The sequence below is a fragment of the Ctenopharyngodon idella genome, chromosome 18, assembly GCF_019924925.1.
Source record: "Ctenopharyngodon idella isolate HZGC_01 chromosome 18, HZGC01, whole genome shotgun sequence".
NCBI classification, from domain to species: Eukaryota; Metazoa; Chordata; class Actinopteri; order Cypriniformes; family Xenocyprididae; genus Ctenopharyngodon; species Ctenopharyngodon idella.
This window is the reverse complement of record NC_067237.1, coordinates 35,950,542-36,022,630: the sequence shown is the minus strand read 5'-3', so window position 1 is coordinate 36,022,630 and position 72,089 is coordinate 35,950,542. Positions and strand designations below refer to the sequence as shown.

Below are 72,089 nucleotides of genomic sequence, written 5' to 3'. Positions count from 1 at the left end.
TATGCTGTTCCACTGCAGTTAATATAATAATATGAAATTAAGAATTCACGCATTTAGGTGTACATTGAAGAGATAGCACATAACGTATTTGCTATTGCATTGTATTGCATTCATCAGCCACATAGTTGTCCATATTAGACCTGCTGAACATATTCCTGGCCCAAGAATACTCGATCTTGAACTTTCTATACTGAATTATTGACTCCTTCTAATGAAATGTCAGCCATAGAGTATTGCATATTTGACCTAATAGACATATTTCTGGCCAAAGAGTACTCGATCTTGAACTTTTTATACATTATCGTTGTCTCCTTCTAATGTTACTTCAGCCATACAGAAGTCCATATTACACCAACTGAACATATTTCTGGCAACTTAGTTCTTGATCAAGAATTTTCTATACTGTCTCATTCTGATGTCATTTTCTGATGAAAAGTCAGCTATACTGTATTGCATATTTGACTTAATGGACATATATCTGGCCAAAGAGTACTCAATCTTGAACTTTATATTACATGACTCACTCTGATGTTACTACAGACAGAGAGTATTGCATATTTGACCTAATGGAAATATTTCTGGCAAATTAGTTCTTGATCATGAACTTTCTATACATACTCATTGACTCTTGATAAAACTTCAGTCAGAATATTTCATATTTGACTTAATGAACATATTTCTAGCCCAAAAGTACTCAATCTTGAACTTTTTATACATTATCATTTACACCTTCTGATGTTACGTCACCCATATACAAGTTCATTTTTAGACCAACATGTTTCTGGCAAATTAGTCCTTGATCATGAATTTTCTATACTATCTCATTGACTCCTTCTGATGAAAAGTCAGCTATACTGTAATGCATATTTGACTTAATGGACATATTTCTGGCCCAAAAGTACTTCAACTTCAACTTTCAGTACATACTCATTGATTCACTCTGATCTTACTTGAGCCATATATGACCCAATTTTGACCTACTGAATACATTTCTGGCATATTAAGTCCACGATCAAGAACGTTCTATGCTGACTCACTGACTCCTGATGAAAAGTCAGGCTATAGCATATTGCATTTTTGACCTAATGGACATATTTCTGGCCAAAGAGTACTTCGTTCTTGAGCTTTTCATACATTATCATTGATTCCTTCTGATGTTACTTCACCCATACAGAAGTTCATATTAGACCAACTGAACATATTTCTGGCAAATTAGTCCTTGATCAAGAATTTTCTATACTATCTCATTGACTCCTTCTGATGAAAAGTCAGCTATACTGTATTGCATATTTGACTTAATGGACATATATCTGGCCAAAGAGTACTCGATCTTGAACTTTATATACATGACTCACTCAGTTGGTACTTTAGCCGTAGAATATTGCATATTTGACCTAAGTATTGCATATTTGACCCCATTTTTGGCAAATTAGTCCTCGATCATGAACTTTCAATACTGACTCATTGACTCTTGATAATACGTCAGCCATAGAATACTGCATGTTTGACCTAATGGACATATTACTGGCCAAAGAGCACTCGATCTTGAACTTTTTATACATTATCATTGACTCCTTCTGATGTTACTTTACTCATACAGAAGTCCATATTAGACCAACTGTACATATTTCTGGCAAATTAGTCTTTGATCAAGAACTTTCTATACTGACTCATCGACTCCTTCAGATGAAAAGTCAGCTATACTGTATTGCATATTTGACTTAATAGACATATTTCTGGTCAAAGAGTACTCGATCTTGAACTTTTTATATATACCTCATTATTAGACCAACTGAACATGTTTCTGGCAAATTAGTCCTCAATCATGACCTTTCAATACTGACTCATTGACTATTGATTACACATCAGTCATAGAATATTTCATATTTGACCTAACGGACATATTTCTGGCCAAAAAGTACTTGAACTTGAACTTTCAGTACATACTGATTCACTCTGATCTTACTTGAGCCATATATGAACCCTTTTTGACCTGCTGAATAAATTTCTGGCAATTTAGTCCACGATCAAGAACTTTCTATACTGACTCACTGACTCCTTCTTATGAAAAGTCAACTATAGCATATTGCATATTTGACCTAATGGACATATTTCTGGCCAAAGAGTACTCGATCTTGAACTTTTTATATATACTTACTGACTCCTTCTGATGTCAAATTAGTCATGCTGTAGTCCTTATTTCACCTAATGAACATATTTCTGGCCCAAAAATACTCAATCATAAACTTTTTATACATTATCATTGATTCCTTCTGATACTGTTACTTCACCCATACAGAAGTTCATATTAGACCAACTGAACATATTTCTGGCAAATTTGTCCTCGATCACAAACTTTCTATACATAATCATTGACTTTTGATAATACTTGAGCTAAAGAGTATTGCAAATTTGACCTAATGGAAATATTTCTTGCAAATTAGTCCTCGATCATGAACTTTCTATACATACTCATTGACTCTTGATAATATGTCAGCCATATAATATTGCATATCTGACCTAATAGACATATTTCCGGCCAAAGAGCACTTATCTTAAACTTTTTATACATTATCTTTGACTCTGTAGGAAACTTTTTCCTCGTCGAAGCAGAGACCAGGAGACGTTGGGATATCTTTCAAGCAGAAGTTACTCTTTATTGAGAAACGCGCTGTGCGTCGCTGTAGTCATCCAAGTCCAACTAAGGCAGTGTACTTGGTAGTTCATATACATTCAAGGGGGAGGGATACATAGAGTAGAGGTGGAGACAATCTAAACAAAGCATGCAAATGCAGTGCAGGAATCAGCCCATTCCCTACATTTCCCAGCCATGATCTAATCAGCATAACAATGTCATTCAAATGCATAGGTGCTAATCCACTCAGTCTGACAAAGGCACAGCTATATCTTGAGCTTGTCTTTCCAAATGGTTAGGAAGTGCATGAAGACAAAAGGTTAATCTTACAGACACCTGGGCTGCCTGCCTTGATCTCCTTAAATTGTCATTATCTTTACCTCAAAATGTTTAATACAATATACTTCACCTTAATATTTCATGTGAGGTTATGTCAGGATGTAGGATCAGCAGATCTTAAAAAGATTCTTAAATTTGTAATCCCACAACTCCTTCTGATGTTGCTTCACCCATACAGAAGTCCGTATTAGACCAACTGAACATATTTCTGTGAAATTTGTCCTTGATCAAGAATATTCTATACTGACTTATTGACTCCTTCTTATGCAAAGTGAGCTATACTCTATTGCATTTTTGACCTAATGGACATATTTCTGGCCAAAGAATACTCAATCTTTAACTTTTTATATATACTTATTGACGTCTTCTGATGTCACATCAGCAAATTAGTGCTCGATCTTGAACTTTCAATACATACATACAGGACTATTTGGCCAGAAATATGTTAAGTAGGTCAAATATGCGCTATTGTCTAGTTGATGTACCATCAGAAGTAGTCAATAATAGGTATAGAAAGTTCAAGATCAAGAATTCGTGCAAGAAAAATACTCATTAGTTCAATATGGACTACTGTGTTGCTGATGTAACATCAGAAGGCATCGATTAGTATGATTTTAAAGTTCATGATCAAGGCCTCTTTTGCTAGAATTATGTTCAGTAGATCAATTTTGGACTACTGTCTGGCTGATGTAACACTTGAAGGAGTCATTTATAATGTATTTTAAAGTTCATGTTCAGGGACTCTTTGGCCAGATATATTTTCAGTTGGTCCAATTTGAATTTCTGATGATGTCAAATCAGAAGGAGTCTATGAGTACAAACATTTCAAGATTCAGTACTCTTGGTCCAGAAATATGTTCACTTATTCAAATATGGACTTCTGTCTGGCTGATGTAACATCCGAAGGAGTCTTTGAGAATGTATAGTAAGTTCATGTTCAGGGAATCTTTAGCCAGAAATATGTTCAGTTTGTCAAATATGGACTACCGTCTGTCCAATGTAACATCAGAACGAGTCAATAAATGTGTATAGAGAGTTCAAGATCCAGTACTCTTTGGCCAGAATTTTGTTAAGTAGGTCAGATTGTACTTCCGAATAGCTGATGTAACACAAGAAAGAGGCAATGAGTATATATAGAAAGTTCAAGATAGAGTACTTTTTGGCCAGAAATATGTTCAGTTGGTCAAATATGGACTTCTGTATGGCTGATTTATCATCAGAAGGAGTCCATAATTATTTATAGTATAGAATGTAACATCATAAAGGGGCAAAAAGAATGTAAAACAGTTCAAGATCGAGTACTTTTTGGCCAGAAATATGTTCAGTAGGTCAAACATGGACTACTGTATAGGTGACATATCATCAGAAAGAGTCAATGAGTATGGCTGATTTAACATCAGAAGGAGTCAATGATTATGTATAAGTACATGTTTAGCGTTTCTTTAGCCAGAAAGGTTTTGTGTTGGTATGAACTTCTGCCCACGTAGAAGGCGACGTTCTCGGGACCTTGCGCAACGTTCTCTAAAAGTTCTCCAAAGGTGATGAAAATTCCGAACCTTTACAGAACATTCTGGACATTCCTAAAACGTCCTCTTTTGGTAATGAAAGTGCTGCAGTTCAAGGTTCTTTATATGACTTTAGGGGGACGTTCCGTTTTGGTCAAAAAAGATCGTTACAAAGAGGACATTTGGGACATTATCAGAACGTTCCCACACGGTCCTCTGTTGGTCATTTCATAACGTTCCCGATATGAGTTTAGGGGGACGTTCTATTTTGGTTATTTTATGGTCACATGAGAACGTTACAGAAAGGACATTTGGGAACGTCCCTAATGTTCTGTAAAGGTTCTGAATTTTCATCACCTTTAGAGAACTTTTAGGTAACGTTGCACAAGGTCACGAGAACGTCGCCTTCTATGTGGGTGTTTTATAGAAAATAATAAAGTTTGAAGTCACCGTTATGGAGGTGAGCATTTGCTTTAGATGGGCTCTAGATTCTTGATGTTTTAACTTCAGGTTTTCTCTGGCAATTTTAACTGTGTTTCCAAAACATGCTTGTTGTAACAAAAATTGCAAGAGCCGTTCTGATCAGGTGAATTTGGTTATTTTGTGATGGTGATTCAATCATCCTTGAGTGTCCTGATTTTAGAGTCTAAACTCTGAGTTTTTTTTATTTTATTTTTTTATTTATTATACATAGAGCAGGGTCTCTTAGATTCACACAGACATCATGAATCAGCGTATGAACCTCAACAATGGTGACAATAAAAAAAAAAAAAAACTTTTTTGTGACTTTAGTATCTTATTTTGTGATGCTCAGAACTGATCTGTTTATCTGAAAATTTTGTCACCATTGTTGAGGTTCATACGCAGAATCTTGATGTCTGTGTGAGTCCAGATGAACCTGTTTGAATAATTTCTGCACAATGATAAAATTTTCCAAATATCAAAGCAGGACAGGATTTTATATGTTATCATAGGACAACATGAAAAGATACAATATTCAGAGATCAGTGAATAAGGCCACTGTATGATGATAAAATCATCAACAATGAGCAACCAAATCTTTCTGACCAGATTTTTTATTTCTCACACCTTCTTTTTTTTCATAACAAATGTGCTTTAAAAACACAGCTATGACAACTGGAGAAAAAGTTATGTTACAATGTCAAGGGTCAGGAGCCCAACTAAAGCAAGCGCTTACCTCCGTAACGGTGACATTCATAAATTTTGATAAAACATCAACCTCATTAAGAAGTTTTGAATGAAAGAAATAAAGTCAGACTGGTTTGTAATAAGTGAGGATGCTGAGATCTAGAGAGATCTGTAAGTGTTTAATGTTCTGTTTCTGTTATCTGAGTTTTGTGAGGTTACCATTTAGTGGAGAGTAGAGCCTGTGCTTCAGTCAATGATGAGCCAACAACGCTGATGTTCTGCTGCATGTTGCTTTATTTAAAGACAGTAACTGTAGTTGGTGATGCAGTGATACAGTAGTTACATTAGCTCATGCATGTGCTGTTGTCAGCTAATGACTTACTGCAAAAGATTTGCATTTTAAAGAAAAGGCTTCATAATAATAATAATCCAGGAAATACCTGTAAAGAGCTTTTTTTGTGTAAGACATTTAAGAAAAATTAGTTTTTGTTTGAACAGCCACTTTTGTTAGTCAATTTAGCTTTAATTTTCAATTCATTTTTTTGACAAGGACAACAGGGATGTTCTGAGAACATTTCCAAATAAAATATGGTTTCCTAAACGTTCAGAGAACGTCCTGAATGTTCTGTGAATGTCCGCCAAATAACGTCCCCCAAACCTTAAAAGAACTCCACATTGTGACCGTCTCTGAACGTTCTGGGAACATTACTAGGCAACGTCCTTAACACCAGTGGGGACGTTCTGAGAATGTTCTGGGAACGTAAAATTTCTAGCGGGGTGTATGACTGTTGTAAAATCAGTGGGACTGAATGACTATGTTTTGAAATTTCATGATTAACGACTCTTGGGTCAGAAATATGTTCATTATGTTACATATGCACTATTGTAATGCTGAGTATATATAGAACGTTCAAGATCGAGTACTCTTTGGCCAGAAATATGATGAGTTGGTCAAATATGGACTTCTGTATGGCTGATGTAACATCAGTAGGATTGAATGATTGAATGTTTTGAAATTTCATGATCAACGACTCTTTTGCCAGTCTTTTGTCAGTAGGTCAAATATGGGCTTCTGTACGGCAGATTTAACAACAAATAAATCGTTGGGTATATTTTGAAAGGTCAAGATCGAGTATTCTTTGGCCAGAAATATGTTCAGTATATGGACTTATGGACTTCTGTATGGCTGATGTAACATCAGAAGGAGTCAATTAGTATGTGTAAAAAGTTCAAGACCAAGGACTCTTGGGCCAGAAATATGTTCTGTAGGTAAAATATGGACTTCTGTATGGATGATGTAACATCAGAAGGAGTCAATGAGTATGTATAGAATGTTAATGTTCGATGTTCGAGGACTCTTGGGCCAGAAGTAACATCAGAATGAGTCATTGAGTAACTGAGGACTAATTTGCCAGAATTATGTTCAGTAGGTCTAATATTGACTTCTGTATGGGTGTAGTAACATCAGAAGGAGTGAACAGAAATGTAAAAAAAAATCAGATTTGAACAATCTTGGGCCAGAAATATATCCATTAGGTAAAATATGTAATACTCTAAGGCTGACATATCATCAGAAGGAGTCAATAGTAATGTATAAAAAGTTCAAGATCAAGTACCCTTTGGCCAGAAGTATCTTCAGTAGATCTAATATGGACTACTGTCTGGATGAACTAACATCAGATCAAGTCAATAAGTATGTATAGAAAGTTTGTGATTGAGGACTAATTTTCCAGAAATATGTTCAGTAGGTCCTATATGTCATAGCTCATGTATGTCTGAAGTAACATCAGAGTGAGTAAATGAGTATGTAAAGAAAGTTCATGATTGAGGTCTAATTTGCCAGAAATATGTTAAGTATTGACTTTGTGATAGAAATATTTCATGTCAACATGAAATGTACAGAAAATGCAGGCTAAGGATGCTCAGGTCAAAGACCAGTCATATGATTATCTTAGATCATTACAAACCAATCACCAGAACAAATCACAGTGAAGAAGACATTGATCTTTACTCAACTGTAAGACTTAAATGTGCATGTATCTTTCTATTCATGGGGAGTCACTCAGTTGTTGTGACGAGTGACCTCCCGGCTGTAAATAAAACTTAATTTCTACAAAGAGCAACTTGGAAGTCATGTCAGGTATAGGCTATGCTGCGCAGCTAAGAAATAGAAGATTCTATGCTCAAAAGACAACAAAAGTAACAGCCAAAGTGTGATTGAGATAGTGATAGTACCTTCTTGACGGGACGCCGTCACCATACTTCAGAGAAGTATTGTATTGTATTGTAAGTTATTCAGGAATTCAGGGAATTACCTCGAGATACTGTAGTATTATATTAACAATTAGGAGTTGTTTAAATTGTCAGTGGTGAAGTCAGATTTGTATTGAGAATTTCCACGACAGTTTTGGTGAGCCTAGCCAGGAGGCCTGAGGATCTTCCCTTCATCGGCGGGAAAGGGAAGCTTTTTCTTCCTCTTTTATCACAGCATCTGCATTTTGGAATGTAGAGCTTGCTTGTTTTCATGCTCTAAAAAAATAGTAATATTGCTACTTTTTTCCCCTACATTTTGCAAAACAGAATTTGCTTGCTTTCAAACTTGCTTTAAAAAAAGAAAAGAAAAAAAAAGCGATCTTTCTTTATTTTTTATTTTTTGCAAAGAAGAATTGCTTAAATAGAATGGGGAATTGCTGTGGTAAACCAGATGTGGTCCCTGAATTGAGGGGACCCTTGGGGAGAAAAAAAAAATTGGAATTTGAGTATTGAACAAATTGAACAGATACAATGGTGGCCAAAATTGACAAATGCGGTACTCTTGACTGTTTCAATTCTAGAAGAAACCAGAAAGCAGTTGCCTTCGAAGAAGCAGAAGCGGGTAGACTGGCTGCTGTTCAACAAGTGGGAGAGAGAAGCAGAGCAGTGGGCAGAGCAACAGAAACAGCAAAGAAAATCTGCCAAAGAACCTGCAGCCCTTAATGCAGTGCAAACCACAAAGCAGAATCTGGAAGAGGAAGATATGGATATTGCATGCGCAAGCCATTGTACCCATCCCTACAGACTCTTGACTGATCAAAGTGTCCAGGTAGCTGCAACTGAGGAAGCAAAGGTCCCTTCTGCCCTAATCAATGATAAGGAAAAGTCACAGTCAGGAATCTTGATGAGAAATATAACAAGATCCAAGGCCAGACTGGGGAGTCGAGAAGCCCTCAACCTGCTGGTGCTTCAGTTTTCCTGGAGAAGGAGAGCCCATATGGGTGGAGTGAACTTAGAACTTAGAACTCTTGGAACTTAGAGGAACTCTCAGATGTGGGTGCTGCACTTCTGGACCTAGAAAAGGGGGTGGAGCAGTTTATCAGAGCAGAGGAGAACATCGATGCCACATACAAACCCACAGGCCAAGACTGGGCAGCTATCGTCAGCAACAAGCTGGCTTTGAAATGGATTGAGGTATGTGGAACTGGTGAAGATGCTTTTAACCCAAGCACTGTAAGAATGAAAGCTGGTGCAGGTGCAGAGGTAACTGTCACTCCTGGGTAGCTGACTGCTTTGGAACAGGATGACTGCCAGAATGAGGTTGCCATACCCCACATGTCTTGACTGGGATGCAATCACAAAGCAGCTGAAGGGAGTCAAGAAGACCACCAGAATATGCCATCTCCAAGAAACCATCAAGGTCCATCATATCAGTGGAAAACTGCTGCTGCTGAGTCTGTGGTGAAAGAGGACATTGGGCCAAGGATTGCCAAAGAGAGGAAACATCTCACACATGAACCACCTCCTCCCTCCCCTAACAGTCCTTGGTTTCCATCATCAAATGTGAGAGACCATGAATAGGATAAGGTGGGAGACACTCAACTAAAACAACTACTGCAAATAACTGAAAATCCAAGACCAAATCCAATAAAGACTATTCAAGTTGAGGGACATTCATTACCTTTTTTGGTGGACATAGGTGCCACATTTTCTATGATCACTGCAGAGATCTCTCTAAAACTTCCAAATTTAGCTAATTCTGGCAAAACTCAAATATGGGGACATATGGTTATCTGGCATACCATTGGTTGATAAGTTGACTTTGAGGGTAACAAACAAGCTGAAACAGGTGACCCATTCTTTCCTGGTTTCTGCAACATGCCCTGTAAATTAATTGGCTAGAGATTTATTGTCCAGATTGGAATTGATCATTTTCATTTCAAACAATGGTATGGAAGTGTTCAATTCCAGGGGTGCTTTTATGCAAATTACACCAAACTGGTATTTTAATTGGGCTTCAATGCCTTCCTTTAATCCATACTCTGCTTATTAACAAATGTTGCCAGATTTAACAAAAACCACCTCATCTACATTGTACCTTATGGATTGTAGGCCAAGATAGGAACAATGTATATGAGGAGGAATGCTTTAATGGACCACCAAGGAAAAATGTATCTTGCTTTTTATTGGTATCCCAGCAATACTCTTCATTCTCTGTTATACTAACACCTGCTCAATCTGCTCTTTTTCTATCAGACACCAGTCCAGCCCCACATCCCTGTGGGAAAGAAAGAAGTTTTGTGGGCAAGCATGATAGTTTGGCTCACTACCCAGTTAAAAATTGGGAACTGGACTTGGGATAGTAGTAGGAAACACTACATCAACCAAAAAGGGGTAAAAGCATATCCCGTAATGCAGGCAATCGAGGTTCACAAGCTGTGTAGCAAGGAGAACAAACCCAAATTTGATCCCAAAACATCACCAAGTGTGTTTTCTGGTGAACTTTCTAGAAATCTGGAAAGATTCTTTTCCCAGAGGGGAAGTACCCTAATTCAGAATATAGATGATTTGATGCTGTGTTCTCCCAACAAAGACACCAGTGAGATCGATATGCGCGCATTACTGGAGTTTTAGCAGAGAATGGGCACAAAGTGTCAAAATCAAAACTACAGTTAATACAGCAGGAAGTTAGGTACTTTGGTCACCTCATTTTAGCAAAAGGTTGCACGCTACGATTTGAACAAACTGAAACAGTTCAGAAAATTCCAAAACCCGCCACAAAATAACAAATGATGTAATTTCTGGGAGTTATGGGATATTGTAGGCCATGGATCCAAGATAAAACAGAAATTTCAAATCCTCTACTAACAGCAGCTCATGAACAGAAATTTCTAACTGACAAATCTGTATGGACAGAGGAATGACAGGTTGAATTTGAAAAATTGAAATTGGCTCTCTCAAATGCACCATATCTGACTATTCAAAAACATTTTTTGAGCTCTTCGTTTCCGAAAAATTGGGGTTCATGTCCGCGGTTTTAACACAACCCCACGGTGATCACTGTCGACCGATTGCATATTACTCCAAACGATTAGACACTGTCGTACGTGGAATGCCATAGTGCCTTTGTTTGATAGCTGCCGCTACTGAAGTTGTTTTAGCGTGCTCATTCCACCCTTTAACTGTGTTTATTCCACATGCAATGCAGGCTCTGCTAATGCAGTCACAAATGACTCATTTTCATTTGACTAATTTTCAGTTCACACCAACGTTGATTCAAAATATGGCAACCGATCAAGAGAAAAAATGTTGGTCGGAGGGGGGTGCAAAATGTGAAGATGGGGTATGGAAAGATGCAAAAAAAAAAAAAAAAAAAAAGCCTTTCCTGCCAAAACAATTGTATCTAAATTTTGCAAAGTGGTGTCATGGGGCATACCACACCTCAAAATTGGCAATGAATATTCTAATTGGAACTTCCTGGGAGGCCCCAGGATTTACAGTTGTGGCAGAGAAATTCTGTCATAACTGTTATATCTGTGCAGCGAATAACGTGGGAAGACGAAGAAAGCCACAAACTTACTCCACCCACCCCACACCAGAACTTCCTTTTCAGCACATCATGATGGATTTCTTTGAGTTGACATTGTTGATATGTTTTGAGTGGGTTGAGTGTTTTCCAAGTAGAAAAGCTGATGCTACGACTGTAGCAAAAGCTCTAATAAGAGAAGTTATCCCAAGGTGGGGAGTACTGGAAAGATTGTCCAGTGATATTGAGATCACAGAATTCAAAATTCAAAAATAAATTGGAAAACTCACCCACAAAATGTTGGCACACTGGAAAAGACCAATCAGACTGTAAAAATCAAAACTGTGTAAAATTATGGCAGAAACATGTATGACATGGGTTCAAGCCTTTCCAATAATCTTGATGGCCATGATAAAGCTATCAAATCTATCTACTCGCAGGTGAAAGCTGCTTTGCCAGTTCCAGGTGACGAACCCCAAAATTCCTACGAGCCAGGAGTCCAGGACAGTGGACTACTGCCTGTACTGATCTAACATCAGATGGAGTCAATGGGTATGTATAGAAAGTTCATTACTGAGGACTAGTTTGCCAGAAATATGTCCATTAAGTCAAATATGCAATACTCTACCCTTGTGAAAAAAAGTGTACTTATTGCACAAATAATATACTTTAAAAGAACACACTTAAGTGTGAATTAAATGTAATGTTTTCATCGCTTAAGTGCATTCTATTTGTAATTAATTTCAAATGTATCACAGATTAAGTTCATATTAAATGCAATCAGTTGAACTTTTGAGTGATTTTTTTGAACCACTTAAGTGGGACTTTAATACAACTTTATGATAACCTTCGTAATTGCTTCTAGTATCTTTAAAATATAGTTGAAGTGCACTGCTCAATGTACTGATGAGCAATTAATGTGAACTAAAATATATTTTAATATCAGTTATCAATACACTTAAGTGTGAATTAAATGTAATGTTTTCAGCCGCTTAAGTGCATTCTATTTGTGACAAGCAATTAATGTGAACTAAAATATACTTTAATGTCATTTACATGTACACTATTATATAATTTAATACATTTGTAATTACATTATTTACATACATTTTTATTTAATTTAATACATTTGTTATTACATTATTATATAATAATGAAGTTACAATTTAGTATATTTCAAAATATTACAATCAAAACAAATGCAAATTGAAACCCTCTACATTTATTGACAAAACAATCTCTAAAACAAATACACAAAAACCTTTTTGTTGATGGACAAGAAAACCCAAGAAACACTATACACAATCACAAACAATTACAACACTTTAACTCTCATTTACAAAGAGTCTGGAGGACAGTGAGTCATTTTCTCCCTCACATACAAAGGTACCTAAACCTACCCATCACAATACTTTCTGTATTTTTACATTTTCAGAAAAAATCATTCTGTATGATCTATAAGATGATAAATAAGATAACACCCATGACTTAATACAAACAAAATGTAAAGAAAAGAAAAGATTCAAAACTTTGTAACACTTTACAATAACTTTTTATTAGTTAACTACTTTAGTTAACATGAACTATGAATGAAAAATACTTTAAAGCATTTATAAATCCTAGTTAATATTAATTTTAACATTTACTTATGCATTATTAAAATCAAAAGTTGCATATGTTAATAGATAATGCACTGTAAACTAACATGAACAATGACTATACATTTTAACTCACTTGAAAAATCTATTTTTTTTTATTACATAATGTTAACAAAGATTAATAAATACTGTAAAAAAGTTAATGCACATAGTTAGATCATGTTGTCTTAATATATTAATTAATGTTAACAAATGAGACCTTATTGTAAAGTGTTACCGAACCTTGTTACTTATAAGCTCTGAAACCTTTACTAGCACAAACATTAAACAGGACCAAAAGGTTTCTTTTAAAATCTTACTCCAGCATTACAGTGAATGTAATTTTGAAAAGAAAACTTGACGAATTCCAAAGGCACATAAACAAGAAAACCAAAATTGTCTGTCACCAACTTTGAAGTTGTAGGAAAAAGTGCTGTTTATGTCAATGTCCCAAAAGCTCTCCATCGGCAGAAAACCTCAAATGTCCATGAAGCTGCGCACCATCTCTACACAGTATGCGTAAATGGACATGTTCCAAAGAGGCAGGAAAGTAAAAAAACAAAAAAACAAAAAATACCTTGAGGAAAAAAAAACAAAAAAACAATTGTTTGTAAACAGAGTCAGTCCATTATTATAATTGGCTCAATTGAATGAAAGCAATAGATATAGATATATAGTTGCACTCCAAAGATTATATACACTTTTGTAGGTTTGAAAATAATCAAAAATGAACAAAGACATTTGCTGTCCTTTTCCACCACCCTCCTAGACCCATTTGCTATTCCTAAAGGCAAAGAGTTGCTGATAGTGATCGAAGCCTGCGGCCAATATATGCACCACGTTACATATTCATTATAATTTTATTTTAAATATTTATTTTATTTATAATTAATTTATGTACTTAATGCATGTTTGAATAAATCATTTATGACAGCCACGATTTAAATGTTTATATTTCAAAAAACGAATTGGAGTAGAAATATGATTATGTAATTCTAAAGTTAGTATTATAACTTTATTATAAAAAAAACATAATTGAGTGTAATTTAAGTGTTGGTATGTAAATAAGTTAATTTTAACCTTCAATATTATAGTAATATAGTACATAGTGACACCCTCGTATAGTTTACAGCATTATTTGAGAGATTTTTTTTCCTCAAGAAAATTTGCCATTTACTGTATCTGATATACATCCAAAATAATTGATATTGAATTGAAATCGAATCGTAAGCTTGTGAATAGAAATCGAATCGAATCGTGAAAACTGTGTCAATACCCAGCCCTACTGAATGCTGTTAGACTGAAAAATATAAAGCACTATTTATTTAATTTGTTTCTTTGTTCTATATTTATCTATGCTTATAATTTGTTCATTATTTTCTATGTGCATTCACTCACCTACAAAATCAACCCAATCATCCTAGAATGATTAATTCTTTCCAAATAGAGCTATTTAAGTCATCTGGTGAATTTTTTTCATATTGCAATATATATTGCAGAAAAAATATCACAGTGTCATTTTTTTCCAATATCGTGCAGCCCTAAACCAAATATTATTAAACTATTTCAATTATAAATTGTGTGCTAACTAGTTTTGATTCGGTATTAACTTTGATGTGCGATGTATTGCAATATAATATTGTTTCGCTATCATAATGCTCTCCCACATATTTTGCTATTGTAACTGCACTTATTTCCGTCGTTGGTAAAAGTGGCAGTGAGTGGTAATAGCAAGATGGTAGAAAACTATAAGTTTCTTGTCTGATAACGTTTCTTTAATCATTCGGCCATCCTGCAGCCTGAACCACTGTAGGCAAATCACCCTAACACCTTGCAGTATCTGCAAAATGTTAATAATTTTAACAATAAGAGGGATCATAAAAATTTGCATGTTGTCTTTTTATTTAGTACTTCCCTGATGAAGCAGTTCATTCTGCAAGGTGTAAGTAAACTTTTGACCGCAACTGCATCACCTAAGATGAATTACCTCAGTCATCAGGACAACACTGAAGTAGAATCCTGGGAGAGGCTCCTTCACATATCCCAGAAACACCAGGATTCCAGTGACCACACCATCTTCACTGACACTGGCCTTTAAACATAGAGAACATTTTATAAATGTTTTTATTCCTACTTTACAGGGAATTAAACATAACTTTATCAATTACACAAATATAGATAAATAACCCAAGACCCAAGCAAATTGAGGGGTCGTTCACACAGAATGCGTTTTTACTTTAAAAATAATGATAAAATATCATTATATATAAATATATAATTATTAGATGGGGATTTGTAAGTGCACAGATGAGAATTTATAGAAAATAAAAAAGATTCAAAGCATTTAAAAGCTATAAGGATAGTTGATGGCAGTGTTTTAGCTTGTAGTGTGTGATCAGGGTGTGCTGGCTGATTTAATGGCAGAATTAATGGCGAAACTTGTAACATCACCTCATCAATACGGGTCTTTGATTCCACACAGCTTGCACTGTATCTCCAATAACAAATCTGTACTGATCCTACAAAATGAATATATAACTACAGAGAAGCACAAAAATATTATATATTACAAACACAAACAGTAATTGAACACCTCACTTTTCAAATGCAAAAAGAAAAATAGATTATAAGAAGCATTTCTAGAGGGGGTGATAATTTGAACATTACTGGTGGTTATAACTAGCGATTAGATGGATTAAATGTATATAAATGTCTTTGAATGTTACAATATCAGATCTGTGAATTTAGTTCTGCAAATTTAACTTTAAGTCATTTAAAATTATTTAAAAAGTCAGAGTTCAGTTAAAATATTATATTTTCAGCAGCCAAATTCTTTGAACACGCCCACACACGCGATCACATTCATATATAAGAAATTATTATAATGCAATCATAAATAAATTACAGGAAACATGATTAATTCACCTCCATATTGCGATTAAACTAAATAAGTTACACTCTTAATGGCAATAAGAACTGCTATGTTACGGTGAAAAAATAAAAATAAAGAAAGCATATATCAAGATACTTACTTGCCTCTTTATTTGTAGTACATAACGTCTCATCTGTAGTCATCCAAACGTGCGCTCCTTTGGTTTCTTCTTTGATCAGCAAAGTTGCCTCACGCATCGCGATTACAGAAAGATGGCTGAAAGTGCATTTTTCAAACTCTGGTGAAGTAGTGCGCCGTCATGACGTAGTATTTTGAAAATTGCAAAAAAAAAAAAAAAAAAATACGTGCATGATTTAATTTCTGTTCAAGTTGAAGTTTTTCTAATTCATTGTTGTAGTTAGACTGTAAGTTTACAGAACTTGACTCATTCACCTAACTAAAAGTCAATCATTTTTACAGTTTAGTCTGATTAAAATTAAATGTATTTTATCTGAATATGAATTCAAATGTATTTTGTTTAAATTTGTTAAACTTTTGCTTGCAATTAATGCAATTAAATATGTTTAATCGACTTAGAACAACGTAATGATATTAAAAGTATTATAAACATATGTAAAGCACAGCACTATTGCATTAGTAATACAGCACTCCATAAATTACATTTTATGTCAAATATTATGTAGAAAACTGACACTAATTGAGTTTAGAGCAGGAGCTGGTGATAAAAATTTCAACAATAAGTTGTACTGGATTATACTGTATAAGCAAGTATATTGAAATTCAAAAGAAAAATACATTTCAGGTGTATTAATGCACACAGTATATATTAAAGACTAAGCACATTTAAAATACATTAACAAATGTCATTTTGGACAACACACTTAAGTTGAAATTAAAATAAATTATTTTTCATGTGCTTTAGTATATTAGTCAATACATCAAAATAAGTGTACTTATTTAAAACACTATAAAGTCATAATTAAGTAAAAATTAAGTGCATTTTTAAAAAGTGCTCTTAAGCATGTTTAGAAATATTGTCATGAAAGTGTACTTACTTTAAGTAAAGTTAATTAGACTTTATTACAAAGTGCATTTTTAAAAAGTGCACTTAAGTGTGTTTAGAAATATTGTCATGAAATTGTACTTACTTTAATTAAAACTTAATTAGACATTGTTACAAAATGCATTTTTAAAATGTGCACTTAAGCGTGTTAATAAATATTGTCATTAAAGTGTACTTTCTTTAAGTAAAACTTAATTAGAGATTATTAAAAAGTGCACTTAAGCATGTTTAGAAATATTGTCATTAAAGTGTACTTTCTTTAAGTAAAACTTAATTAGACATTATTACAAAGTGCATTTTTAAAAAGTGCACTTAAGCGTGTTAATAAATATTGTCATTAAAGTGTACTTTCTGTAAGTAAAACTTAATTAGACATTATTACAAAGTGCATTTTTAAAAAGTGCACTTAAGCGTGTTAATAAATATTGTCATTAAAGTGTACTTTCTGTAAGTAAAGCTTAATTAGACATTATTAAAAAGTGCATTTTTAAAAAGTGCACTTAAGCGTGTTAATAAATATTGTCATTAAAGTATATTCTTTTTAAGTACAATTAAGTGACCTTTAATTTTAATTATATTATATTATCTGCAAGTGCACTTTTTAAAAAGTATACTTTTAAGATTTGAAGTACACAAAAAGTACACTTTCAATACAATTAAGTGCACTTCTTTTTCACAAGGGAAGGTATGCATTGTTTCATTACATTGTATACAAGAACCAACTTATTAAGTTGTGCATTGATCAGATAACACATACCACATGTGCTATTTGCATTGCAATAAATACAATTAATAACTTATTTCATATGTGCATTGAAGAGATAACACATAACATATCCTGTGACATTGCATTCAAAATATGAATTATTCTGTTGTGCAGTGAAGAATAACATACAAGGCATGCGCTGTTCTATGGCAATGTACACTACAACTAACTTATTCCTTGGGGTATTGAAGCCGTACAGTAATCCATTCATAAACTGAACATATTTCTGACCAAAAGGTTCTTGAACTTGAACTTTGTATACAGAGTCCTATTGATGTTACATCAGCCAGACAGTACTCCACATTTGACCTACTGAACATATTTCTGGCCAAAGAGTATTTGATATTGAACTTTTTAAATATACTCATTGAAGCCTTCCTATGCCACATCAGCCACACAGTTGTCCATATTAAACCTACTGAACATATTCCTGGCCCAAGAATACTCGATCTTGAACTTTCTATACATACTCATTGACTCCTTCTGATTTTATTTCAGCCAAAGTCCATATTAGACATACTTAAACATGTTTTGTCCCAAGAGTCCTCAATCATGAATTTTGTATACATACTCATTGACTCCTTCTGATTTTATTTCAGCCAAAGTCCATATTAGACATACTTAAACATGTTTTGTCCCAAGAGTCCTCAATCATGAATTTTGTATACATACTCATTGACTCCTGATGAAACGTCAGCTATAGAGTATTGCATATTTGACCTAATGGACATTTTTTCTGGCCAAAGAGTACTCGATCTTGAACTTTATATATATATATACTTACTGACGCCTTCTGATGTCACATCAGCCATACTGTAGTCCATATTAGATCTACTGACTATATTTCTGGCAAATTAGTCCTCAATCATGAACTTCATATACATACTTATTGACTCCATCTGATGTTAGATAAGCCAGACAATAGCACTGTCAGTACACTACGGTTGTACAAATGAATACGATCTATGCATCTATTCCTTATCCTGTGGCTCCCTCTAGTGGACAACATTAATCTACCAGTTGAAATGGCTGATACAGAATTTGATTTTAGCTTCACCACTAGCATAAATTCATTAAACTACGCATGTTTGCTAATTTCTTGTTCTCCATATTTACAAAGTTTTGAGAAGTTTGAACTTTGTGCGCACAAATATAATATAGGGCTACACATGTTGCTCATAATGGGCCGTACTATTTAGAAGGCGGGACTTATTCGCCATATTGCGTGTTGCACTTACTCCCATTCATAATACGAGTGCAATGTCTTTCTGTATATAAAGTCTTTGATTGTACTATCCCCTCTAGTAGTAGCTCTGGTAGATGAATTGCAATTTTGTCTAATGAACTCATTAAGCGGAAGTGGGGCCATCCCATGAAAAAAAAATATAAGTAAAATATCTGCAAATGTAATCATGTAGGCTATTCCCAGTTTAAAAGATCATATTTTAGTTGAAATTTTACAAGGATGCATATAAATTTTACTTTTTATCCAATATTTTCAAAGCCTGCTTATAGAGATACATTTTTCTTAATGTGTCTAGAATTTACCAAATTAAATTTAATTCTGCTTCCAACTTTTTAAACTTACTCATGCACACTACTGATTTGTAGACATTTAATGACACATTAATACAAAGGAAGAGTTTTATAAGTGTCTTACTGGGCTGATTAACCAAGCTCTCCGTAACACCAGCCTTACAATTTAATAAAGCAAAGAATATTATACAGACACTCCATATGTAATAGATGATTTGTTAATTGCATTTGATAGATTACACTTTCAATAATATATTTTCAACTGATTTGTTTTGGCTGTATGTTTTGGCTAAATTTGGCTGAATTTTCGTTGCATTTACACTGTTCTGACCAGCAGACGTCGCCAGCGTGTGGCGTTTCGAGAGCTTCGAACCAGTGAATGATTGATTAAAAGTTTCGAAAAGCTTCCTTTCTCCCATCACGATTCGTTTTTGAGCTTTGGTGACACTGAGCATGCGCAGAGGATCTGGCTTTCTATTCGACAATGCCGCTGACCGTCTCTGCGTAAAACCATGGTCTGATCCCAATCATTGGTTCACTTTATATGGGGTTGTACGGTGATCCCTCTAATTGGTCAAATACGGACCCTCGTGTTCAGCGTAAACCAATCCAAATTCAGAGTTGTGTTTCATTTGCTTTCTGTTTTTTGACTGTCGAGCAGTAGCTGTATCCAGTCCATGTTGTATGTGTAAATAATTCATTTTTGTTAAATCATCTATTTGTTAATTTTTATAATCTTAGGAATATGCCGGAAAACGGTCACCAAAATCTTGCTATGGTCACCTGCACTGCACCAGTGAACATTGCGGTCATCAAATACTGTAAGTGTGCATGTCTTTCAAACGTAATTGTAAATATTCACTTGTGATTATTATAAGATGTTCTAAAGTTTTTTCATCTTTACTGTGTTCATTTTATTTTCAAGACAACTAGGATGAATATAGTGGTGTGCCTAAGATAATTACGATAATTTGCAAGAAGAGCAGATTTCGCTTCTGAGTTTGTCAGTGAGTCCACTGTCTTTTTGTACTTTGTAATAGGATGTCTGTCAAAGTCACATGTACATAGACCAACAATTTAAACATTGCTGAGAGGGCTGCTTGATTATGACAAAAATCATAATCAAAATTATTTTTGGTCAATATTGAAATCACGATTTTCTAAGCAAGCCAAAGTGAGGAACCCAAAAATCTCCAAAGCTCCAGCTGATTAGAAGGCATTGAGCAAAAATGAAGAAAAATAAATTTTAGTGAAGAGAAAAATCTATACTTAATACAATGCAGTGACAGTCGCACATTTGTAAATGTGAATTAATATTTATAATATTGAACATGTTCTACTCAGAGTTTTGTTGAGTTATTACTTATTGCCATTGAATCAGGGGGGAAACGCGATGAAGATCTCATTCTGCCAATCAATTCATCCCTCAGTGTGACATTGCATCAGGAGCAGGTGACTGATAGTCCTCATGTTATTAGTCCTGTCAACATCTGTTTGCTGTACCACAATGCATTTTAAGAGCTCCAGATTATTAGCTGAAACAGCAAAGTTGCCATTATATACTATAATTCTTTCTCAGCTCAAAACAATGACAACAATTGCATGCAGCAGAAGTTTCCAGCAAGACCGCATCTGGTTGAATGGCAAGGAGGAGGATATCAGCTGTCCCAGGTTGCAGTCATGTCTGCAGGAAAGTATGTCCCTGACTTTCAGAACATTAACATTATTAAGCACTGAATGACAGGAGCTGTCATTGTGACATTAAACTAATTTTAATTCACTAGTTCGAAGGTTAGCTCGCAAGAGACGGAATACTGGTGATCCAACTTCTGATGTCAGCATAGTGTCCAACAAGGTCCATATCTGCTCTGTGAATAATTTCCCCACTGCTGCTGGCCTGGCATCCTCTGCAGCAGGCTATGCCTGTCTAGGTAAGTAAAAAAGAAATTACATAAAACGTATGATATTCTGTGCTCCTGATTATGATGTGAAAACTCTGGTTGTTTTAGTGTACACACTGTCACACTTGTTTGGTGTGGAGGGTGAGCTGTCCGCAGTGGCACGACAGGGCTCTGGCAGTGCATGCAGGAGTTTGTATGGTGGCTTTGTCCAGTGGAAGATGGGGGAACGGTCAGATGGGAAAGACAGTATCGCTGAACAAGTGGAATCTGAGTCGTACTGGCCAGAGCTCAGAGTATTGATCCTAGTGGTGAGTGTGTGGATTTAACCCTTAGAATGGCAGCAGCATACATATAATGTGGATAAAAGGTTATTTCTTTAATTAGTTGTGTTCTGATACACATGGTCACTTGAATCTGGCCCTCAAAATACAGGATTCCTTTCAAACAGTTAGACAACGCACAACTGAATGAAACATGGTTTTGAGAGAGGTTCTTTATATTATATTAAGAACCCCCACTAGCCACAGTAAATACACAATCAAAACAACTGGGATGAATATAGTGGTGTGCCTAAGACAGTTATGATAATTTGAGTTGGTCAGTGAGTCCACTGTCTTTTTGTACTTTTTTTTGTAATAGGATATCTGTCAAAGTCACATGTACATAGACCAACAATTTAAACATTGCTGATAGGGCTGCTTGATTATGACAAAAATCATAATCACGATTATTTTTGGTCAATATTGAAATCACACTATTATTGGTGGGCATTATGATCAAAGTCTTATTTCACGATATAAGTAATTTTTAAATATCAGTGAAATTTCACAATTATCGATACTTCATTAAAAACTAATACTAGGTTAACTAATGTAAGGAAAAGTCCTCAAAATAATTACACAAGATAAGTAAAATGTCAGCAATACAATAAGAACAAAGAAACTACAATTACATACAAAACAGACAAATAAATTCAACAGAACAATAATACAAATTAAAGGGTTAGTTCATCCAAAAATGAAAATTCTGTCATTAATTACTCACCCTCATGTCGTTCCAAATCTGTAAGACTTCCAATCATCTTTGGAACTCAAATTAAGATCTTTTTGATGAAATCTGAGAGCTTTCTGTCCTTCCATAGATGGCCTATGCAATTGAAACTTTGATGCTTCAAAAAGTTCATAAAGAGATTGGAAAACTAATCCATATGAATTGAGTGGTTTAACCCAAAGTTCCTAAAGAGACTCGATTGCTTTTTATGATGAACAGTTTTAATTTAGGATTTTGCTCACATATAAACTTTGATCAGCAAACATAAGCAGAAGCTCAACCGAACCTAAATGTTGCGCGAGAACAAACCTCTTCTGGAAGCTCAAATGTGCTGTGTAACCAATGAGGTTCATTCTCGTGCGTTACGCAGCACATTTGAGCTTCCAGAAGAGGTTTGTTCTCGCGTGTAATTCAGGTTCAGACTAAACCACTCAATTCATATGGATTAGTTTTCCGATCTTTGAACACAACTTTGAACTATGTACTAACACAGTAGTATTCAGATAAGTAATAGCCCACAAAAAAAAAAAAGAATAATCAAATGTAAAATAACACTGCATATAACACTGCATAGTCTTACCGTACACATTAAATATAGAATATTCTTTATTAAAGCTAGTTAAGTTATTCAGTCAAGATCAGGGCCATAGCTAGGGAATTCTGGACCACCTGAAAAAACATTGATGTAGGCCCCCACGGTCTTTCACTCATATCATATACGGCATAAGATATGGGCATGGAGGCCCACATCTGGTGCCATGCAACCTAATAGGGATTTCATACTAAATAATGAAACAGACAAATAAATAAATGTAAATAAAGGCTTTGGACATCAGCAAAAGCAATATAATTCATATACATAATTCATATAATTCATATATATATATATATATATATATATATATATATATATATATTTATAAGAAAGTCATATACACCCTAGGATGGCTTGAGTGTGAGTAAATTATGGAATAATTTTCATTTTTGGGTAAACTAACCCTTTAAGCATTTAATAACCTCTTATGAAACATTGTTTAAAGTCATCAAGCAATTATTTAAGACAAACTAATATAATACCAACAAAAGATAAGAATTTAATAAAATAATAAAATAAAAATTTAAAATAAAATATATTTTTTTTTATTTATTTATTTTTTTTAAATTGGACCTACCAGCAATATAATATAAAATATCCTTCCAATCAGTCTAGTCTAGTGTCTAACAGCTGAGGTAAACATTGAGAAACTGAAAAAATTTGAAGTCAAATGTAAAATAAAACCACTTAAATTTCTCATTGTCTTTATCTTTGATGAAGTTTTTGCACCAAGTGTCTGTATCCTTCAGGATGCAAAAACAGATTTAGTGACAGGAAAACCTCACACTTTATGAGGAATATAAGTCTAAAATTAACATCTGTCTTAGGTAACACAAGTGGTCTGTATTTTATCATTTTTCTTGACTTCACATTCACTACATCAATGTATCACTGCATGTTGATGAAGCACAAAAAAGTTACCACAGTTATTCCCAAATGCTTGTCTATTTTATTCTCAACACACATGATGTTGTGAACAAAATCATTGTGTTTATTTTAGTAGTTGTATTAAAACGTCAGATGTGGTTCGCTGGATCTACTTTTAATTTAACAGAAACTTTTATTCAAAGCAAATCAAACGTACTGCTGAATTTACATGCCATGCATGTTCAACATGTTGAGCATCTTAAAACATACACTTTCCCTCAGCAGATATAAACAGCTTTCTCTGAAATCTTGAAAAATGTCTATTTGTCAGCTACTCATTTCTGTATCTGATATGAAGATGTTTTCTCTCAGGTGAGTGCTGAGCAGAAGTCTGTTGGGAGCACGTCTGGAATGCACACTAGTGTGAAAACAAGTCAACTTCTGAAGGTACAAATGTTTCTTCATATCTGTTTGTCCTTACTGGGGGTGTATTTTAACAATATCACACAATCAAGAGTGCTGTTGTTCTGCATATTTGCTCAGGTAATCAGCTGTCCTGATTTTCTGACTGCAAGTAGGAAAAAAACAGCAAGTTAATGTTGATTAACTTACTTTTTAGACACAAGTTGCCAGTTACTTTTTGTATTTTTGTTCTGCAAACTCTAAAAATTCCAAATAACGTTTTGTTACTGAATGAATCAGTGGGCTTGTCCCAATACTCACACATGTGGTCTTGGCCACTTGAGAGTGTGTGCATGTGACATGAAGTAAGTGCACATATATGAATATGGCAGTGTCTTCGACGACGAGGAAATAAACCTCCATTACCGTCGATGATTCTGTGCAATGCCAGATCCGTGCATGGAAAAATGGAGGAACTTCGAGCTAACCATCCATCCATCTGAGAATAATGATTATAGACCTGTAGCACTAACATCAATCGTAGGAAAATGCTTTGAGAAATATATTGTCTTTATTGAAAAGTGAAGTAACCTCAAAATTAGATCCATGGCAGTTTGCTTATAGACAGGGCAGGAGTGCGGATGATGCAGTAGGGAGCATCACCCATTTAGTCTCTAAACATCTGGAGGACTCGGGCATATACACACCTTCTTTTTACTGATTTTAGTTCAATTTTCAATATTACTGGAGGACCATATATATTACTGGAGATACTGAAACAGATGGATGTAAATCCTTATATCATAAAATGGTACTTTTCTCTTTTAACGTACAGAATCCAACAGGTTAAGGTTAACAAGATGATCTCTGACTCTCAATATACAAACCCGATTCTAAAAAAGTTGGGACACTGTACAAATTGTGAATAAAAAAGGAATGCAATAATTTACAAATCTCATAAAGTTATATTTTATTCACAATAGAATATAGATAACATATCAAATGTTGAAAGTGAGACATTTTGAAATGTCATGCCAAATATTGGCTCATTTTGGATTTCATGAGAGCTACACATTCCAAAAAAGTTGGGACAAGTAGCAATAAGAGGCTGGAAAAGTTAAATGTACATATAAGGAACAGCTGGAGGACCAATTTGCAAATTATTAGGTCAATTGTCAACATGATTGGGTATAAAAAGAGCCTCTCAGAGTGGCAGTGTCTCTCAGAAGTCAAGATGGGCAGAGGATCACCAATTCCCCCAATGCTGCGGCGAAAAATAGTGACGCAATATCAGAAAGGAGTTTCTCAGAGAAAAATTGCAAAGAGTTTGAAGTTATCATCATCTACAGTGCATAATATCATCCAAAGATTCAGAGAATCTGGAACAATCTCTGTGCGTAAGGGTCAAGGCCGGAAAACCATACTGGATGCCCGTGATCTTCGGGCCCTTAGACGGCACTGCATCACATACAGGAATGCTACTGTAATGGAAATCACAACATGGGCTCAGGAATACTTCCAGAAAACATTGTCGGTGAACACAATCCACCGTGCCATTCGCCGTTGCCGGCTAAAACTCTATAGGTCAAAAAAGAAGCCATATCTAAACATTATCTAGAAGCGCAAGCGTTTTCTCTGGGCCAAGGCTCATTTAAAATGGACTGTGGCAAAGTGGAAAACTGTTCTGTGGTCAGACGAATCAAAATTTGAAGTTCTTTTTGGAAAACTGGGACACCATGTCATCTGGACTAAAGAGGACAAGGACAACCCAAGTTGTTATCAGCGCTCAGTTCAGAAGCCTGCATCTCTGATGGTATGGGGTTGCATGAGTGCGTGTGGCATGGGCAGCTTACACATCTGGAAAGGCACCATCAATGCTGAAAGATATATCCAAGTTTTAGAACAACATATGCTCCCATCCAGACGTCGTCTCTTTCAGGGAAGACCTTGCATTTTCCAACATGACAATGCCAGACCACATACTGCATCAATTACAACATCATGGCTGCGTAGAAGAAGGATCCGGGTACTGAAATGGCCAGCCTGCAGTCCAGATCTTTCACCCATAGAAAACATTTGGCGCATCATAAAGAGGAAGATGCGACAAAGAAGACCAAAGACAGTTGAGCAACTAGAAGCCTGTATTAGACAAGAATGGGACAACATTCCTATTCCTAAACTTGAAAAACTTGTCTCCTCAGTCCCCAGACGTTTGCAGACTGTTATAAAAAGAAGAGGGGATGCCACACAGTGGTAAACATGGCCTTGTCCCAACTTTTTTGAGATGTGTTGATGCCATGAAATTTAAAATCAACTTATTTTTCCCTAAAAAGATACATTTTCTCAGTTTAAGCCTTCGATATGTCATCTATGTTGTATTCTGAAATAAAATATTGAAATTTGAAACTTCCACATCATTGCATTCCTTTTTTATTCACAATTTGTACAGTGTCCCAACTTTTTTGGAATCGGGTTTGTATTAGTACAGGAGTCCCTCAGGGGTGTGTGAGCTCCCCAGTTCTCTTTACACTGTACACAGACAGTTGTGTGAGCAAAAACAACAACAATTACATTGTGGAATTTAGTGATGACACTGCTATTATTAGCTTACTATATAAAGAACAAGACATCTCATCTTACCACTCTGAAATTAACCAGTTTATAGAGTGGTGTGATGCCCACTACCTGATTGTGAATGTGAAGAAAACTGAGGAGATGATATTCGTTCCAAAGGCAATTGGAGACCATAGCCCTGTACATATTCATAACGTTCCAATCACAAAGGTGTCCTCATATAAATGTCTTGGTGTTTATATTCACAGTTCTCTTACATGGCATGTTCATGTTGATAATCTGTGTACTCGGTAGCAGCAAAGATTGTATTTTTTGAGAAGGCGCAGACTATATGGTGTCAGTAGTAAGATTATGACGTTGTTTTATCAAGCTGTAAAACACCATACCAAAAACACCATACCAAAATTACCATACCAAAGGCGTATTCCATATCTAATCACATTCTCCAGTGAGAATGTGATTAGATATGGAATACGCCTTTGGTATGGTAATTTGACAGTACAGTTGAAATCCAGGCTTAGACGTCTTATTCAAACAGCTATGAAGATCATGGGAAGAGTAGAACCCTTTTATCTCCAGACCCTGTATGAAAAGGCTTCACTGAGGGAGGCATACTGTATAAGATTCTGCATGACACAGCACACACCTTGAACTGTGAGTTTAAAATACGCTGCCATTGGGTAGGAGATTAAGAATGCCAAGATGTAGATTAAACCATTTTAAAAATTAGTTTATTCCTTTTGCAATTAAGCTATTAAATAACATTAAGTACGTTTTTCATGTTTATTTTATTGTATTATTATTATTATTATTATTTTCTCTCTCTCTTTTAATGTATGTGTTGTTGTTGTGCTATTTTGTTATTGTTTACTATATATTTTATGTGATGTCCCCTTCAGGGACAATAAAGTACAGTTGCAAGAAAAAGTATGTGAACCATTGGTGTGAACCACCGTATGTGTGTTATTTTTTATTTAGTACTCTCCTGAGTAAGATATTTTACATAAAAAATGTTTACATATAATCCACAAGACAAAAAAATAGCTGAATTTATTGAAATAATCCCATTCATAAGTATGTGAACCACTGATTCTTAATACTGTGTGTGGTTACCTGGATGATCTATGACTGTTTGTTTTGTGATGGTTCTTCATGAGTCTCTTGTTTGTTCTGAACAGTTAAACTGAGCTCTGTTCTTCAGAAAAATTCTCCAGGTCCTGCAGATTCTTCAGTTTTCCACCATCTTTTGCATATTTGAACCCTTAACAGCAGTGACTGAATGATTTTGAGATCAGTCTTTTCACACTGAGGACAATTGAGGGACTACTATTAAAAAAGGTTCAAACATTCACTGATGAACAGGATGAAAATGTTCAAATTTTTCTCATTTTGTTTAAATATTCATTTTTTTTTCATTTAGTACTGCCCTTCGGAAGCAACAGAAGATACTTTCATGTTTCCCGGAAGACAAATTAAATACAATTTACCTTGATCTTCAAATTACAAATGTTTTCACCCCCTGTCTATTAATGCATCATGTTTCCTTCTGGAGCATCAGTGAATGTTTGAACCTTTTTTAATAGTTGTGTTTGAGTCCCTCAATTGTCCTCAGTGTGAAAAGACGGATCTCAAAATCATTCAGTCACTGCTGTAAAGGGATCAAAAATGCAAAAGATGGTGGAAAACTGAAGAATCTGCAGGACCTGGAGAATTTTCTGAAGAACAGAGTTCAGTTTAACTGTTCAGAACAAACAAGAGACTCATGAAGAACCATCACAAAACAAACAAACAGTAATAGATCATCCAGGTAACCACACACAGTATTAAGAATCAGTGGTTCACATACTTATGAATGGGGTTATTTTAATAAATACAGCTATTGTTTTGTCTTGTGGATTATATGTAAACATCTTTTATGTAAAATATCTTACTCGGTAGAGTACTAAATAAAAAATATCATGCATTTTGTATTATCTCCTTTATTTTGTTAAAATTACTCACATTTTCACAGATTCTGCAAGTGGTTCACATACTTTTTCTTGCAACTGTATACAGGTGCTGGTCATCACAATCCTCTCCAGGGTGCGGTTATCCCTATTGCTTGTACACTTTTTTTCTAAAACATCTTTTCCTTCCCTTCGTCTCTCTATTAATGTGCTTGGACAGAGAGCTCTGTGAACAGCCAGCCTCTTTTGCAATGACCTTTTGTGTCTTGCCCTCCTTGTGCAAGGTGTCAATGGTCGTCTTTTGGACAACTGTCAAGTCAGCAGTCTTCTCCATGATTGTGTAGCCTACAGAACTAGACTGAGAGACCATTTAAAGGCCTTTGCAGGTGTTTTGAGTTAATTAGCTGATTAGAGTGTGGCACCAGGTGTCTTCAATATTGAACCTTTTCACAATATTCTAATTTTCTGAGATACTGAATTTGGGATTTTCCTTAGTTGTCAGTTATAATCATCAAAATTAAAAGAAATAAACATTTGAAATATATCAGTCTGTGTGTAATGAATGAATATAATATACAAGTTTCACTTTTTGAATGGAATTAGTGAAATAAATCAACTTTTTGATGATATACTAATTATATGACCAGCACCTGTACCTTAACCTTAACCTTTTCCACTGCAGAGGAACAGATTCTGCATCAGAAGTGGCATTTAGATGTATTTACACACACACACACACACACACACACACACACACACACACACACACATTTTATATATACACAGTGGGTACGGAAAGTATTCAGACCCCCTTAAATTTTTCACTCTTTGTTATATTGCAGCCATTTGCTAAAATCATTTAAGTTCATTTTTTTTTCTCATTAATGTACACACAGCACCCCATATTGACAGAAAAACACAGAATTGTTGACATTTTTGCAGATTTATTAAAAAAGAAAAACTGAAATATCACATGGTCCTAAGTATTCAGACCCTTTGCTGTGACACTCAGATATCTAACTCAGGTGCTGTCCATTTCTTCTGATCATCCTTGAGATGGTTCTACACCTTCATTTGAGTCCAGCTGTGTTTGATTATACTGATTGGACTTGATTAGGAAAGCCACACACCTGTCTATATAAGACCTTACAGCTCACAGTGCATGTCAGAGCAAATGAGAATCATGAGGTCAAAGGAACTGCCTGAAGAGTTCAGAGACAGAATTGTGGCAAGGCACAGATCTGGCCAAGGTTACAAAAAAAAATTCTGCTGCACTTAAGGTTCCTAAGAGCACAGTGGCCTCCATAATCCTTAAATGGAAGACGTTTGGGACGACCAGATCCCTTCCTACAGCTGGCCGTCCGGCCAAACTGAGCTATCGGGGGAGAAGAGCCTTGGTGAGAGAGGTAAAGAAGAACCCAAAGATCACTGTGGCTGAGCTCCAGAGATGCAGTCGGGAGATGGGAGAAAGTTGTAGAAAGTCAACCATCACTGCAGCCCTCCACCAGTCGGGGCTTTATGGCAGAGTGGCCCGACGGAAGCCTCTCCTCAGTGCAAGACACATGAAAGCCCGCATGGAGTTTGCTAAAAAACACCTGAAGGACTCCAAGATGGTGAGAAATAAGATTCTCTGGTCTGATGAGACCAAGATAGAACTTTTTGGCCTTAATTCTAAGCGGTATGTGTGGAGAAAACCAGGCACTGCTCATCACCTGTCCAATACAGTCCCAACAGTGAAGCATGGTGGTGGCAGCATCATGCTGTGGAGGTGTTTTTCAGCTGCAGGGACAGGACGACTGGTTGCAATCGAGGGAAAGATATATGCGGCCAAGTACAGGGATATCCTGGACAAAAACCTTCTCCAGAGTGCTCAGGACCTCAGACTGGGCCGAAGGTTTACCTACCAACAAGACAATGACCCTAAGCACACAGCTAAAATAACGAAGGAGTGGCTTCACAACAACTCCGTGACTGTTCTTGAATGGCCCAGCCAGAGCCCTAACTTAAACCCAATTGAGCATCTCTGGAGAGACCTAAAAATGGCTGTCCGCCAACGTTTACCATCCAACCTGACAGAACTGGAGAGGATCTGCAAGGAGGAATGGCAGAGGATCCCCAAATCCAGGTGTGAAAAACTTGTTGCATCTTTCCCAAAAAGACTCATGGCTGTATTAGATCAAAAGGGTGCTTCTACTAAATACTGAGCAAAGGGTCTGAATACTTAGGACCATGTGATATTTCAGTTTTTCTTTTTTAATAAATCTGCAAAAATGTCAACAATTCTGTGTTTTTCTGTCAATATGGGGTGCTGTGTGTACAGTAATGAAGAAAAAAAATGAACTTAAATGATTTTAGCAAATGGCTGCAATATAACAAAGAGTGAAAAATTTAAGGGGGTCTGAATACTTTCCGTACCCACTATAAAATAAATGTATATATATATATTTTTTTTTTGCCATTTTAGCGCGTTAAAAATATTTAATAACGCAGCATCCGCTTTTCTGTCATCCTTCATCTGCATTACAATATATGATCACGCAAATGCCATAAGGCTGCACGATTAAAAAAAAAAAACATTGAAATTGCGCTTAAAGTGCATATTACAGGTTAGAGCTTCAGTGATTCAATGTATAGAAATAAAATGTAGGAACTAGATTTTCTTTAACATACACGTATAAATACGCTACTTAGGCTTCTGGAGTCGTTTTATGTGAGAAAATTTTACTTCCGCATCTGAAAAATGCCAAATCGGAAGTGACGTAACGGGAAGGAGTGCGGTCAATATAAACAATAGGAAAACAGTGGATTGCAATGACAGTTTGGACGCTGAGGAAATTGTAAATGTTTATTCATACTCGTATGACAAATACAGCCATACAATTAGCCTGCTATGCAGCCAAGACAGCAGGGACAAGCCAGGATTTGACAGAACAACGGTCAAAAAGAGACAAATAGAGTTATTGTGTGAGGAGAACCAGAGTTAGCTCGTAGATATATACACATTAGCTAACGATATGTAACACTGCTCAGATCAAAATATTGTACAGATTATTATCATGTATCAGGCAATAGCAAAGCTAGTATTGGGCATCTAGGAGTATTGATTACTAACAGAAAATAAACTTTGATCAGGCGTATGTCATACTCGTTAGCCTAATATCCGTCCACACTAACGTTACGTGATATAGCGGTTTTGTCATCACGACTGATTTGGTAGTTAGCAAATGTATATTAAAGAATTCAAAAAAAGACTTACGGTGCACAATTCACGTTTTCGTCGAGTTGTATCTCCGTGACCATCATGTCTCCCGCCGGCGGCCGGACCACAGACAGTAGTGTTATCGTATGTGTTTCGTGTTAATTCATTAATTCTGTGTTATGAGTTTATTCCGTGCCCATTCACTGATAGTGTGAGGATGCATATGACGTCATGAGTATGTAGTTGAGTGAACTTGAATGTACATGGCATGAATAAAATTGGAGTTACCAGCACATAATTCAAAACTGTTTTGTGTGAGTGTGAGACTGTATGCATTTGTGAACATAGTTTGTATTCATCAGTGTTGAAAGTGATTCACGTAAAAACGGTGAAGAAGCATATCGCGTGTGTAAGTTTATTCATTTAATATCATCTTTTACAGTAGTATTACAATGTTGAACTCCATCATATCGCCGGGATGATAATCCTCCGGTCTAAAACGAACGCGTTTTTCGAAGCAGATGCAGAAGTGAAGTCCCGTCTTTTCACCTGCACAAAACACACCCCGGCACGGAAGATTGCACCGTCCTTTTTCTTGTTAGTAAACCTCTGGACTCGATGTCCTGACTGGCTGGAGTTTGTGCAACCTCCACAAACACAATAATTTACCATGACAATGATAATAGAATACAAAAACTACTGGAGAAATTGTGTAGTGATCATGTTCACCAACAGAGGGGGCTGTGCAGCTACACTTGGTCGCGCGCGCGCCGCTACTTCATGAGAAATGTGATCTGGATCTGGACCAGAGCAGAGCGCCGTTATCGTCAAATATCAAAATAAACATTGTTATCGGTTTCAAGGTAGTAACATACTAACTATTCATGTTAAATTAAAGTAATACTGTTTGTTTTATAACTCAGCAGGGTGCGAGATTGTTTTGCACAATTTTAAACGTCCGCAAAAGTTCCGCAGTCACAATGCAGCAATTTCTACACACACGTCTTACGTGGTAAAGGTACACTCAGATATTAATAAATAAAAAAAATAAAATAAAATAATACACGTACTTTGTGCTTAAAATGAGTCTAAAATGCAAAATAGTAGTTAAAAATAGTTAAAAGTTAAAACAGTTGTAATTTCTGTATATACAGTAGCTAAAAACAGCTTGTGAAAATTAAAATATTAAATTAAATAAAAAATGTTAAATGCTGTTTTATATTTATCTTCTTATTTATGTTGTTATATTTTTGTAATGTGCTTTTGTAAAGTCATAACAGGCATATTGTTTTGAACTGCTTTTAAGGTGGTTGGTTACTATTAATAGTGTAAAAAAATTTTTTTTGGTGAATTATATTAAAACCTACGTGACATGCAAGAAAAAAAAATTTAATCGTGCGCACGTTTTAGTAAATCGAGGTACTAGGCTACTATTTTTTCCTGCATGTCATGTCCGGGGCTCTGTAAAAACCAGAGCAAAAATCCTAATAATAAAACTAAATCATAATTATGAATGTGATAATAGCCTATAAGGAGCCCACAACAATTAAAAACAAAAACATTCAAAAATGTTATTATCTATTTATTAAAATACAGGTATACAAGTGAGATTTTGGTAATATTTTGACCACTAAAATAGGAAATGTCCCCAGTTTCCATTTCAGAAATCTGGTCACCTTAGTTTATTAGTCATGTTTAATCAATCAAAGCGTTTCAATCTTCTGTTTATTCAGCTACAGCGATAGTATGGGATTTCGAGATAGCACTAACTGCAGAACCGCAGAACCATACGTCATGACAGTCTGAGGATGACAGCGCCAGACTAACAGTCTGAGGCCGGATTGTGTGGAGCAAATTTGTCTTCGTAGACATTGCTCCATTTGAAGCGTTTTAAAGTTTAAAACCATGTTAGTGTCAAATATTTTATTAAAACGATCTAACTGAAATGATAGATAGATGGATAGATACTCGCATTTTGTTAATTGCTTAATCATATATATACACACACAAACACACAAGTTACAAGCATATATTTGTGTGTGTGTATTAAACCCCTTTGTAACCTTTTAAATATTTTTAAAGTTAAAAGTTCATCAACTTGTTTTGTCTTAAATGATTAACTGAATAAAAATTGAACACCAAGCTAACACTAAAAATGACAAACATATATTACAAACAACAACAAACAACATTGTATTTAACAAACAATATTTATTTGACATAAAATGTATATTTTACTCAAGCATTTCAGAATGAACCATTTTTTTCATAGTACATAATACACATTACACAGTTGTACACTAGATTACATGAATTAAGCAAATTCAGACCCATCAAACCCAAAAACAAAACGCAAAAGTTATTTAATTTTAATAAAAATGAACTTTTCCCCCTAAGTAGCAAAAGCATCATATACTAGCTGTGCATGAGGTACATGATGACAAATTAAATCTTAAAACAAACAAAAAAAACTCCATAAACATTCATTTCAAGACTCTTTTTGTTCAGACACTCACTAAGAAAAATGTCCTTAATTTGGAAGCAAAACACTAAAGGCTCTTTGGCCAGTTGTCTATTGTCATCCATTTCAGCCTGTGAAGGTTGAAGAAGGGCTTGTTCCTGGTCTTCCTCTTTCAATATCGGAAAGCACGGCTCTTCCACTAAACCTTTGAAGACTTTTGGTTGTTGTGCAGCCGTTTAAGTGCAGCGCGGAGGTCTTCTGTGATCCGTGGCTCCTTCATGAGAGAAGGGTACAAACACTCTACGCTTGTATATTTATGCGCTTTTGACAGTCACAGAAACACTGTGCATTGTATATAAATAGTAAATTCAGCGTTGAGAAGAAAAAACAACAAATGCTGACAGAAAATGCAGCAATTGCAGTGCAGAAAATACTGTTTAATTATTTTATAGTCTGAAATGTCCATTCAGGATAAACTTGATAGTGAAGTTGACTAAATGTAATGAGGATGTGCAATGCCTGAGCATTTATGTAAACATATTGTGTGATTTGTTCATCCAATCAGTTACACTGACACTGCAAATATGCTATTAAGGATGTTAACCCAGGGTTTAGTAATGTACAGTGTGAAACACTGCGTATGAATACTCAGGATTAATTGTTAACCCCAGGTAAATGATGATCAGTGTGAAACATAAATCAAGATAACCCAGGATTCTGCTTACCTGAGGTTAACAATCACCCAGGGTTAACTATTTAAAGTATGAAAATCCCTCATATTTGTTTTTCATTCTAATGAAAAGAGAAGTTCATACATTTTTAAAAACTTTTAACATTTCCTTTTTTCTTACCATTAACATGAAGATCCCACAGTCAACAGAGCTGGTCAACTGTTGTGGAACATTCTAAAACAATAGAATATTAAGTTATTCCTGAAAAGATTTGACAGATATAACAACACACCATCTGTATAAGTAGCTTATGTGTTTATGAAAGTCTTATGAAACTAACCTTGTTTTTGATCAGCTTCTGCTAATTTACTGCAACAAAATCAAAAACTTTAATGTATAGCCATAAAAATTGCATAAAAGAGAAGTTTCATTAGTTCTATAATCAAAATTACTACTTAATGCATTGCAAAAACAACATTTTAAATTCAGAATATTAAAAATGTCATACCTCCATTGACAACAGCCTTTATGGAGTGAATTTGAAGGTGTGCATTTAACTTGTGCCATCTGGTCGATTTATAAACACTGGGCAGTGGAAATTGTTGCAGCATGTTTTGCATCGCTGTAAATAAAGTAAAGCAAAGCCTCTCCGAATCCTAATATGCCTCTGAAAATCCACATAAACATTGGTCAGTATAGGAAAATGTAACCAATGAAACAAAATACAGCGCTAACAACAAAGTAAAAGCACAAACCATGAATATGTAACCAAACAACGTGAGACAATCCATTTGTAAAATATCAAAAGACGCAATAAAATTACTTCATCGCAAAGCCCATTTACAAAAAGATTAGAGTCATGTTAACTGTTAACGATCAATTAAATACACAACAAATAAACGTGATCGATTAAAAACACAACACAAATAAACTTTTTACCGTGTTCTCTTCTTCCGCCATGATTGTTTTTGTCGCTAACCCCGCCCACATCCGACGTGAGACTGTTACCCCGCCCACTTCCGGCCTCAGACTGTTGGTCTGGCACTGTCCTCAGACTGTCATGACGTATGGTTCTGCGGTTCTGCAGTTGGTTATTATTGGGGATTTCTGAGGGAGGCGGCAAGATGGCGGACCAGTCAAGTAGCACTTTTTAAGCTCTCGTTAATTTGCCTTGAAATTTACTTGAAAACTCAAGGTGATTGAGTAAATTTGTAAATTTGTATTTGTTTCACTAATTCCATTCAAAAAGTGAAACTTGTATATTATATTCATTCATTACACACAGACTGATATATTTCAAATGTTTATTTCTTTTAATTTTGATGATTATAACTGACAACTAAGGAAAATCCCAAATTCAGTATCTCAGAAAATTAGAATATTACTTAAGACCAATACAAAGAAAGGATTTTTAGAAATCTTGGCCAACTGAAAAGTATGAACATGAAAAGTATGAGTATGTACAGCACTCAATACTTAGTTGGGGCTCCTTTTGCCTGAATTACTGCAGCAATGCGGCGTGGCATGGAGTCGATCAGTCTGTGGCAGTGCTCAGGTGTTATAAGAGCCCAGGTTGCTCTGATAGTGGCCTTCAGCTCTTCTGCATTGTTGGGTCTGGCATATCGCATCTTCCTCTTCACAATACCCCATAGATTTTCTATGGGGTTAAGGTCAGGCGAGTTTGCTGGCCAATTAAGAACAGGGATACCATGGTCCTTAAACCAGGTACTGGTAGCTTTGGCACTGTGTGCAGGTGCCAAGTCCTGTTGGAAAATGAAATCTGCATCTCCATAAAGTTGGTCAGCAGCAGGAAGCATGAAGTGCTCTAAAACTTCCTGGTATACGGCTGCGTTGACCTTGGACCTCAGAAAACACAGTGGACCAACACCAACAGATGACATGGCACCCCAAACCATCACTGACTGTGGAAACTTTACACTGGACCTCCAGCAACGTGGATTGTGTGCCTCTCCTCTCTTCCTCCAGACTCTGGGACCCTGATTTCCAAAGGAAATGCAAAATTTACTTTCATCAGATAACATAACTTTGGACAACTCAGCAGCAGTCCAGTCCTTTTTGTCTTTAGCCCAGGCGAGACGCTTCTGACGCTGTCTGTTGTTCAAGAGTGGCTTGACACAAGGAATGCGACAGCTGAAACCCATGTCTTGCATACGTCTGTGCGTAGTGGTTCTTGAAGCACTGACTCCAGCTGCAGTCCACTCTTTGTGAATCTCCCCCACATTTTTGAATGGGTTTTGTTTCACAATCCTCTCCAGGGTGCGGTTATCCCTATTGCTTGTACACTTTTTTTCTACCACATCTTTTCCTTCCCTTCACCTCTCTATTAATGTGCTTGGACAGAGAGCTCTGTGAACAGCCAGCCTCTTTTGCAATGACCTTTTGTGTCTTGCCCTCCTTGTGCAAGGTGTCAATGGTCGTCTTTTGGACAACCTGTCAAGTCAGCAGTCTTCTCCATGATTGTGTAGCCTACAGAACTAGACTGAGAGACCATTTAAAGGCCTTTGCAGGTGTTTTGAGTTAATTAGCTGATTAGAGTGTGGCACCAGGTGTCTTCAATATTGAACCTTTTCACAATATTCTAATTTTCTGAGATACTGAATTTGGGATTGCCAGTTATAGTTGTCAGTTATAATCATCAAAATTAAAAGAAATAATTATATTTGAAATAATATTTGATATTTGATACTTTGATATTTTAATATTTGAAATATATCAATCTGTGTGTAATGAATGAATATAATATACAAATTTCACTTTTTGAATGGAATTAGTGAAATAAATCAACTTTTTGATGATATTCTAATTATATGACCAGCACCTGTAGATCAACTGCTACCTCAGGCCAAGTAAACATGGACCATATACTCGACGCCGATGGATGTTACAACTAGTACCGGGACCAAGAGAAAAAGTTCCCCTGCTACTCCAACTAAAAGTACTGCACCTTCGAAAGTTAAGTCCTCACAGGATTCGTCTGTAGCTTCAAACGTGTTTCTTGTTGATGCTATAGAAAAGCTAACTTCCAAAATTGACACCTTTGGTGTTCAGCTAAGAGAAAACTCAGTCATGGTAACTAATATCACCAGACTAGAGCTGAATGCTACTGAAATCAAAGACTGTAAAGTCAAGATACGTGACATGGAAAAAGAAATGCCTCATCTTGTAAAGGAAAACGAGGAGTTGAAAGAAAGAGTCACGGAGTTGGAGCGTTACAAGAGGCGCTAGAATCTTAAAATACACGGTCTGAAAGAAAAAGTTGATGAAAATACTCGAGACGTTGTCATGAGCATCCTGTCCAAATTAGTGCCGCAATGGGAGACGTTGATGGAATTGATTGTTGATACTGTTCACCGCATCGGGAGAAAACAAGGGAGAGATCGTCAAACGATCATCCAGTTCACCATGCGATTCCACCGGGATTCCTTCTGGAAGCTGTCCAAAAACTCTAGGCTCTGCAAAGGCTTGTGGATTCACTTCAAACAAGACTTTTGTAAAGCTGACAAAGAGGCTCGCGCAGCTGCATGGCCGAAGATGGAGCAAGCCAGGGCAGCAGGACAGAATGTTTACTACAGAGGACATGTGGGCTACATCAACAGTAAAAGTGTTACTCTGGATTAGACTGTGTTTCAGGCCTAAGCAGGTCATGTACTTCTCACTCTAACAGGTTCCACGCTTCAAAGACTTTACTTTAATAGATTCTTTTCCAACCATAATAACTCTCTAAGTTGTTTAAATTGTAGTAGTTAAAATGCTGCTATAAGGGATGGTGCTATATTGAATTTTCGTATTAATTACAATGGGGAAAAAGGGAAGAAATAATTCCCTTATTGTCTACTTGTTAATTTTACAGCAGCACTTTTAAAGCCTTCCTTATTTTCATTTCAATATCTTGACGTTTTGCCTGCACTTAATGTTTGAAAGGGGCCATGCAATTGTGCTTAACTCTTATAAAAAATGTAAAATAAAAAAACCTTTTTTTTTTTTTTTTTTAACAAATTTTGTTCTATTCTTATTCTTATTTCTTAATTCTTTCTGTATGTTTTCTCATATTCAGATGTTCTCTTTTGTTTCACTCAACACTAGGGGTCTAAGAGATTTTAAAAGAAAATCAATTTTACTTTTTTGTAAAAATGAAAGTAGTGTTCTTCAAGAAACCCATTCTGTTGATTTAGATGAAAATTTCTGGTCAAACCAATGGGGAGATAAAATACTCTTTTCTCATGGCTCAAATAGGTCAGCAGGTGTTGCTATACTTTTATATAACTTTCCTGGAAAGATTTTAACAACTGTTAGGGATACTTGTGGTCATTGGATAATTTGTGTTTTTGAAATGGATGAAAACTTTTGGATTTAGGAAATATATATGGATATAATAGCCATAACCAAAACAAAATCCTAATTGATCAGGTTACAAGGGTAGTAAAGGATTTATCTCAGAGGTATCCTACTGAAAACTTTATTTTTGGAGGTGATTTTAATATGGTGATAGACGAATGGCTTGATAGATGTCCTTCAAAATATCTGAGACATCATTAGTTTGTAATGAGTTTAAATTGATAGATGTATGGCGCACTAAAAACCCTAATACTCAAAGTTTCACCTGGTTTAGGCCAGATGGTTCAAGCAAATCCAGAATAGATTTCTGGTTAGCCTCTGAGTTTAAATCTTGTCTGGAGTCAAGCTCTACAGTTTCTGCCGCACCTCAACTGACCATTGCATGATTAATTTTACTCTTAAACCCACTAAAACATATAAGAGGAGAAAAGGATACTGGAAGTTTAATTAAAATCTTTTAAATAGTGAACCATAGTGATTCAACTCTTAAAACGTATAGAGAAAAATGGGAATATATAAAATATAAGGTACGTCAGATCTCCATATTTTATGGTAAATTATTAAGCAGGAATAGGGAAAAAAAAAATTGGAAATTATTTGAGAAATAAATAGTATTTGTATTAAAGCCCTTTTAACGGCTGATCATCGCTGGACAACATATATATGATATACATATATAAGATCGAAGGGCGAAGTAGATAGAGGAGGGTGAAAGGAGCTCAGCGTATTTTTGTAGATTGGAAAAAAAGAGACAAGAGTGTAATGGTGTTAAGATTCTTTTAATCAATAATCAAGAATGTACTGATCCTGATACTAGGGAGATTTACGGTTTCTATAGTAAACTTTACTCCTCCTCTTATTTACACACAGATGCTGATGCTTTCTTTGATCACGTTAAAGATTGGATCCCCAAAGTAGATGAGAGTTTTAAAAATGTGTGTGATACAGACATCACTATAGATGAAGGGGAAAAAGCCATGAAATGTTTATCGTTAGACAAATCGTTTCTCATATTCTTCCACCTTCTATGAAGCAAGGAATTCACTCTCATCCCCAAGCCTGGGAAAAATCCTGAATTAATAGACAATCTTAGACCTATAACCCTGCTTAATAATGACTAAAAAATCTTAACTCATCTTTATGCCAATAGATTGGTAGACTGGTATTTCACAGATCATTTCAGAGACACAATCAGGTTTTCTAAAGGGGCGCTCAATTCACAATAATATACGAATTGTGTTTGACTTACTGGATTATAATTATTTAATTGAAGATAAAGGTTTTATTTTATTTTTAGATTTTTTTGTAAAGCTTTTGACATAGTCAAACACAAATTTGTTTCGTACATTACAATTTGGTTTAGGAGAAAATTTCATTAATATGGTTATGTTACTTTATAAAGACATTTAATAGCACTATTATTTTACTACAGGGTACATCATCAAGATTTTCAATTGATTAAGGAATTAAACAAGGTTGTCCTATCTCTCCTCTTTATTGCTGCAGCGGAAATGCTTTCCATTCTTATTAAAAACTCTGATTTTGAAAAAGTAATAGTATTTGGCAAACAGTCATCAGTCAGCTGGCTGATGACACAACCATTTTTATGAAAAACAGTAACCAAGTTCCAAAAATTCTTCAAACGGTAGAGCTTTTCTCTAGAGCATCTGGCTTGAAACTAAATCTTAAAAAATGTGAATTATTACCAATTCATAATTCCCCTCTATCAACTTTTTACAATATTCCTATAAAAGATACTGTTAAATACCTAGGGATACACATTACGAAGGATAACACCTCACTTAATAATCTTAACATTTGGAACAATTTAGAGAAGTGCAAATCTTATTTGAATTTGTGGTCTCAAAGATATTTATATTATTGGCCGAATTTTTCTCACAAAAATGGAATGCATTTCTAGACTAATCTACCCTGCTTACTCAATTTCATTTCCTAAAGAATGGAATAAAAGCTATAAACCAAGACAATTTTAATTTTATTTGGAAAGGAAAAACACACTACATTAGAAAAGGAACATTGGTCAAAGATTATGAAGAAGGAGGCCTAAAAGCCATCGACATTGAATGCATTAATGGCACTATTAAAACGAACTGGATCTTTTTTTGAAAAATGAAAATAGTTTTTGGTTTCATATCCCCAGCCAAATTTTTGATGCGTAGATTATGGGTCTGCAAAACTGCAATAAAGATTCTAGTGGCTCTCATCTCGCGTCTGCCGAGGCGACGTGTAGATTTCGAGCCTGCAAAATGCAATAAAGAATCTAGTGGCACGGATCTCGCGTCTGCTGAGGCGACGCGTAGATTTCGTGTCTGCAAACTGCAATAAAGAATCTAGTGGCTCTGATCTCGTGTTTGCCGAGGCAACGCGTAGATTAGGGTGTGCACACGGCAGTTATAAATATTCAACCAATCATTCAGACCGTGTACACTTGTCTGGTGGTTCATTGATGCATTTAATTTGAGGAGTTAAATGGGATATTGCCTGGTTTTTAAAAGCTATATGTCTGCACTAATAACTCTTTATTTAGCCTTTCATCCAGACCGTTTTTACCTGTCTGGTTGATATGTGGCTGCATTTAATTTTGAGAGATTAAATGAAATTTGATGTGTGTATGGCCTATATGCATACTATATTTAGCATTTCTTTCAGACAGTGTTAACTTGTCTGATAGATCATTTGCTGCATTTAATTTTTCAGGAATTAAATGGACAGTTGGCTGTAATTTTATTTTGAGAAATTAAAATAATACATATTTATCTGACTTTAAGTAGTTAGATTCATGTATTAGTTCAGCCTTTCATGTAGATCCTGACGCCAGTGGTGTTAGGCTTCTTAGGGCAGCCCCCTGCGGGGTGGAGCGGTGTACACCTCAGTATACGGTGCCCGTGCCACTTCGTTGCCCTCAGGGGGCCGTTCTACCAACCCTGGCACCCTTGGTGCTTCAGGGCGCAGCAGTTTCCAGCAAGCTATGACTCAGCGTTCACACGACGCTGCGTCAGGTTCGCACCCTCTGAGGAGGGTCTAAAAAGCAGTCAAATGGGTTGTTTCCTGCCAGTGTATTTCAGGTCACCAAAGTGGCTGCTCTAGGTATACCAGAGACCAGCTTTGAGAGGCTGGTTCCCTTTTGTGGATTTTCTGGCAGAGTTGAGGCTTCTGCCAAAATTATCTCACTGGGCAGGCTCTGGTAATGGAACAGAAAGTAAACTCTTTTGCGAAAGGAGCTACAAAATGGGTTCCTCCTCCCAGCAGAGAGTTAGGGTTTTTAGGGCCGCTACTATTTTGTTCCAAAGAAGGATGGAGGATTGGGTTCAAAATGTTGACGCTAAACCAGATCCGAGGACTGGTTTGTCATGATAGTTCTAAAGGATGCATACTTCCATGTCTCTATCCTTCTACAGCATAGGAAGTTCCTCAGGTTTGTTTTCAGGGGCAAAGTATACCAATATTAGGTTCTTCCATTCGGTCTAGCTCTATCACCCCACACGTTCATAAAATGCGTAGATGCAGCTCTGGCCTTGCTCAGGCTGCAGGGCATACGCATTCTGAACTGATTAGATGACTGGCTAATATTAGCGCAGTCGGAACAGATGGTCAGTTCGACATCGAGATGTCGTTCTTGCTCATATAAAAATTGGGGTTGTGGCTGAACGCCAAGAAGAGTGTGCTTTCTCCATTACAGAGAACCACCTTCCTGGGCATGGTATGGATTCAGTGACGCTGCGGGCCGTTCTGTCGCCCACTCGTATTTCTGCAATCTTTTCAGTCACACAGGAGATATATCTAGGCCAGTCACTCACTGTAAAACAGTTTTCTAAAACTGTTGGGTCTGGTGGCAGCTGCGTCCAATGGTGATACCTTTTGGCCTGCTGTTCATGAGACCCTTACAGTAGTGGCTCAGGACCAAGGGTTTTCCCTGAGGTGGAACCCACTTCGTATGATCAAGATCACGCGGCGGTGTCTCCGCGCCTTGGTTATATGGAAGAAAAGTTGGTTCCTGTCCCAGGGCCCTGTGTTAGGAGCTTAATATCATTGAGTCACTCTCATGATAGATGTTTCTCTCACAGGCTGGGGAGTGGTAATGGAAGGCCGCTCAGCTCAAGGGCTGTGGAGGAGTCATCTTTCGTGGCACATAATTGCCTGGAGATGATGGCAGCCTGTGGTTATCCCTTACGCATCCAGTTCCTCTTGGACTGGATGCCATGGTACAGACATGGCCGGGGCTCTCTTCGATGGCTCTCCCTCGGAGATTCTGATCAGGAGAGACCTTCTATCTCAGGTGAAGGGCTTGATTTTTCACCCCGCCCAGAAGTATTGAACCTGTGGGTTTGGCCCCTGAGGGGGCCCAACTCATAAGTATCTGGTCTCTCAACCGAGGTTGTGGAAACCATACTTTACTCCAGAACTCCAGTCACAAGGAAACTATCCTTGTATTTCTGCATTCCATGTCCCTGTGGATGGTATAATTGTGGGGTATAACCCTTTGAGGTATCGTTTCCTTTGTGGCACTCTGAGGCTGAGGCCTGCAGCATGCACTAGGGTTCCTGCTTGGGAGTTGGCCTTTGTGTTGGAAGGCTTATCTGCAGCTCCATTTGAGCCACTTGATTCTGTCTCAGAAAAATTTCTGACGTTGAAAACTGTTTTCCTCCTTGCCATTTCTCCCCTAAAAAGAGTAGGAGACCTTTAGGCCCTATCTGTATCCCCTACATGCCTTGAGTGTGCACCAGGGATGGTCAAAGTGTTCCTTTACCCTACCGGATTATATACCTAAGGTTCTGACCAGTATTCCACGGCCTATAGTGCTGCAAGCTTTCTGTTCTCTGTTCTCAGATCCAGACCAGGAAAAGTTGAATCTTGTGTGTCCAGTGTGAGCACTGGACACCTAATGTCCACAGAACTGCCCTGTGGAGGACTTCAGATCAACTGTTTGTTTTGGACTGCGCCATAAGGGGTCTCCCTGCGTCCATGGTTAGCAAGTGGATAGTTGAGACTATGTCACTTGCGTATGAGGTCTCTGGTCAGCAGTATCCACTGTCTGTCAGAGCTCACTCTTCTAGGAGTATGGTGGCTTCCACGGCCTTGTTGTTGGAGGTTTTCCTCAAGGAAGTCTGTGATGTGGTGGGCTGATCCTCGCCACTCACGTTGTGAGATGATATATCTCGACCTGGACGCAGCTCCAGGCTCATCAGTGCTCTCGTCTTATTGTGCCACAGTTTCACACGGACAGGCATTTTGGAATTATGGCGTTTTGGGATATCGTTCCCATAGCGCCCCCTTCGGGACGCAGTGCGAGTTCCCTCGAAAGGGAACGTCTCAGGTTATGACTATAACCATGGTTCCCTGAGAGAGGGAACGAGACACTGCGTCGCGTTGCCATACTCCCTGCATCCCTGTGATCGATTTGCTTCGGCAATTTAAGCTGAAGCCGGTCTTTCCGGATGTGTATTTATCCTTTCCTGGTCGTGACGTCACCCACCAGTGACGTTCACTCTCGCCATTGGACTAGTTGACACACGTGCATCAGACGCATTCACGCTGAGGGCGTTCCCATAGCGCTCCCTTTGGGACGCAGTGTCTCGTTCCCTCTCTCAGGGAACCATGGTTATAGTCATAACCTGAGACGATTTCTCCTTAAAAGACGGCCTGTTAAATTTGTCATTATTTCATCAGCAGCTTTTACTTTATTGGAAATTGATCTATAAGCATAACTTCAGTCCCCATAATATCCCTTTGTGGAATTGTAGATATGTGATTTTTAGGAATAAGTCTTTATTTTATCAAAGTTGGTGGGAGAAAGGAATAGGGTCTGTGATACATATATTAGATAATACTGGAATTATCTCTTTTGAGATTTTTTTTTTGTTCAAGATTTAAGTTAACTGACAGGAAACGATACGATATTATCATCAAAGCAATTCCACAATCTATAATTCAGATGTCTCTCAATTTATCTCAAAGTAATTTTCTATGACTGTAACTATGTCTGTGCCTTTTTGGGAGGATATGCGTTACTGGTTATTTCCTAAAATTGAAAATTTGCCTGTATTAACAAAAGAAAATGTTATATTTGGTATGTTTATGAAAGAAGAAACATATGACTTAGCAATTAACACATTTATTATTCTTGGTAAATTTTTCTTGCATAAAAACAGATTCTTGAAAACACAGTTTCTGCGTGAGAGCGCCCTCTGGCTTTCAGATGGAGAAGCATTTACTACTGATCAAAGAGCCGTACAGCTCTGACAAGCTGCGCATAAAATAATCGCAGCCTTTGCCAAATTGCATGCAATAAAATTGCGATAAATCGTGCAGCCCTACTTTAAGCCCGGCAAAAGAGGAAAAAGAATGCGCTGTCTGTGAATGTCCTGTCACACACACATGACGCATAGAATCGAGTTCTCTGTCATGCTTGAAAAAACAATAACACATAATAATGCCAAAAATGTGTGTTTTATCGAGTATCCTCTTAAGAGCAGCCTTGAATGAGTTAAATAAAGTCTTAAATGAAAGAGTTGTGAGAAAGTGGGACGCATGTGAGATCCGCGTCAAGTGCAGCAGCGGCAGATCTTAAAGTGATAGCAACCAATGTCACTGAAGATAATGAAAGAACAAAGGTAACAGAGAAAATTACTCACTGCTCTTGACTAAAGAACTTTTGTAGCTTTATTAATGATTAATCTATATTTAATTTAGGCTATAAATTATGCACTGCAGACTGGTAACTTTATTTAATTTCTGTATTTTTTTTTTTTTTTATCTGTTAGACAGGTAGGAAGGGCACAGGTAGGTTAAATATGACATTTATTATGGGTTTATGTGAGGATTGTTCTAAGTTCACTTAAATTAAAAGTTGTTATATTTTTGAAGCCTAATGTAAAAAAAAAAAAAAAAAAAAAGATAGCTTTCAATTACACTGATGTTGAATGGCTACAATTCATGTTTAAAACTGGGGAAAAAAATCAATTTCATCGAGACATCAGTAGCAGCATTAGTATCAGTGATACTGGCCTTCATTCATAAAAGATGCCATTAAACAAATATTTAAAATATACTGTCTTTATGTTGTTTCTTTATGTTGTTTTAATTTGGAGATTAACTGTGAAATTATTACTACATTATACAATATATTAAAAACGTATAAAAACTTAAGTGTTTTTAATTGCAGTTAATCGTGATTCATCACTTTTATTCCACTTTTGTCATTTCTGCATTAGCACAAGATACTCTTTAATCCATCTTTTCCAGAACAGGTTCACTATGTATTGTACCTGCCTCCAACGTCTACGGATATAGAGGTCCTCTCTTTTGAATAGTCCTGGAGGTAAAACTGGGATGTGGTTTGGGGTAAGTGCTTCAAGGTCATTGGGGTCGTCTGAAGACGGTGTAATAGGACGGTCATTCAAAATGGCCTCCACTTCTCAGAACACAGTAAGCAGGGCTTTGTCGTCTAATACTTGCTGCCTTACCACCGAACAGAGCACCTTCTTGACCTCTTGCACCAAGTGCTCCCAGACTCTACCATGATGGGCTACATGAGGTGGGTTGAACATCCACTTTACTTTCTCCTGTGTAAGAGCGCTTTGGATTTTATTTTGATTCAGTTCTTTTAAAGATTCAACTCACGATTACTACTAACAAAGTTAGTTCCATTATTTGACCTGATGCCCTCTGCGACATATGAATCTTTGTATTGCATTTATGCAGGAATCAGTGTCGAGAGTATGGGCCACTTCTGGACTGCACAACATGTTAAGCAGGTAAAAATGACACCATAACTTTTCACAATGTTCTGCCTCGATTGGCCCAAAGTAGTCCACTCCAGTATATGTGAAAGGAGGATGGTCAGCAGAGATTCTGTCAACAGGAAGATCAGACATTTTTTGCTCACCTGGTCTTTGGAAAAGCCGCTGGTAGACTATGCATTCTTTGATGATCTTTTTGCATACAGCATTGGCATGTGGTATCCAATATTGCCAGCGCAGGGTAGACAACATGTGATTCCTTCCTCTGTGACCCACCCTTTCATGTACATGCCGCAGAATGAGATGTGTAACATGACTGGATTTGGGTATAATTGCAGGGTGCTTTGTTTCTATGGGTAAAGCTAAATTACTGAGCCTACCTCCTACTCTTACGTCCACAATCACTGTGTCCAGTTTGTACAAGTGGCTTGATTCCTTTACATTACCTTTGTTTAGTGCAGTGATATCTTCTTTTAAGAACTGTTTCTGCACAAAGCGCACAATTGCTTTCTCTGCTTGAACCAATTTCTCAACAGAAAGTCCTGATATGGCGGGGTTTATGTTATAGCATTGCAGCTTACCCTTCAGTGTGATATTTTTGTCCGTAACAGGAACAACTTGCGCTTGCTTTCTTTCTTCTACCCATTGTTAAAGAATTTCCGTGAACTTCAACATCCATGCCACTGCTCTTTTAAGGCTTGTCCATTTGGAAAAATAGTTCAGGAGTTTGCTGTTGGGACATTTATCTGGGTTTACCGTAATGGTATTTGTAGTAACCTCATTTCTTACTTCTGGATCATCATCCTGGATAGTGCTCATTGGTACAGTGCTTGGCCACTGAGACTGTAGTTGGGAAAGGAAATCAGGGCCATTAATCAAGGTTTTAAGCTTTAGAAAGACATCAGTTTTCATGCCTCGAGAAGCTGCGTCTGCGGGATTCAACTTGGAACTGATGTGTTTCCAATGAGGAGTTGTTGAGAGAGACTCTCTGCCACACTTAACGCATGTGCAGTGGAATCCTCTCATCCCATCCCAACTTCATTTTGCACAGTTGCTGCAAAATTTGCTAGGCAGGAAGAATGACTGGCGCTACAAAGCCCAAGGGATCACAAAGAGAGCTAACAATGGACAGTATGCCACGCCTGGTTGTAGAATGGGGTATAATTTCAATGCTAAAGGTAAATGTGTCATTTTCCACATTCCATTGAACCCCTAGGGCCCTTTCCATGGGCAATTGGTCCATACTGAGGTCTAGCTGCTTTACACCCTTAGCTCTGTTCTCTTCGGTGATAGCAGATAAGAGTGTGCGATTATTGCTTATCCATTTATTGAGTCTGAAGCCCCCTTTGACACACCTCTGTTAACTGTCGATATAGGGACACTGCCTGTTCCTCCGTGATAACAGATTTTAAGCAGTCATCAACATAGAAATTTTCCCTGATTGTGCTTATAACATCAGCTGGATAATCCTTCTGATTATTCTCTGCTGTCTTTAGAAGAGCAAATGTGGCACAACTTGGGGACGATACAGCTTCGAAGTTGTGTACGAGCATTCGATACTCTGCAAGCTCTGCATTGATATTTCCATTTTGCCACCACAGAAATCGTAGAAAGTTGACATCCTCCTTTGCCACCCTAACCTGGTGGAACATTCCTTCTATATCTGTCATGAAAGCAATTGGGCCTTGACAGATTCGAAGTAGCACTCCTATGAGTGTATTAGTCAAATCTGGACCTTGCAAGAGTTCTTTGTTCAAAGATGTTCCACCAAATTTGGCTGCACAATAGGGCTGGGAATCATACGTTACCATCCACACTGAGACTCAGTGGACCATTAATGACCCACCTGAGGAGCGTTTTTACAGCGTACGGTCCACCACCCTCGCTGTTAATCTCTCTTCAAGGCTCCAAAGCTTTTGGAGCATTTACTCCAAAAAGCAACCCAATACCTGCATCTATTGGGGTCAAATCCACATCTTTTAAATAAGACCACCTTTTAAGGTCTTCCATTTATGAGACATTATCTTTGGTGACTGGGATTGTTCTTTGAGTGTAAACATCGGGTAATGTTAGGTAAGTAACTCCCTTCAGTGCAGCTACTTCCAGTCCAGAGATTTAGTAACTAGAAACTGTTTTTTCTTGACCCATTGTTTTCAAGAGTATATGCTTGTTTCTCAATGAATTCTAGAGATCTTTGAACTTTGGCCTTTGTTTGGCATTTTCTTGTATGCTGCAGGCAACGAATCTCCATTTGTCACGTAATTTAAAAGACAGTTTAGACACAATAACCTTCATGTTTGCTGCAATTTCCAGATCTTCACCATAACTAACTTCCTGCATAGTATTGAAGCAGCTTCTCAGGAAGAGCGCATAAGATCTCAGAGCAGGACTATCTTCTGCTTTTATAACAGTCCGGTTTAGAGCTTTATCAATGAATGCAGATGTTACTTTAACAATATTTCCAAAATTCCATTCCAGCTGTTTCTTTGCTTCATTGTAACCTGTATGAGGATCCAAGTGAAGACAGCTTTTGAAATTGTTCAAGATAATATAATCTGTCAGGCATATTATCTGTTTTGCTTTCAATACTTTGCTCAAAGGCCTTTATGAATGCTCTGTACTCAAGTGGGTTGCCATCAAATATGGGATCTCCCTCTGGAGAAGAGACAGCTGCTGTTGCTTGACCAACATCTCAGTGATTTCATTTTGTTTTCTTATGACATCTACAAGAGCATTTCTTTCCATGTTAGCAGAGCCACCATTTTGATTACTTCTTGATTGAGTATGCTCTGATTCAATTTTAATATTTTGTTTTGCAGAATGATGGGGACTTCTTTTGACTGTGGACAATTTTGGTAATACCTGGACCATAGGTTTTGCCGGAGTAATAGCAGGAAGAATATAATCAGTGGATGTATTGGACTCAGAGTCCGATGAATCAGAAGAATCTCATTTTGAAACACTGCTTTGATTTTTTTGTTTTTTTTTTTTGTTATTGAAGCAGATGCTTTTGCATCAGCTGCAGCCAGTTCAGCATTCAAAGCTAGCTTTTCTTTTTTAGCCTTCAAACAGGTTTCCTCCATGTCCAGAGCATGTTTTTGTTCAAGAGCTTTTGCTTTTACTTTCAGTGCAGCGCGCTCTGCTTCAGCTTGCAAATAAGCTACTGATGTACTGGACGATTTGCTGCTATTACTAGAGGCCTTTCTGAGGACGTTAGTAGCTTTCTTTGGAACAGGAGTTCTTTCTGCGGTCTTAGAAACACCGTTATCATGCCCAGTGGTATCTTCCAAAAGTTCAATCTGCTTTTCTTGTCTTTTGTCTATTTGAGACACACTATCATCTGACCCAATAGCATCTCCTAAACCCTCGTAATTTTCTTCTTGTTTCTCATCGTCACTTGCACCTATCCAGCTTTTAATTCCGTTTAGAAATTTTCTGAAACTAATTAATTTAGGTTCATACCAGTCAGAATGATCTGCTTCCTTTTCATCTTAGTCTTTTAACAAACTTTGAACAGCAACCTGCAAATCCATAAACTCTGCCAAGATAGAATTAAACTTCTCAACTTGTAACTGTTTCCTCAACTGTTTCCTTATTTTCGCCAGCTTCGATAAGATTATTAATTTCATTCTGTTTCCGTGTAAGAGCTCCAAGCTTTCCTTTTTGTTTAGCAAGTAGCTTAAAGTAGTACTGTAGTATAAATCCAAATGTAATCCACAGAAATCCACAAGATTTTTGACTTAATGTTTCAGCTTTTTCTCAAGGCCGCAGAAGCATGGTAGTGGGCTTGTGGTTTGGTTACGCACTTCATTCCACCAGGCGTTGCTTGTTTTTCTTCTTATTTATTTAAATCCAGAATAATTGATTAACAAAACATTGATTTAAATTAAGATATAAATTATACAAAAATGAAATACTATAAACAAACTTATGAAGTGGTCAAAAATCGTCTCTGACCCACTCCACATCTCCCGACATATTGAATTCAATCCATTTCCACACCCTGTTTGACGTATCCAATTTACGCTGTTTTCTTTCTTAATTAACATAGATTAAATTAAACCAAAAACATAAACAAGCAATATTATAATAACAATATTATACAATATTATAAAACTGTAAGAAACCCCCCATCGGCCCAAAAACGGAATCCAACGGCCTGGGTGAAGGTTTAACGCGTGTATGTCTTTTCAGCGCCCCTGTGAAGTTCACTTAATTTTACTCGTTTAATCTGACTCCAATTTCAAATTATTATTACTCTTAGGTTGTGTTTCCAATTAGAAATTAATCATTGGTTATGTATTAATTTAGATATTTGATTATTTTGGGTATCCCATACTTTCAATTATTCGTTCATTACGGACCCATATCGCTTAGAGTCACACGCCCCGGGTTTGCGCGGATCTCACGACACAAATTCGCCAGTTTCTGATTCTTAGTCAGAGGGTGCAAATTTGCGGAAATATGGACTCCAATAATCTACTGGTCATAATGATTTCAGAAGAATCCAGAGTAAATCAAATATAACATTTTATTTGTCAAGTAAAAATTTATCATGCCAATTTCATAGTTGGACAATGAGAAGCCAATTCAGAAATAATAAATGCATAAATTAAATTGCTCAAAGATGACTCTAAGATTAAGAAATGCACATACACACAGTGGTGGATTAGTGTTTTTAAGACATTTACCCATCACTGCATGGGGGTTTCCGGCTACAGAAGATCCCACATGACTGCTTTGCACTTTACCTTAAATACCCAGACCAGAACAAAAGGATTGTAAATATTTACTACACCAACACCTGTTTTGGGGGAAGAGGAGTGGGTTTTCAGATATCTTGAAGAGACACCACCCAAAAGGAGGAAAGAATTCTCCTTAGTTTTCAATCTTCCTCATAATACCAGTGACTGCTGTGAAATTGAGACCATTTTACCAATCACACTGAGACATTTAAAATGATACCAAACATGAAAGGAAAAAACAATAGATATACAAGATACATTATACATAGAATTCTTGGAGAACTTTCAGTGACTTGAGTCAGGGGGAAAGGAAGGAGGGGGTGAGGGTGTGTGGGGGTCGGGGGGGTTGCATACTGTATATGTGTGAGGACAGTTTAGGGCAAGGCGTTGTCCTATGCTATTTCTTTGAGATCTTCTCTCCAGATGAGTTTTATTGCTTTATTGCAGGGCGCTTTATCTCAGTTTTTGTCTTAGCAGGAAAATCAAGTCTTACAAAGCTAAATAAGTCTTAAATGGCTACAACAATTACAGAAAAAAAATAGTGTGATTAATCGAGTTAATTTTTTTTAAAACGATTGACAGCAGTGAATCCCTGCATGGTGCATCCCAATGTACATACTATCCACCCTATCCGCCCTAAATAGTATTGAATATTACTAATGTCACATACTATTTAGGATGGATAGTATGCATATTGAGACGCAGACCGAGTATAAAGGGTAATTGAATCATTGAATCAGTCGAAACAAAGCTGTGTGTTGCTCTGAGATGCGCAAAGGATCTTCAAGGGCATCAATATCGAAACCATGTGACAATATTAGATCTACAGTAAAGTATGATTATGACAGTGAGTGGGTCCTGGGTGTTGACAAACTCCAATAGAGTTTAAAATATCTCTAAATGTGTCTTTTTCTTTATCTACATGGATAATAAAATCACCAACAATAAGGACTTTATCCACAGCCAGTACTAACTCTGATAGAAAATCAGCAAATTCTTTGATTAAAGTCTGTATGGTGCCCTGGCCTGAATACAGTAGCCAGCACAAATGTCAAGCAGAATTCATCACATACACTAGATAACGTTACATAAAGCACCATCACTTCAAAAGAATTATATTTGAAACTAGACCTCTGAGTAATACTGAAAATATTGTTATAAATTGCAGCAACACCTCCCCCTTTGCCTTTCAGACGAGGCTCGTGTTTGTAACAGTAACCTTGAGGGGTGGACTCATTTAAAGTAACGTAATCGTCTGGTTTTAGCCAGGTTTCTGTCAAACACAGCACATCTAGGTTATGATCTGTAATCATATAATTTACAAAGAGTGATTTTGTAGAAAGGGATCTTTAGCGAGCTTTATCATTTGTTCATCTCTATTATATCTGTTTTTTATTTGTTGAACATCAATTCAATTTTTATCCTTAAATGGGTTTGAGAGTTTTTTGTATTTACTAGTTTGGGGAACAGACATAGTCTCTATGTGATGACATCTAAGTGAATGAGTCTCTATGTGTTGGGATTTATCCAACTTCTGTGATGTGAGACAGCTAGCAAACGGTTGGTTTAGCCAGTCTGTCTGCTTCCTGACCTGGGCCCCAGTTAGTCAATGCTAATACTATACATATGGCAGGCAGTGCAAGTGACAATAACAGGTGAAGATGACATGACTTACCGTGTTTGTTGACTGATCCAACTCACCACAGTCGTTTGATGGACTCGTAAAGGCGCGAGAGAAAAAAACACTGCAAGCACGTATGGCTTGTTAACAGGCTAGCAAAATGGTAGCAAGTTGTGATAGCAATAACGATTTAGATTAAAGCTAGCGATGTCAGATTGATATGATAGGCAATATTAGACAATATCTGATATATGGTGATCAGTAAGTTATATTAAACAATATAAACAAGGAATGATAGTAAATAGAGATTCAAAACAAAAAGCTATACGGAGCTTACAGACACAAACCACTCAGCAGTGAGGCAGACAGGAGCAATCAAACTAGGCCTTTATGTCTTGATGATAGAAGTGTTTCAAAATCCACCAAAGAAAGTAGTCTACACGTAATATGAAGCTTTACCTTTATCTTAAATATGGAGATACATTTCTAACTGATTGCTTTCAAATCATAATTTTTGCCACCCTTGAAATGGGTCATGTCATTAACATTACCTGAGCAGTTGAATTAAATACACTATAAAACCACGCTCTTTCAGGGACGTGCATTTATTGCATGGACGAAGAACATAATATGTTTAAAATGCATATACATACACAGTCAGTTGAATGATAATAACATATTTTCTCTTTAATGCTGTTAAACTGACGATCTTCATCCCCACTTAACCACTTGAGCCAAATACTGGAAATACCTCATGTATGTAGCAAGTGGTCAAGTGCAAAGACTGCATGTGTGGGTACTGGAACAATTATTAAATGGATAATTTAGTGACTCATTCGAAAAGACTAGCGTAAAGTTAACCTGCAGAAAAATTCACTGAAAAATTCCCACCAATAATGCACAAATAGACAGTCTGTCTAGAACAAACAGAAAAGCAGAGTGGTACAAACAAGATCAAATTTAGCACTGTAACGAGCTGCTACAGTATGTAACTTACATTTGTTTGGAATCTGAATTTACATGTTTTAATCTAGCAGTGGAATACAAGTGAAGTAATTTAGGTTGCTTTAATTTGCATAGGTTTGTAGGTATATAAGTTCACCTACTATACTCTTCCACAGTACCGGGCCAATGTTGTGGTGCCCTGTCGTATGGAGGAGATGATCAGGGTTATTCGACAACGAGACTTCCAGGCATTTGGTGAGCTGACCATGAAAGACAGTAATCAGTTTCATGCCACCTGCCTGGACACCTACCCACCCATATTCTACCTGAACAACGTATCGCACCGGATCATCAGCCTTGTGCACCGCTACAACCAGTACTATGGAGAGACCAGGGTGAGCACAAGTAATACAAGTCAATATTCAGATGTTTTTGTTGGCATGACATAGCCAACATACTGATCAACTATTTTTAAACATCTTCTTCTTTTTATTTTTCTTCTGAGCCAAAATTTTAATGGTATCTCCTCCTAGAATTTTCAAGCTACAACCACCAGACTCGGGTCGGACCTTCATACTGTTCTAACATGCTAGTAATGTGTTAAAATGTGTTAATCCATGCAAACAATGCCTTTTCTCTTTCTTCTCACTAAATTTAAAGGGGTCATATCATAAAAATCTGACTTTTCCCGTGTTTAAGTGCTATAATCGGGTCTCTGGTGCATCTACCAGCACAGAAAATGTGAAAAAGGACAACCCAGTAACTTTGTTTTGGTAAGCCTTTTTCTACAAGCATGTGAAAAATCGAGCCGTTCTGATTTCGCTCCCCTTGTGACGTAGGAAGGGGATCTTATTATAATATTACCATCCCCTGAATCTGTATGTTTCCACCCACGGTGCCGCCATTGTTTTCGCAAATGACGATTAACACTGGTCCTAGAGTGCAGCAGTTGTCCTGCAGTTTAGCTACAACCCTGATCAAACACACTTGTAATTTTATTTATGAAAGAAATGTGTCCAGATAAATTCATATACCAGTATGTGTAAGTCATTAACACTAGAATGCTTCACACGATCGTCAGTAAAACACAGGATTTGCACAGAAATTGATTCTCAAAGATGGATCGATACCAACTGATCCAATTTCATATATATTTATTTCGTGATGTTTGCAAATTGTCTTCCTGAATGTGTTTAGTTAGGATGTTGCTAATGTACTGTTAAATGTGGCTAAAGGTGGATGATGAAACCAATGTTCCTTTTACTCTTGGAAGTTGAGTTAAATCAGCCAAACAGATCAGTGCTACTGAGAAAGTATTTATGTGTGTACAATATGCATTAAAGGTTCAGTGAATGGACTGTGGGCATGACATCTGAGGTTGAGTATACCTAAGGAGTCTTACAACCTCTAGTAAAGACATCAAATGACAAAACACAGATGATGTTCATCTAGTTCTAGAACCAATTGTAAGGAGGTCGTAGTATAGAGTTAGATGCTGTCATCATACTGTCCAGGATGATGTATCCAGTTTATTTACTTGTAAAGGCAATACAACACAAAACATATGATTAAACATTAATAGAAAAAGTCTATAAAATTAATAAATAAATCAAATAAGATATATGTGCTAAATCAAGGGTCTTCAACCGGGGGTCCACAGCGGTGCTGTTTAACTGTTAAAAAATTAAAACATGGGTAAAACAAGTCCCTTTCACAAAATCACAAAGTTAAATATAATATATGTTTTTTAAAAGATTATTACATTCACAGCTTTAATAAAACCCACATCACGTGGCTGTACGATGCCGTCAATGAGATGTGATCTTTATTGAAGACTATGAGCGCTATAACTTAAAAACGCTACTTGCTAATAATTTATACAATTTAGCTCGACAGAATAGATCACTTTGTAATATCTTCACCCTGAGCATGCGATTCCTACACCTCTTTAGAAACAACTGGTGCAAATCCAGATGTGGAGGCCAATAAACACAATTGAATTGAACACAATCAGAGATGATAGTTAGATTCTAAGCTATAATCCACTCACTGCTCAAAACACAAGTTTTTGTTCAGCGCTCAGTTCTGCTCGCTCGCGAATCCTCTCATTAACAAGTATAGACATGAGTGGTCTTTGCACACTTTAGAGGCTATATATAATCTATTGAATAAAAGTTTTGTATTTCATTATGCTTAGTTGAACGACGGCCAATTACACGCAGTAAAATTTCAGAAGAAATATCTGCAGATGCGAGATTCACTCTCGAAATAGCGGTGAATGACAGAGTAATAACCATAGTATGGGACAAAAATATGACGTCAAAATACTCTAGATATGCATTAAGCCATGTAAATGCAGACTTAAGATTATTAACAGAAAAATATTAATATATTATACCAATTAATGGTAAAAGTAATGACTTGTAAATATGGTATGAATTACCCATAATATGAAGGTTTACCTGTAAATATGAAAATAAATTTCTAGCTCTGACTGATTTTTAAATCGTAATTTTGGCCACTCCTGAAATGGCTCATACCATTAACATTACATGAGAAGATGAATTAATCATGCTATAAAACTGTTCTTATTCAGGGACGTGCATTTCTTGCATGGATGAAGAACATAATATATTTAAAATGCATATACATACACAGTTGAATGATAATAACGTCTTTCCTCTTTAATGCTCATAAACTTAACGTATGAAGCAAACTGTTTGCTGAAAATATCCACAACTTAACACTGAAATAGTAGCGTGCAGTTTATCTGTCAATCGTGCATGAAAGTTGCGTTCATTACTATAATAGGTGTATGTGTGTGTGTGTGTGTGTGTATATATAATATATATATATATATATATATATATATATATATATACCGATCAGGCATAACATTATGACCACCTTCCTAATATTGTGTTGGTCCACCTTTTGCTGCCAAAACAGCCCTGACCTGTCGAGGCATGGACTCCACTAGACCCCTAAAGGTATGCTGTGGTATCTGGCATGTTAGCAGCAGATCCTTTAAGTCCTGTAAATTGTGAGGTGGGGCCTCCATGGATCAGGCTTGTTTGTTCAGCACATCCCAAAGATGCTCAATTAGATTGAGATCTGGGGAATTTGGAGGCCAAGTCAACACCTCGAACTCGTTGTTGTGCTCCTCAAATCATTCCTGAACCATTTTTGCTTTGTGGCAGGGCGCATTATCCTGCTGAAAGAGGCCACAGCCACCAGGGAATACCGTTTCTATGAAAGGGTGTACATCAGAGGTCTCCGACCCTGCTCCTGAAAAGCTACCATTCTGCAGATTTTAGCTCCAACCCAATCAAACACACCTGAACCAGGTAATCAAGGTTTTCAGGGTTGCTTGATAATTACAGACAGGTGTGTTGGAGCAAGGTTGGAACTAAAGTCTGCAGGACGGTAGCTCTCCAGGAGCAGGGTTGGAGATCTGGTCTGCGGCTATGCAGCCCCATACACAACAAACTGCAATGCACTGTGTATTCTGACACCTTTCTATCAGAACCAGCATTAACTTCTTGAGCAATTTGAGCTATAGTAACTCGTCTGTTGGATCGGACCACCCGGGCCAGCCTTCTCTCCCCACGTGCATCAATGAGCACCAATAGCATTTGGTCACCTTTTTAATTATAGAAGCTTTTTATAAACAGAAACTTTTAAAGTCTCTTGTTGTTTGACCCCAGTAAGAACATTTACAGCATATACACTGTCGCATATGCATAGTTTCCACTCAATTTTGATATTTTAACAGATTTTGTGAATAGTTTTACATAAGCATTGATATTTTTAACTTTTTTAATAATTTTATTATACATGGAACCGTTACAATTATATTAAAATATTTCACTGAAAAACTTAACATACATTGACCATTTTTATCACAGGAACATCTGCAAAACGTAATCTTTGAAATGACTTTTGCCATTTCAGTTTGACCACTGAACCTTATTAAAAGGGGTGATTATGATTTCACTTTGTAACTTTGTAATGTTGCTGTTAGAGCATAAACAACATCTGCAAAGTTACGATGCTCAAAGTTCAATACAAAGGGAGATACTTTCTTTTAAAGAATTCTCTGTTTAAGGATTACAACAAATGGCTGGTAGGGACTACAACGAGCTTCTTCCTGGGTTAGTGACATCACTAACCCTAAAATTTACGTAAACCCTGCCCCTGAGAACACGCAAAAAGGGGGTGAGGCCATGTTGGGCTGCTTTAGAGAAGAGTAAGACTTGTTGTGGTAGAGCGTCATTTTATGCTGGACTGCTTCACAAACGAAGGTCAATTCAATGCTGGATTTGCACAAAAGATTAACATGACGGGGAATGCTAGTCGATGAGTTGAATCAACTCCACAGCAACTACATAAATTTATCCACTTACCATTCAGAAAAATCCAGACGCATTCTATAAGTTGTAACTTCTTCCTGAGTCTCTCATCAGTGTCTGACGCCGGTTTGAATAATGTAAGGCTGAACGTCGTTACTCTCGCCGGTTCACCACCATTCCTTCCTTGGACCACTTTTGATAGATACTGCAGACTGGGAACACCCCACAAGAGCTGCAGTTTTGGAGACGCTCTGACCCAGCCGTCTAGCCATCACAATTTGGCCCTTGTCAAACTCGCGTAAATCCTTACGCTTGTCCATTTTTCCTGCTTCTAATGCTGCATTCACGCCACCGTGTGTGTTAACATACAGTGGGTACAGAAAGTATTCAGACCCCCTTAAATTTTTCACTCTTTGTTATATTGCAGCCATTTGCTAAAATCATTTAAGTTCATTTTTCTTCCTCATTAATGTACACACAGCACCCCATATTGACAGAAAAACACATAATTGTTGACATTTTTGCAGATTTATTAAAAAAGAAAAACTGAAATATCACATGGTCCTAAGTATTCAGACCCTTTGCTGTGACACTCATATATTTAACTCAGGTGCTGTCCCTTTCTTCTCATCATCCTTGAGATGGTTCTACACCTTCATTTGAGTCCAGCTGTGTTTAATTATACTGATTGGACTTGATTAGGAAAGCCACACACCTGTCTATATAAGACCTTACAGTTCACAGTGCATGTCAGAGCAAATGAGAATCATGAGGTCAAAGGAACTGCCTGAAGAGCTCAGAGACAGAATTGTGGCAAGGCACAGATCTGGCCGAGGTTACAAAAAAATTTCTGCTGCACTTAATGTTCCTACGAGCACAGTGGCCTCCATAATCCTTAAATGGAAGACGTTTGGGACGACCAGAACCCTTCCTAGAGCTGGCCGTCCGGCCAAACTGAGCTATCGGGGGAGAAGAGCCTTGGTGAGAGAGGTAAAGAAGAACCCAAAGATCACTGTGGCTGAGCTCCAGAGATGCAGTCGGGAGATGGGAGAAAGTTGTAGAAAGTCAACCATCACTGCAGCACCTCCACCAGTCGGGGCTTTATGGCAGAGTGGCCCGACGGAAGCCTCTCCTCAGTGCAAGACACATGAAAAAACACCTGAAGGACTCCAAGATGGTGAGAAATAAGATTCTCTGGTCTGATGAGACCAAGATAGAACTTTTTGGCCTTAATTCTAAGTGGTATGTGTGGAGAAAACCAGGCACTGCTCATCACCTGTCCAATACAGTCCCAACAGTGAAGCATGGTGGTGGCAGCATCATGCTGTGGGGGTGTTTTTCAGCTGCAGGGACAGGACGACTGGTTGCAATCGAGGGAAAGATGAATGCGGCCAAGTACAGGGATATCCTGGACGAAAACCTTCTCCAGAGTGCTCAGGACCTCAGACTGAGCCGAAGGTTTACCTTCCAACAAGACAATGACCCTAAGCACACAGCTAAAATAACGAAGGAGTGGCTTCACAACAACTCCGTGACTGTTCTTGAATGGCCCAGCCAGAGCCCTGATTTAAACCCAATTGAGCATCTCTGGAGAGACCTAAAAATGGCTGTCCACCAACGTTTACCATCCAACCTGACAGAACTGGAGAGGATCTGCAAGGAGGAATGGCAGAGGATCCCCAAATCCAGGTGTGAAAAACTTGTTGCATCTTTCCCAAAAAGACTCATGGCTGTATTAGATCAAAAGGGTGCTTCTACTAAATACTGAGCAAAGGGTCTGAATACTTAAGACCATGTGATATTTCAGTTTTTCTTTTTTAATAAATCTGCAAAAATGTCAACAATTCTGTTTTTCTGTCAATATGGGGTGCTGTGTGTACATTAATGAGGGAAAAAAATGAACTTAAATGATTTTAGCAAATGGCTGCAATATAACAAAGTGAAAAATTTAAGGGGGTCTGAATACTTTCCGTACCCACTGTATATATTAATATATTAGAGCTGCACAATTAATTGTTTAAAAAAAAATTACACAGAAGTACCGGGATAAAAGTTTATAGTTCGGATATAAACACTGATGTCTATGTTAGCAGTCAAAATAGAGCATATTACCTTGTAACTTGGTGCTTCAAATAAAGATTGTTAAAAAATGTATTTGTCATTGAATGAATCATTCATTCAAGAGATTCGTTCAAAAACAATTTATCCAGTCATGAAACAATTGAAGTATTTATGAATTACTCATTCAAAACCAATGTTTTTTTAAAAAAATAATTCATTCAGATTTTTAAAAGTATTAAATAGGTTGCAGCAATTAATATTTTGTCAGAAGCTCTAGTAAAATTAATTTTATTTTTAGGGCAGGGATAATACATGGATTCTCGATTGAATGAATCTGGATCGATCCTGATATGTTCTCTCTCAAATCGATTCTGATCTTAATTTTAACAGCAAATGGTGCTATAGGATAGTTTTTAAACGCACACTCAAATGCTCACGAAGAAGAATGCTGGATAGCGATCGTGCGTTTGGCTGAGTCATGTAAGTGGTTAAATATACATGCACCCTAGCTCAGAATGCTTTTATGATGCAAGATTAATGTAAACACAGCCCACTGTGAACACCTTGTAATTCGCTTCAACCTTTTCGAACTTTATGAATGATTATTTTAGGGTTAAGTGGTGTGTATATAGGAACTGGAAGCAAGCAGAGGATGGGTGTTTTAAAGATGTAGTGCCATCTGCTGTTAAAAACTAAGCTCAGAATCGATTCGAGATTCATCCAGAAAATATCAGAATCGCTCCAGATTCTTTGTTCTTTATTTGTTATGCATAAATCTCAATTTTAACAATGAAAAGTAACATACAGACAATGATTTGTGTGGAGCAATAATGTGCATAGTTCTAATCTACTGTCTTAACATAACTTTCATAATATGGTTGGTTTCTATTAATATTGAATGCTATATGCTTAATATAAAACTCTGTTTGACACATTTTGTATCGGGGGTCCTTGCTCCATGTCTCTATCGCATAAGGGGTCCTTGCCCTGAAAAACGTTGAAGACCCCTGTGCTAAATGGTTAAATAAGTAATTTGAAGGAGACAAAGTAACAGCATGAATAAAGTACAACAGATGTATGTTTGCTCTCTTGAAGCTGCGCAAACAGGTTGCTATTAAGAATTCTTAGGTCCTTCAATAGTGAAGTATGGAATGGTATTGTTATGATATTATTTAGTATGGTGTTATAGTTAACTTGTTGACTCTGATACTGTGTGGAATGTTTTTATATGGTTTTAGGATGAACCTTAGACGGTGCACTTTATTTGGATTGAATATTAAATCTAATCTACATCTCTTTCTTTAAATCTCAGCATACTCCTTTTGATGTAAGTGGATTGATTTGTTTGCTCCTTTTGTCTTATTTCAGGTGGCATATACCTTTGATGCTGGTCCTAATGCTGTTATTTACACCTTGCAAGAGCACTTACCAGAGTTTGTACAGGTGGTTCGTCATTTCTTTCCCTCAGAAGCCAATGGATCAGAGTAAGTTGCTAAAATCAGGCATGCTGTTGATATTGATACTTTGACAGTAAAACAAACACTGCAGCTCTTCACAGCACATTAAGTTATAACTTAACTCAGTAACTTTTATTTGCAGGTTTGTCAGAGGTCTTCCTATATGTTCAGCTGACCTCTCTGAGGAGCTGAAGAGAGACCTTAATATGGAGCCCACTCCAAAGGGCATACACTACATAATCAGCACTAAGGTAAGTGTCTGAAAACGGCATTAACTGTAAGGCACATTCATGTATTTTCAACTAGTTCTTTTACGGAGAAAGAAAATACCTTGTTTGTCTTAATATTTTTATTTAACACTATACCCTTATTAAATTCTGTCAGTAAAAATGGTGGTGTATACATGACCTGTTTTATCATAATTGCTGTATACATATATATTGCTGTATATATATTTTAGGCTGGTCCGGGACCATGTGTGGTGGAAGATCCAAGCCATCATTTGTTGGGTGTTGACGGGCTGCCCAAGAAGAGTGTAGTTTTAGAATAACCTTAAAGATCTCTGTAGATCAAGAAAAAAAAGAAAAGATTTTGCATAAATAGATTTGTAAATATATTTCAATATAAATTGTTGTGTAACGAGTACATTTACTTTAATTAAAATAATGATTTTTAATGATGACACAATTTGTCTTTTTGTCTGATCTGCATAAAGGGATTTTTATCTTTGTTTTCATTGAGAAGCACCCATAAATGCATGTATGTCTGTGGTTTCACTCCGATATACAGTGCGTGCAGAATTATTAGGTACGTTCATTTTCTGATCATATATCAGGTCATTCTGATCATATCATAGAAGAAAAGACACATGTTAACTGCAAAAGAATTAAGAATTAAGGTGAAGAATTAAGTGTGAAACCACCAGGAACCCTTTAGTCTCCAGCGCCACCATTTTCTAGAACTGCAACCTACCTGGAGTTTCCAGAAGTACAGGGTGTCAGGGTCTCAGAGACTTAGGTTAGGTAAAGAATCCTAAAAAATGACCCCCACTTACTAAGAATCACAAGCTGAAGTGTTGTAAAATACATGAAGACTGTTTTTTAATAGGCTTTATAGACAGACAGATTGAGAGTGACCAGCACCACATTCTCTTGTACCACTGTTTAAAGAATTTATCTTCCAGAATCTGGCAGTAAGTTTTGGGAGTTCATTTTTAGTCCATCTCCTACCCTGAAGTCTGTCTTGCAGATATGGACTAAAAATTATCTTCCCAAAAAACTGTAAGTAGCTTTTATAAACATGCCTTAGAAAAAAACATTACAAAAAAACAAAAAACAAACAAACAATGGCACTGACATATTTTAAGATAAACCGATCAGGCATAACATCAGGAAACAGACTTTTATGATATGGACTTGAAAGTAATGGAACAACATGTAAGTAACTGCTAATTCTAATGCCTGATCTGTGACCATTGATTTCTAATATGTAATGATTCATGTAAAGTCAGATGTTCTTTGTCTATGTGTCATTAAATCAAATCAGTGACTAAACAGCCAACTTCACATTGCGCGCTGGAGCTGTCAATCAAACTGCTCCAGTTTGTCAGTGACAGAGTTCTGGACTCTTGCCAAAACTCCTGTTATATTCAACAAATCTCTTATTTACATCGTGTTTGCACTGTTAGTTAAGATGAAAGTATTCGTTATTGTGTAGAAATTGAGTTGCAATGATGAGATCACTGTGATCGGCTGTGTTCATCACTGCAACCTTTTATGCCACAATCTAAATATAATTCCATAGAATATAATGCTATAATCAACACTTTTCATGATTAGTTTACCTTGAGAGCTGTAATAGTAAAAATGTGCTAAAAGTTTTCGAGAGAATTCCACATAGAGGGTAATACTTAGCTATTTCATATGCAAAGATGTTAGCCAGTCACAGCAGTGGGTGTTTACACTGAAGTCTCACAGCAGACACGCCCCTTAAAACAGAGTGTTCAAATCAGAGGGCTAAAATCAGGTTAGACAAAATGCCTTTTATTTCTAAATTATGACAATTTTTAATATAAAATTCATACTAACATTAAGTAAGCACCCCAGGAAACCTTATCAACCAATAAAACATCGCAGTTCAAGACCCCTTTAACATGTATGCTTGCAAAGATAAAGGCCTCGAACCTGTGCATGCGTTGATACATGTACACTAGCCCTACCAAGCACACACAGCTTTATGTGCACAAACAATTTCGAGTATCACAAGCTGTCTTTTTCCACAGAGATGAACTTTATCCTCAGATCCATATAATCAATCAGTTAAGACCAAACTTCCTTAAACATTAAAGAGCACTAGTGTAATAAACAGTGCAATTTTCCCCATATTTTGTTGAATATTGACAAATTTATACATAAATAATGCTTTTTTGTTTTATGTTGTTTTTACTCTGCTTTTGCCATAATTGACACAAAAACACGATATGCTCTCGTGTCGTGGCGACATGTGGTCAACATGTGAACGTGACTTCTGATTGCCTGAAACTCACCGAGGTCTGAAGTGGGATATCTAACCTATGGAATCCCAAACCTGCCAATATTAAAAATGAATAAATACATAAATAAATATACAAAGAAATGTAAAAAAGCAAAAATAAATAAATAAATATATATAGAAAAGCAAAAAACCAAAAATAAATAATTTTTATACATTTCCTTATTTGTATATATTTATTTTTTTCCACATTTATTTATTTTTTCTTTTATTTACTTATACATTTATTCATTCCGATTTTTATTTCCACATTTATTCATTTCTACATTTCTTTATTTCTCCATTTCTTTATTTTTACATTTTATCACCCTAACTGTACTGTGTGACATGGATAGGCTACTTTTTATTCCGGACATGGCCGTAGAACATTGTCTGGTCTGGATTTGTAAAATGTCCTGGGCTGGCAAACATGAACTGTGTAACATCTTGCGCTTGTTATTTCCCATTATTAATCATTTGAATGAATGGGCTTGCGTTTTATTGAGACTCGGACACCGGTCAGAACACAGAAAGGAACCAGCGCACATATAGGCTACAGTAAAGTCGACGCAAGCATATTGATCAATGCATTTGAAACGAGACCACAAATTCACTTCACATTCATATTTCCTATTTTTACATGCACAACATGTGATAACTGCTTAAAATACAACGCATATTTCAAAGATCCAAAATAGAACGAGGCGTCAGTTACAGTAGAAAATTGTCGCGTCACTTCCCGTGTGGACAGTCACGGCATCACTGATTATAATAGGTTTTTCTTGGTGTGGTCTTATTATTAATCACACGTCTTAGGCTAATTTATCAACTGTAAATATCCAGAAATAGATCAATCAAAATGTGCCCATGGAAACGGAGCTAGAGAAACACACATGCCATGCATTAAACATAAATGATCTATTACAATATTATTATCGTTGTTGTTTAGAGCTTAAAAATATAAAAGTGACATCAGATCATAACCAAACTGAACAAGCTCGGATCAAACATTTCTGTTCATGTTTGTTCTGCTTTAATTTTAATGTTTAGCATTTTGGTTACTTTTAAAACCTATTACAACTAAACAATCATGTCTTATTTCCACAGCTTGGGAATACACAGCCCTGAATATATATATGTAAAGGGCTATATGACATCTAGTGGCTACAGTATGGTATTACAGATTATTTTTTAGTTCTTTGATAAAGAAAGTGTTTTCGTAGCTGGAAGGCAGAGTTTGCACTGTACAACCATGTTGTTTGCATTTTCTTCTTTGAAAACAAAATAGCAGCGAAATTTCCATGAATGGAAAGTGTTTTCATCGTTTCAACTAGCAGCAACTGGAAGCAACTTTTTAACTAGCAGCAGTGATTGTAGGCCTACACTGGTGTTATTTGCGCATGCACCAGCGGGTGGTTCATGAGTCATCACTGGCAACAGAACCAGGAAATACTGTAAAATCAAGCAGCTTTTAATATAGTGTTATTATGGCTCTATATAGTGTTATTTAGTGTGATAGTATTCCCCCTTTTTTCAAAATGTAACTGTAATCTGATTACTACGTTTTTTGATGTAACTGTAACGAATTACAATTGCTGGATTTTTGCATCCTGATTACATAATGCTGTTACATGTATTCCTTTACTCCCCAACCCTGCTGTAGCCTATATGTGCGCTGGTTCCTTTCCGTGTTCTGACAGTGTCCAAATCTCTATCAAACACAAGCCCATTCATTCAAATGATTAATAATGGAAAAATAACAAGCGCTTCTCTGTTAAGTCCCTGTTATCAGATCTGTTGAAGATGTTGCTGATCATCTTTGCCAGCCCAGGACATTTTATAAATCCAGACCAGACGATGTTCTACGGCCATATCCGGAATAAAGAGTAGCCTATCCATGTCACACAGTACAGTTAGGGGGATATTATATGACTTAACCCGTGATATAAGATTTTGGCCATATTGCCCATCTAAGTCATTCATCCCAGTATCGCAGGCTCGTCAGTAGGCTACACTTCTTGTATTTCGGCCACAAGGTGTCACTGTGGCCTCAACGCTTTGCCCTCGCCTACTCTGAGCTCCATTGCTATGTCTGAGGTAAACCACGCCATCCTCATTACCCTACGGACAAAGAAATGTAGAAACATAGATGTAAAAATAAAGAAATGTAGAAATGAACAAATATGGAAATAGATACATAAATAAATAAATGTGTAAAAAAAAAATCGAAATGAATAAATGTATAAATAAATAAAAGAAAAAATAAATGTGTAAAAAAATAAATATATAGACTACATAAATAAGGAAATAAATGTATAAATATTTATTTATTTATTTTTGCTTTTCTATGTATATTTATTTATATATTTATATATTTATTTATTTATTTATTTTTTGCTTTTTTACATTTCTTTGTATATTTTTTTATGTATTTATTTATTATTAATATTGGCAGGTTTGGGATTCCATATCTAACCTCGTCTGGAACGCAGCATTACTAGACCGTCTCATTACTAGGAAGGCACAGCCTTTCCGTTTGAGAAGCACCCTAAACAGTCGATTTTTGACTCGACCTCAAGTCATCTGACCAATAAGAAGGTTCCTATTTGCTGTCGTCCCGCCTCCTGTGGTCTTCCAGTGTATTGACATTTCCACTCTGGCTTTTTCATTTCCCTTAACGAATACGTAGGGCAAAGTAAAAGCGGAAGTGATGAAATGAAAGGGTTGGAGTTATGAAACACTAGCCACTACCCACTTGAATTTTAGAATTAAGTTGAAAATAAACTTCATTTATCAGTGTCAGCACGCACTCCAGTGATCATGGGGAAGATTGAGTGGGCTATGTGGGCTAACGAGCAAGCTCTGGCTGCTGGACTCAGTAAGAACACACATACTCTAATTCTATATCAAATTCTGTTTTTCTGGCTCTCTAAAATATTTAAACGAGGAAGTTACACTTACATTAATGTTTAAATACGCCACATGAAAAAATACTATAGTAATTTGTAGTAAATACTATAGTGTTTTTGAATCTTACTGTAGTAAATTGTATACTGTAGCTATATATAGTATTTACACTTTGTTAATGAATGCTGAACTATAGTTAATACTACTTTACTTTATTATTTATTTATATTATTAAAACCAAGAAGCTGATTTTCAGTATCTGAACGGTTAAATGTGAAAGAACAATGTTTAAAATTCTTGTATACTATTTTTATTTTAAAAATATATTTCAGTTAATGCAGGCTTGTGTGAATATTAAGAAACGTGATGACAAACTTTTTTCCTGTTGCAGTTTATGCGACTGGTGGAATCGTCGGAGTGGCCGGTCAGTTCAGAAGCTGGCAGTTCGCAGCGTTCGGCATGTATCCTTACAACCTCAGCAAGGATATTTCCTATAAATGTATGAGGCTCTGATTTGCCCTATTTTTTTCGTTTTCTTTTCCTTATGTTTTCTTTTAGTCTTTCGCCTGATAAAGTACTTTTTTTTTTTTTTTTTTTTTTTGGTAAAGTTACAAAGTATATTTCTAGTGTATACATTTATATCCTTGACTGTGATAGTGCTGCCGGTGTGTTTGTGTGTTTGCTTGAATATCCGCGCAGCAAACGAGGCAAAGGCACCAGCGTTGAGAGAACGTAAGTGTTTTATATGTATCAATCTGACCTCATTTGAGACTTGACTATTTACAGGAAGTACAGCCTGGTGATTTCAACACACCATCAAAACATTTTGGACTGAGTCATTTGTATAGTGAAAACTTCCTTGTTTACTTTGAACCATGCAACTTTCTTGGACGTTTTTTTTTTTTTTTTTTTTTTTTAGTGGTCAGTACTGCTTCACAGTGTGTGTAAAGGCTTTTGGACCCCTGACCAGAAACTATTATGTCAGAGCGTTCTTGCACGCTGCGTAAGTCTGTCATACTTCAGTCAGGTGTTGTCATGCATCCAAGTTGAACTTTTATTGTTGTGGTATAAGACAGCATCTTTCATGTGTTTCTGTGTGTTACCTTGCAGGCTGTGTGTTCCTGGAGGGTTCATGTTAGCCACAGTTCTGGGGTGTGTGTGTCTAGCAATTGCCAGTTTAATCTACCTTTCAGTAAGTTCCTCCAAACAATTCCAAAATAATTAAGTACTGATTCATTTGAACTCCCAATAAACAACATGACTGAATGAATGTGAATGCAACCACAACTAAAAGAAGATAGGAAACTAAAAAAAACATCTTATTTCTTCATGCTCAGTTGCTTCCTCTTATAAAATCCCCTTTTTCACTTTCAAACTGTTAGAGGAACAGTTTAACCAAAATGAAAATTCTGTCATTTACTCACCCTCATATGACGTTATAAGTGTCCATATGCACATTCTGTGGAACGTTCACATTCTCCTTTTATGTTCCACTGAAGAAAGAAAATGTGAATGATGAACATAAGAGAATTTTCCTTTTTGAGTGAACTCAAGCTTTAAAACATGAATATGGTTCTTTGTGCTGACAGATGATATGAGTGTAATATGATAATCCATCCCACAATATTTTAGTACAGTGTGCTTCACTTCATATCACACTCATATCATATGAACTGTCACTTGCAGAAGAAGTCTTGGGATAACATCTATGTTCGAATGCATTTGGTTGTGTGGCCATATGGCCTTAGTGTAGAGAGTATTCACATTAAATTCAGCCTTTTGTACATGATTTTGAACTTTTGCATTACAGGCAGCTATTCATGGAGAGCATTGGGAGCCAATACTGCCCCGGACAGAGCCACCAAAGCGCACTGGGGAGAGCATCAAAGAACCTCCTCAAAACCCTCCACCTCGACCTCCTCCCGAACTCCGCCGGAAGAAAGTGGATAACCTAGAGACTGCTGCGTATGACAATCCCATGTCTGTGACCATCAATGAATAAGGATTCCAGTGTTAAAAAACAGTTTATCTATAATTCATTGTGATATGAAGCATTTATGAGTTTATACTGACAAACTGCATCAAAACACATACAGAGATAGATGAGAGAGAGATTATTTTATAATATCTAGGGTGTGTACCTCTTGATCAATTTGATACATCCCAGTTACTTGCATACATTTTCATACTATTGTTCATTTTTTATTGTCACACTGATAAGAGCGATTTTTATGTGAGATCAGTTTTTATCATCTAATAACAGTAGGAAAGATGCTGTCAAAATGTTAACCATAATTACATATGTTTACCTCAAGAGAGTGTATGTCTTCATTTGTACTTACAATAAACTCAGGATTTGCTTCAATAAATTATTTGTCATTTATAGAGTTAAAATATTGCCAAGTTTCATTTCCTCTTTTTTGTGTTGTATATAACCTAATGCTGTGTAACTTATAAACAATTTCAAAATGTAGGGAAATTTTTCTTCCTGAATGCACCATATTTATAACCAAAGAAAAGAAATGCACAATGGTCATTATGTGATGACAGAGGGAAAATCTGTTAAAACACGTTTTCATAATCCAATGTTACACCACAAGGAACAAGGAAGTTCATCTTGCTCGAAAAATGAAAACTCAATGTCCTTAGTGTTTATTTAATGGTGGCTTGTTTGATTGAATGTTTAACTAAGAGGAAATAAGTCTTTGGATGTCTGATGTGAATTTCACTGGCATGTACAGTGAAGAAATAGTGCTGTGTAAAGATGAATGGAAAGATGACTGCAACCATCTGACAAGAATTAATGATGATTCTGAAACTCAGTTCTGCTATATGACATAAAAGCTTTAAAGGTTTTGAACATTCTGAGCCTGACCAGCAGCATTACACTATCAAACTTTGATTATCTGAAAGAGAAAATATGAGGTTCTTCATTGTTTGGTTACTACAGTAAGTATGTGCAACTACTGATGCATGTAGACAACTAACAAGAATGCATACATTCTAACTTGACAAATTATTGTTGCTTTTCAATTTAATTAATTATTTGATTAGAGTTAATGACATAACTCTTCCTAATAATTATATCAGTAGCAGAGGGCGATCCTCTTCGTGGCGTAACGTATAAAACAAGCAAAACAATAAGTCATAATAACAAGTCTGTTATACAGACACTTCATATTTAATGGTATTAGATTGTTTGTTCATTGTGTTTAATAGATTACACTTTCAATAAACCATTTGCAGTTGGTTTGTTGTTGTGTTTTATGCATGTTTTTGGCCCCAATAGTGAGATATATCCAGCTGCAGCCCTGCAGCGCCACACACATTTCAGGACACACAAGCCAGGCCACCCGTCTCAGGCCGGAAGTGAAGGCGAAACAAATATGATTTAGAGCGGGTCTTTTTAGGCTGCGTTCAGATTAAGGACTATGTGCAAATTATGCAGCAGAGTTGCAATTTTATTTCATTTTCACAATTATTAACATCTTTAAAGGTGGACACATAAATTCAGTAATTATAATCCATAAACAATATTCTGGAATGTGTCATTCTGAGCTTTTACTTTTGATGTCTTAGGTATATATTTATGGTAAGAATTTTAATTAACACAGCTGACCATACAATGGGCAAATACACTAGCTCACAATATCAGACGATATGCGATATTGTTTTCAGGAGAAGGCAACAAGAACATTTTAATAACCTATTATTTTCAAGAAATCTACAATGACAAAATATATGACTGGAAAATAGTCTTTTAATCAGAAAATGCAAAACAATGCAGGTGCATTTCCAAATGTTTTAACTAGGGCTGTCAGTAATTATTTTGTTAATAATTTACTGAAGATTTTATTTATTTATTTATTTTTTTGGTAATAAAGATAGATCTAAGTGAACAACAGCCTTTAATATGACTTAAATACAATGAGGCAATATTAATTGGTTCAAATAAAGTATCAAAAGTGAGTAATCATATTGTTTTAGTGAACAACACTATTAAAATACATTAAGAAATGTATAAACAATAAACTTGTATTATTATTAATTGTATTATAACAAATGCCAGCAGAGGGCGCCAGCGGCCTGACGATTGTTGTTACACTTTACATTAAAGGGGGGGTATCACACACAGTTTCTGCCAATCTCATGTTAATCTTAAGCGCCTATAGAGTAGTATAGCATCCTTCATATCGCCGAAAAGTCTTTAGTTTTATCATATTTATAAAAGATACATACGCTGTACTGAGTCTTTCCGAAAACAGCCGAGTGCCTGGAGGCGTGTCGTTGTGAGCGGAGATAGAGTGACGAGCTGTCACAAGCACGTGCAGCTTTTGCGTAGAGATTGGCTGCAAGCTATCAATGGTCTGCTAAACAAATATATTTAA

General features: G+C 36.5%; 2 protein-coding genes and 1 long non-coding RNA gene across 7 annotated transcripts; 2 read left to right on the top strand and 1 right to left on the bottom strand.

The window, feature by feature from the left end:
• Positions 1-12,607: 12,607 nt before the first annotated feature.
• On the bottom strand, positions 12,608-18,704 carry LOC127500273 (uncharacterized). 2 transcript variants are annotated; one of them, XR_007926292.1, is made up of 5 exons: positions 18,551-18,704; positions 16,077-16,214; positions 15,496-15,582; positions 15,032-15,136; positions 12,608-13,621 (listed from the first exon to the last, which is right to left on the bottom strand). It is a non-coding gene; the product is annotated as an uncharacterized LOC127500273 (long non-coding RNA). The 2 variants fall into 2 exon arrangements; XR_007926293.1 differs by having other exon boundaries at positions 16,077-16,192.
• A 1,206-nt stretch (positions 18,705-19,910) lies between these two features.
• Positions 19,911-62,952, top strand: mvda (mevalonate (diphospho) decarboxylase a). Of its 3 annotated transcripts, XM_051871430.1 has the most exons (11): positions 19,954-20,123; positions 20,228-20,309; positions 20,684-20,754; positions 20,882-20,996; positions 21,087-21,233; positions 21,312-21,511; positions 24,088-24,162; positions 54,572-54,790; positions 62,177-62,292; positions 62,408-62,516; positions 62,726-62,952. In XM_051871430.1, exons 4-11 carry the CDS (start codon positions 20,891-20,893, stop codon positions 62,813-62,815), a joined length of 1,062 nt encoding a protein of 353 aa, XP_051727390.1. In that variant the 5' UTR covers positions 19,954-20,123; positions 20,228-20,309; positions 20,684-20,754; positions 20,882-20,890; the 3' UTR covers positions 62,816-62,952. The 3 variants fall into 3 exon arrangements, with proteins under 3 accessions (XP_051727389.1, XP_051727391.1, XP_051727390.1); XM_051871429.1 differs by lacking the exon at positions 20,228-20,309 and having other exon boundaries at positions 19,911-20,123; XM_051871431.1 differs by lacking the exons at positions 20,228-20,309; positions 54,572-54,790 and having other exon boundaries at positions 19,911-20,123.
• A 4,527-nt stretch (positions 62,953-67,479) lies between these two features.
• On the top strand, positions 67,480-70,070 carry LOC127500342 (cytochrome b-245 light chain). 2 transcript variants are annotated; one of them, XM_051871449.1, is made up of 6 exons: positions 67,482-67,672; positions 68,093-68,162; positions 68,359-68,433; positions 68,621-68,704; positions 68,812-68,893; positions 69,512-70,070. In XM_051871449.1, exons 1-6 carry the CDS (start codon positions 67,615-67,617, stop codon positions 69,701-69,703), a joined length of 561 nt encoding a protein of 186 aa, XP_051727409.1. In that variant the 5' UTR covers positions 67,482-67,614; the 3' UTR covers positions 69,704-70,070. The 2 variants fall into 2 exon arrangements, with proteins under 2 accessions (XP_051727410.1, XP_051727409.1); XM_051871450.1 differs by lacking the exon at positions 68,621-68,704 and having other exon boundaries at positions 67,480-67,672.
• Positions 70,071-72,089: the final 2,019 nt, after the last annotated feature.

What these genes read in the sequence shown, in the direction of transcription:
- mvda (XM_051871429.1), top strand. Translation starts at nt 20,048, where the DNA reads ATGCCGGAAAACGGTCACCAAAATCTTGCTATGGTCACCTGCACTGCA. An exon ending in TGACATTGCATCAGGAGCAG is followed by an intron (nt 20,755 to 20,881) that starts GTGACTGATAGT and finishes ATTCTTTCTCAG; the next exon opens with CTCAAAACAATGACAACAAT. An exon ending in TCAGAGTATTGATCCTAGTG is followed by an intron (nt 21,512 to 24,087) that starts GTGAGTGTGTGG and finishes GTTTTCTCTCAG; the next exon opens with GTGAGTGCTGAGCAGAAGTC.
- LOC127500342 (XM_051871449.1), top strand. Translation starts at nt 67,615, where the DNA reads ATGGGGAAGATTGAGTGGGCTATGTGGGCTAACGAGCAAGCTCTGGCT. An exon ending in AGCTCTGGCTGCTGGACTCA is followed by an intron (nt 67,673 to 68,092) that starts GTAAGAACACAC and finishes TTCCTGTTGCAG; the next exon opens with TTTATGCGACTGGTGGAATC. An exon ending in AGAGCGTTCTTGCACGCTGC is followed by an intron (nt 68,705 to 68,811) that starts GTAAGTCTGTCA and finishes GTTACCTTGCAG; the next exon opens with GCTGTGTGTTCCTGGAGGGT.